The sequence below is a fragment of the Diplotaxodon limnothrissa genome, linkage group LG7 (assembly GCF_057381915.1).
Source record: "Diplotaxodon limnothrissa isolate DT_005_m linkage group LG7, D_limnothrissa_male_GT1.1, whole genome shotgun sequence".
Lineage (NCBI taxonomy): Eukaryota > Metazoa > Chordata > Actinopteri > Cichliformes > Cichlidae > Diplotaxodon > Diplotaxodon limnothrissa.
Window position 1 is genome coordinate 45,575,160 of NC_140602.1, and position 55,292 is coordinate 45,630,451.

The 55,292-nt window shown below is 39.4% G+C and overlaps 4 protein-coding genes across 4 annotated transcripts in view; 1 reads left to right on the top strand and 3 right to left on the bottom strand.

Moving 5' to 3' along the window:
- Positions 1–7,982: 7,982 nt before the first annotated feature.
- LOC146628940 (sterile alpha motif domain-containing protein 3-like) lies at positions 7,983–13,660 on the bottom strand. The gene is made up of 8 exons (XM_085358214.1): positions 13,528–13,660; positions 10,617–10,812; positions 10,289–10,447; positions 10,043–10,130; positions 9,022–9,228; positions 8,586–8,757; positions 8,384–8,463; positions 7,983–8,279 (listed from the first exon to the last, which is right to left on the bottom strand). Exons 1-8 carry the CDS (start codon positions 13,643–13,645, stop codon positions 7,983–7,985), a joined length of 1,317 nt encoding a protein of 438 aa, XP_085214340.1. The 5' UTR covers positions 13,646–13,660.
- Positions 13,661–28,337: 14,677 nt separating this feature from the next.
- On the top strand, positions 28,338–31,791 carry LOC146628941 (prolactin-releasing peptide receptor-like). Its single transcript, XM_085358215.1, has 2 exons — positions 28,338–28,789; positions 31,158–31,791. The coding sequence occupies exons 1-2, from the start codon at positions 28,341–28,343 to the stop codon at positions 31,789–31,791; spliced, it is 1,083 nt and encodes a 360-aa protein (XP_085214341.1). The 5' UTR covers positions 28,338–28,340.
- Positions 31,792–39,261: 7,470 nt separating this feature from the next.
- On the bottom strand, positions 39,262–43,258 carry brf2 (BRF2 general transcription factor IIIB subunit). Its single transcript, XM_085358217.1, has 4 exons — positions 43,094–43,258; positions 41,780–41,839; positions 41,356–41,677; positions 39,262–40,246 (listed from the first exon to the last, which is right to left on the bottom strand). The coding sequence occupies exons 1-4, from the start codon at positions 43,239–43,241 to the stop codon at positions 39,412–39,414; spliced, it is 1,365 nt and encodes a 454-aa protein (XP_085214343.1). The 5' UTR covers positions 43,242–43,258; the 3' UTR covers positions 39,262–39,411.
- Positions 43,259–49,731: 6,473 nt separating this feature from the next.
- Positions 49,732–55,292, bottom strand: part of rab11fip1b (RAB11 family interacting protein 1 (class I) b) — a 16,948-nt gene continuing 11,387 nt past the window's right edge. The window contains exons 3-6 of the mRNA XM_085358218.1: positions 53,481–55,292; positions 50,703–51,575; positions 50,294–50,387; positions 49,732–50,078 (exon numbers count right to left, since the gene is read on the bottom strand). The exon at positions 53,481–55,292 is cut by the window's right edge and continues 100 nt beyond it. Coding sequence (XP_085214344.1) covers positions 49,872–50,078; positions 50,294–50,387; positions 50,703–51,575; positions 53,481–55,292 — 2,986 coding nt within the window. The 3' untranslated portion in view covers positions 49,732–49,871. The remainder of the gene's footprint in view (positions 50,079–50,293; positions 50,388–50,702; positions 51,576–53,480) is intronic.

Genomic DNA, 55,292 nt, shown 5'->3' on the forward strand with positions numbered 1-55,292 from the left:
CCTGATTGTCGATACTGAGTGCATAAAAAATGCAAATTGCTAAAAATATTTATTCACATTTACTTCTTATAAGTCAGATGATAATTTAGTGCACAGTCATTTTCTAGGTGGTCCATTGTGAATGCTGTGAGTGCAGTAGATGGGCAATGCAGAAAATCTTAATTAATTAAGGTCATTTCCTTCAGGGAATAAAACGAAAACTGATGTACAGCTGCTCTGCTCGTGACTGACTGAGGACCACCAAAGTTCTGATAATACACACACACACACACACACACACACACACACACACACACACACACACACACACACACACACACACACACACACAGTCACAAACACAGTCACACAAGCATTAATATGGACTAAATTCTGGCAAAGTCACAGGGGAAGACTTAAGCTGTTGTTGTGGTTGAATGCATTGAAAACAAATGTGTTATTTGCACACGTAGCTGCAGGTGCAATGAACTGGAATTTAACACATCAAATATTAGGTTTTTCCAGACAACCAGAATATGAAGGAGATTTGTTCAAAATCCGACAAATCCACACAGATCTTTTTAGAGACTGCACCAAATCTAAGGCACATGAAAGCCATTATACATTTGCATACACGTTCTTTTGTCCTACACTGATTTTTGTGTTTTGTTGTTCGTTGTTTTTACTGAAAGCTTCAGATACCCGTCACAATGATCTCTCTGTGTTATCCAGAAAGTCAAACGCACAGACAGCCAAGTAGCTACAATTTTCTCCTTATTTTTCTTTTAAGCCTCGGATCCTTGGATTGTAGACTTGTGCTGTATAACACCACTTAAAAAAAACCAACTATGTGTGTTCCCTGTTAATTAAATAGTAAATATATAAAGATAAAGATAAAAGATTCAATCTGCTTGTTAAAAAAATTCCCAGGGTATTATTTGGATTGACGTCTTGGATTCCTGCTTTGATTTCATTATTATTCCAGTCATGTTACGCTTCAGTTCTTTGGTTCAGTTCTCATTCGTATTTTGATTTACTTGCCACTGTAGTGCTAGTTTTATTTTTTGTGATTCTGAGTCTTTGTTCTTGTGAAATTGATTTCTGGTTTCTATTCATTTTGTTATTCCAGCCTCGTTGGGGCCTCGCTGTCTGCGCTCTTAACACACTCAGGCCCAAATTAAGTTTTTTGTTGCTAATGCACAACCAAGTCCTGCAGTGGTACTTCTGAGTAAAAAAAAACAACTCATAAAATATGTATGTGGGGTAATCATGTTGTTAGTTCTTAACTGTTGCAAATCTGCAACGTCTGCCTGGAGAGGGTTAATGTCACGTTCATGTACTTGTGCCCTTTGTGCTTCACTGTCTTTTGTTTGTTTACTGATGACTAATGACCCACACCCTTTTTCACACCTTGGCTCACGTGATAAGGCACATGATCAATGGTGGGTCAACAACCCTCTTAACTCCCACTTAAATACACCTGACTCTCCACCATTGGTCTTAGAACTGAAGAAGCGTCTCAGATGAGAGGTGAAACATCCTCAAGAAACTTAAATCCAGTCATCCAGTTTCTTTCCAAGCTCCTTAGATTACCATGACCTGGATGACTGAGAACCTACACAGACATATTCCTGCTCTGCTTTGTTGCGTATGTCATATCCTTTTGTTCTATACTTTCTGTCGTGCTGCTTATGGTCTTGGCCTTAAATTGGATTTCAGGCTCATGGGTTTGATTTTGCACTGCAATAGACTGGTGACCTGTCCATAATGTAACCCTCCTTTCATCCTATGACAGTGGGGATAGGCTTGAACTCTATATTGGATCTATTTTGTATCAGGCAATAATCTGATATTTGTACAACTACATGCTAACATTCTGACTAAATATGGAGGTCTCTCACATTCAGCATTTTTGATTTATGGCCCAAACTGTCTTAAAAATGTATCTTTACATCCATGATACAAACAGTGGCGTGGAAATCCCAGTACATCAGCAATCCATCTGACAAAAACAACTTATCACCTTTCCCATTCTGATGCTCAGTTTGAACTTTAGCAGGTGGTCTTGATGACGTCTACATGCCTAAATGCACTGAGCTGCTGAAATGTGATGGGATGACTTCAACACGTGTACCTAATAACCAACTGGCTACTTATCTTCTGCATATTTGGACACAAAATCTTTAATATGAGCCTTTTTAATCAGAAGCAGGAACATTTGTTGGGATTTTTTAATGAGTGCTAAAAATCATCGCCAAAAAACTTTTCTTTCTTTTTTTTTAAAAAAATTATAGCATAATTAAAGGCTTTAATTTAGCTTCTCTCAATGTTATAAATCTGTGTTCACTTTAATTTTCATTAACTTTGTGTTCCCATGTCTATCCAGAATTCAAAATGGTTTAATGTTGCCTAATTGCAAATACTGCTCTAACAATGAGAACAATAATGTTCAACTCTGGTCCTGGAAGGAACTAAAATATCATCAACACAGCACCCATGTCTCTGCGGGACCAGCTGAAACTTAGAGCGACTTGTGGTCCTTTATTTGGACAAGTTAAAGCACAGATTAATGTTTTACTCTGCATCATTATTTATTATACAAGTCCTAGAACTGCAGCCATGAGTAGGTTTTGCATCATTAGCCTCCCTAAAAACTGTGTTTTGATAGTAAGTAAGGAAGTTGTATATTAATTATGGTCTTTACATGTTTCACTTAGTATGATACTTTCTGGCATTAATTGAGTTGAAAACCAGATGTTTATTAGGCATTTCACATTTATTATACTTGCTAATTAGTTGAACACATCTGTTGCTGGGAGGCACAATAACTAAATCATACAGTACTGTATGGTATTTTACAGTCCTATTAATCAGTATGTTCATAAAAATTAATGGTTTCAGAGAAAATTCAAAGATAATGCTGCCTATTTTGAAAGGGCAGAGAGAAGACTGAAGTACTGTAGCAGTCTAAGGGTCCATACAAAAAGCTTTCCATGCCACAGATGGTAAAAATTAATATAATTTAGATATAGTCTACAAAATTAAGCAGCAACAACTATGGTAAGAAGTGGCATCAACCCCTGGCGGTGCCAAACAGCTACATTAGGTTGAGGCGTCACCCCAAAACAGCAGCACTCGCCTCTGTAATGCTCTGGCTTCTGGAGGGAGCCAGTGGTGCCGCAGCTAGCTGCTGCTGCTGTGATTTAAGCCCCTGCTATGATTATTCTACATTCACCAGCTGTCGTTTATCTGTCATTTGGTGATGGGCAAGAAACGGCTTTTTAAACCCTTTTCTCCCCCCCCCTTTTTAAAACCTCAAACAGCTGCCTCCTATTGCCAAAAAGGCATAAGTTTGATGAGAGGGATGAAAAATCACTTTGAGTGAACCCTTTCTCATCCAAGTAGGCATGTGCTCCATTGTCAGAATGAAATTATTGATCACCGTTGCTTTAAGTCACCAGCTGAAGCTGAGCTACCCTGAAGAGATCATTATGGTTATTTTGTCGAAGCTATGAGAGCTCCTTCAAGAGCCACAGTACGATCATGTCTTAAAAAAGTGCATCGCCCCTTTAACATTGAGCAGATTCCATGGAAGGCAAAGAAAGAAAATGTGGTGATAAAATCCTTCAAATAAAAGAAATAAACCTCTCATTTAATATTTTCTTCTTTACTACACCAGTATTCTTCCACATGTCCCTCACAAACTGTGCGGGTTGTTTACATCAGGGTGTGATGCAGCATTTGAAGTGATTTTTATCCTGATGAAGTGAACACAGAGTCTGTGCGTCTTATGAGTCAGATAAAGGTGTTTTGAGACCCCATCAACTGAGAACATAACAAGTCACGAGTGCTGTGATACTTCACCTTCTGTAAGATCAATGATGATGACCTCAGCAATCATATGAGTCACTTCACATCAGAACCGACGTGAGCTGGGTGTCAGCAAAGCCCTTAGTTTTCCTCCTGTGAGTTTCACACTTGTTCTCAGTTCTTCTGAAGTACATATGTCCCCTTGTACTTATATTTTAAATTCCTTTTAAAATGTTTCTATAGGTCTCTTTTTCTCATTTTGCAGTCACACATTGTAGAGAGATACTTTAGAAAATATATAGATTATGATTCTTTAAGGGCTGTTTCTTTTTCATTTGTATAAAATAAAATAAAACACACATTTTAAATGTCTCTATATAAACCTCATCACACATGCAGGTATGTTCAAAATCCAACAATCTGGAAACTCACCAGCCACTCTATTAGGGACTCTTTAGCACTGGGTTTGACAGTGCTAAAGAGTCCCTAATAGAGTGGCTGGTGAGTTTCCAGATTCTTCCTGTTTTCCTTCCCACTTTCACCAAGGGATTGGTCATATGGGGTTGTCTGATTGTTGGGGTTAGTGTCCATATTATTGTAGAGTGTTACATTGCAATTAGAGCAGGGCGATATGGCCAAAAATATTTATCACGATATATATTTGAAAATTTGCGATAACGATATAACTGACGATATAATTGATGCGAGACAAAATACAACTCCACAACATTACTAGCGCAAAAAGACAACCTATCATTTATTTTCACTTAAACAAGAAGCTGGTTTTTATGTACATTAAAGCTTTATAAAAATGTAACAGTGCAAATGCAAATTCCTTGCTGAAAGTTTAACCAAAAGGCATTTCCAGTAGAAATGGGCTGACATATCCTGAGCATAACCATGTATAATATCCACTGAAGTTAAAAAGAGGTGCTTTGCAACATTAAACTGCAGTGTGCAGTACGCATTTTTCGGACCATAAGGTGCACGGGATTATAAGGCACATTAAGCGAAACAAAGCAGTCAGATAAATCAAACTTTATTAAACTCATCCTTCTTGCTTCCTCCACTTCTGTACCATTGATTCATTAATGTTGAATTCTCTGGCAGCTGCTCTATTCCCATGTTGTTGCAGTATATTAATGACTAACCTCGCATTGTGGATGGATTATCTCAGTTGTTCTCCTGACTGAAGTTTGGTCCGTTTACAGCACCCTGCCATGCGATTGCATTTGTCTCTAACCATGAGGAACCTTCACGTTAACTTTTATAAGTGGAAAAGTGTTAGTGTTCGTCCTCCAGCTTCACTGTTTATGTTATGCTAACATAGCTGTGCCGCTAGCGATCACGTAGCACATCATTATATACCAGCTAGCCCAACTTCAGTAACCCTACAAACGTCAATGCTGTTTAGTTTCCTGTCTTCATTTATGTTGGAAGTGATAGCAGAGCTGTACGTTTGATTTTTTTCAGAACTCTCTCAGTCAGAACATGCAATAGCATGCTTGGGTAACTAGCGAAACTAGCGAGCTAACTTCCGCTAGCTTCCTGCTAACTTCTAACTCCGTTAAATGTAATACATTTTGTTTTCATGGATGCCTGGAAGTTAAACTTCATAGTTACACCTGGTAAAGCAGCAATGCTGATCGTTTTATTAAAGATGAAAGAATTTAGACAGTTTTTAAGTCTCAGTGATGCTGCAGTGTTCGTTTGACCTGAAGCTTACGGAGTTTAGGACCCAGATTACTCCCAGATTTAAGGGCATCTTAGTCCGACGGCCGCTTGCATGTTCTGCAAAAAAATGTGCTTTGTCGTGTATCTGACGGACAAACACCAAAGCAGTTCCACATCACTGAAGTTGCACCATTTTTACAAACCAATTCTGGTTCATCTGTTTCACTCAACAATCGGCCATGTGCGTACGAAAACAAAGGCACTGCGCATGCGCGTTTTACTCATCCCGATATTTCATTTTCCTATCGTTGCCTAACATTATACCGGTATTACCGTGAACGTTATAATATGGCCCAGCCCTAATTGCAATATAAAGAACCTTGAGATGACTGCTATTGTAATTTGGGGATCATTAAATAAATCTGACTTGAATTGATTTGGTCACTCTAATCTGACATCTGGCATCAACAAGGTATTTTCTCCCAGAGTTTCTGAAATGCTGTGAAATACTGAACGTAAACCTGTGTGGTACCAACAGCATTCAAAGTCACTTAAATTGTTTCCCCATTTTGATGCTCAGTTTGAACTTCATCAGGTGAGCTTGACAATGTCTACGTTGGCAGACAGCCACTGTGGCGCCATGACCAGGTTCTTATGGCAGTGGCTAGACTTATCTATTAATAGCAGCAAACAGCATCATGATTCAAAGAAGACAATATCAACTGTCAAAGCCTCAGAGAAACCAACAAACAAATATAGGCCATTTCACACAGCCTTGGACTGGCAGTTGGAAGTATATTGTGAAAAGCAGTTCCCAGAGCTCACTGTTAAAACTTCAGTCAGACCATACTTGATAATTACCTCTGAAGTTTCAAAACATTTGATCACAATGGAACTCACGGTGCCTTGGAAAGAGTATTTCAAACAATACCTTGAGAAGAAAACGCACAAGGTACCAAGACCTGCAGGAAAAGTGTAGGAACAGGGACAGGAGGACTTTCTGTGAGCCAAGAGAAGGAGGATGCAGAAGCTTTGCAGGATGCTCATTTTGCAAAGTTGAACATTACAGGAGCTGCTGGAGGGCCATTCAATCTTTGACTGAAGCTGCAAGGAAAGCCCATCCATGGGCTGCCGGTGGGTCACAACTTTCCTACATTTAAGCAACAAAACTTGCAGCTAAAACCTAAGTTAACATTAACAACACGCAAGCAATACTAATTTATTAATGTTTATAATTTCTTAATAAACCTGTAACAACTAATTTCGGCCGCGTAGGTGTAGGATTACAAACTGCAACCTCATTATAGTCACTTGAGGTCAAAATAAATGCATTGGCATTGTTTTGTCCCTTTTGTGTTTCCAAATTGTGTGAACACTGCTTGCAGTCTATAATTCCTGAGAGAAAATGTCTTGCCCTTTAGGTGCTTTATGTTCTGTGTGTTTAGAAAAGCAGAGGCTGTAAACGATGCACTGTATCGCTGGTGGGAGACCATTACAGTAAAGTTGTGGGCCAGACATCTGAACAATGAGCTGAATTGTGAAAGTTCGTTGCAGGAGGGAGCAGCAGACTCAGATAATGATGGTCTGTCGGTTTGTCACTGACAACACTGAGTGGGTCTCTTGCTATATAAAAATATTGATTATAGCTGCTTTAATAAAATTTGGATTCAGCTCTGCAGCTGTTTCCAAGAAAGTCAGGGCTTAAATGCTCCATTGGAGCTTTTTTCAAATGAAGAAAAAAGTAATCATGTGGTTGGACTGACTCCAGCAAAAGAGACTTTTCAAAACTACACACTCAGAAATTAAAGTACAGAAATGTACCTATAGGGGTACAATGGCTTGTCACTGGGGTGGTACCCTCTAAGGTACCGTTCTGTACCCTAAACTGTGGGTACTGATTGTACCCTTGTAATTTGTACCTTTTACACGTCAAACCTGTACTTTAAAGGGCAAAATTGTACCCTTAGTATAAAGTACAAAAAAGAACCCTTAAAAGGAGTACAAAAATGTCTTTCTAAAGGTTCAGTATCTACACACAGATTTCCTATATTTTTCCTCTCAAGATTTGAAAAATTGAAGATACAAAGTCAAAAATACTTGTCACATTTATTACCTTCTTAAATACATTGCTTAACTGTTACATACAAACTGTTATCAACAGAGTATGTGTCATAAGCTGCAACATCAATTTCCTGTCCAGGTTTTAGCAACGTCCATTCACTATCAACTCTAACACTGTATGAATGAAAATGGTTGTCATATAACAGAGGAATGAGAATTTTTCCACAAAAGACCCACATTGTGTCAATATTAACACAACACCTGTTCTCTGTGTTTCCTATACACATGTCGTCTGAAAGATTCATATTTTTTGAAGGAAGAACAGCAGTCACTGAGTCCACAGGTTATATCAAAATTGGCATCATGGGAATGAATAAGTCCTATGTGCTGCATAAGCTTTGTCAAACTAAAGGTTCTTCTGCCACATTTGGAGCACTGATATGGCTGAGGCATGGTGGTCAATACAGAAGATTTATTTGTCTGGTGACTGTGATTGGCAGAGGCCGGTCCTCACCCTCATCTATTTTCACAATGTACTTTTGGAGAAAAATCAGGGTGTTCTTCAGATGTTTTGGATAAGCAAGGTTGAAGACAAAATACAAGCAGAAAGAAGAGATGATTCCTTCAAAAATACACGAGCTTCTGCACACTTCACTGCCATCCAACTTCACAATGTTTGGAGCGCTTCTGGAGAACACTGGTTTCCAGTCTTCATGAAGTAGCTGAACAGTTGGATAGGGGGTTTTAGGATGAACCTTTGAAGTCAAAAAAGAAGGTAGAGGAAAGCAATATATTAGTCTCTTAACAAAAGATACATTTGTTTTCCTTTTATATAGACTAAATATTTTAATACACACACCTCTCCAAGTATGACAAAGAGATCCAGTTTCTCCTTGAAGACGTATGGCAGGAATAAAAGTGCAGCCCTTGTGTCAAGATCTGCCAAAAAACAACAAAACACAAGATCACCCATGCGTTTTATCTGGCATTTCCAGTTACCTATAAAAATTATATAAAATGGAAGCCTTGAAGTTAAAAAAAAAAAAAAAAAAAGCAAATACCCGGTAGGTCATCAGTGAGAGCCTCCTCTCTTGCATCAAGGTAGAGCTGGTAGAGTGGGGTTTTCCCTTGTGTAAGGTCAATCACCTTTGCTGCAACACATGAGAGCCCTTCACGAAATCGCTGGCTTACATTACCCGTTGTTGGTTGGATCCACCCGAGTTCGTTGCACAGCTACAAGTAAAAAATTCATTTTCAGTACAAAATAACAGTGTATGAAAATGAAATAATCTAAAGTTGATATTAATTATGTATGGTGCTGCATAATTATTTTTTTTATAGAATTTAACAACAATACTGTAAGAAGTTACATGAACATACAAAAAAAGGAAAGAGGGACAGATGAAGAAAACAAGGTCAAGGGCAAATAAAATTTACTACTATAAACATGTTAAATGTGACAGCTATTTCCAAGTTCAATTCAGCTTTCTGACTTACACCAGTAGGCATCCCTAAGAAGGGGTACTTCTTCAACACATCCTCCACAGGCATACCATTTGCAATTTCTTTCTGCCGCCAAGCAAACGTTTGCTGCACACGGTTATGAACCACCATGGTATCTGGTTGCATCTTCTGATATTGGCACTGTAAGACCTTTAAGTGGGCGTCTATGGATAATAAATCCTCTCCTTGGACGCATGGTCCCTTGAAAGAAAGCAAGAGTGAGAAGAGAAAGTCAAAACAGATTAGAAACCCAACATAAGACTAAATATACAATTAGAGCTGACACGATCTGTGCATCACAAAGAACTCGTATCGGTTAAAGTTAACCGATACCATGAACCAATATTTAAAATATGGAAACTCTGAAATAATTTCACATAAAATCTTAATTGTTAACTTGAAATTTTAGTTTTGGAGTCATATTTAAAAAAATTTTTTTTTTTTTTTAATCTAGTTCACCCTCTTTTAGCACCTTCTAATTAATAATATTTTGTGAGGTAGAAGTATTAGCATTGGTACTTTGTATTAGCAAGTGCTCTAATCCAAGTATTGGTATTGTTTCGGTTTGAAAAAAAAGGGGTACAGTTGCATCCCTAATCCTTAGTTTTAGATGTAATAACAGAGGCAAGAACATTTTATAGCTCAAGATGTCCCTCACACCAACCTGACAAACATTTCTCTGACTTGTTCATTGACATTTATTAGGCTGCCCTCTCCTCGTAGAACCAAACTTCTCCTTACAACGCCTCACTGCCTCACTGTCGACTAGTGGTGCCCGCTCTGATTTGAATTTACGTCTCAAAGACATATGCCATGTGTGCTTGTTGAACAGAAACATAAGTTACTGTAAAAACAATCTACACAAAATACACCCAACAAAGAATCAGTAAACATACTTCATACAAACCTACTGAGAGGCTACAGATTGTCTTACTAACAAAACAAGATTGAAAAAAGCTTCACTTTTACTTTGTAATCTTGAAGGAACCTTATGCAAATTTTAAATTTAACTTACATAACCATTTCCCTCACGATCCTTGAGGAAAGGATACTTCATTACCAGCGTCTTCACAGCTTGCACATATTCAGAATTTGTGGGATACCTGTAATATCAGAAGAAACATAAGTGTTAGAGCAACTGCTGACAAACAAACTTTATCAAGTGTCAGTTATTGTTTCTTAGTAATGTAGCGTTTATTTTCAATATGACAGATTCAGCTTTTTCTAAAGCAACAAGCTAACATTACCCTGATTAACTTACATAGTATACTGTGCCACAGCTTCATATAGAACTCTGATTATTGTGTGTCTGTCCCTTGGATTTTTATGGCACGGTTCTTTGTTGTCCAGTTTTAGTTGGAGATTTTTGGGAAATCTTGGAATTTCAAAAGAGGCTGGTAGTCTCAAAGTATTTTCATTGCTGTGAAAACAGTTAAGCGTTTGTTTTTATTGCATGAATTGAAGTATAAAACACTACAGTAACAATACATATGGTAGAAACAATGATCATATTAACTAAATCCTAAAAGTGCATAACGGCCAACATGTATGTTTCAGACATACTAACTTCATTATAAATAAGAAAATACCTTATTGAAGTTGACGAAGTAGATGGTTGCCAGTCTTCTGGAGAGACAGTCTGTAGAGTCAGCGTCACTGAAGATTCCTTCATCCTTGACACAAATTGGTTGAATTTAACCTGCTTTTTGAAGGATCCTTGGAAAAGGTATGCAACCATAGTCTCAGTAAGACCGCAGTCAACTGTGTCACCATCAACCTCATTGTCTGCAAGATAAATGGTAGTACAAACTCTAAATTCCATGTAAGGATATTTATCACCACATTTTTACATGGGTAAAAACCGTATATCACACACATTAAAACCTTTTGTACAACTTCTTTCAGTTCAAAGAAATATTCATTTAAAAAAAATCAGTAAATTAAATAAAATAAAGCAAATCTTTAGAGTGAATCCTCTTGATATGCAAAGTTTTCATTTTTAAATTTAGATGTTTGTTTGGGACTACTGGACACAGGAGAGCAGAGTCTGAGCATGCTTTTGTGCCCTTTCAAGTTTGGAAGAAAAAAAAAGACTAGAATGCTGTAATTTGTTAATATTCACTACTAAGGTGACTCCTTTCTCCAGATTTCCGACAGTTTCTGCCGTCTGTTCTTTCAGACCGATTACTTATAGCGATAACACCCGCAGGACCGTATTACAAGCTCAGATTACATGCTGAAAAAGTTCCCACATTGCTTAAAACGCGACTATCAAACCCCAGCTGCGACACCCTTGTTATATTTTAAACAAGTGCGGTGTTAAGATATTTCCTTTAGACGTTATATTCAGCCGCCCATGTGTGTTGATGGCCTTGGAATGGATGTAAAAACGTGATTTTATTAAACCATTAATTAGAGCTGGGCGATAGAACGATAACGATATGTATCGCGATATAACTTTTACTCGATAGAGAAATTAAGCTATCGCGATAGACCTCGCTGCTCTTGTCCTCTTAAAAAAAAAAAAAAAAAAGATCAGCCAATCCAAATTAAGTAGCGCAGAGCCGAACCAATCACAGCCGCAGCGTCACGTCGCGTGACTTGTAACGTACAGCACAAGTGCCAAGCCGCACGTGTGTTTGTTTGGGAAGCAGCCAGCGGGTAATGGAGGAAATGAGTGTGCCGACTAGAAAAATCAACCGAGCGTGACTGAAGAGAAAACAGATGATGGTTCCAACGCCGAAGAGATTGTCGAACGGAAGAGCCATAGAAGTTCCGTAGTGTGAAGGTATTTCGGCTATTTCAAGTCTGACAAAAAACAGAGTAGCGTGCACTGTAAATTGTGCCGAAAGCAAGTCTGGAAATACAATGAACTGGTGCATGCGTCACACTGTGCGCCACGTTATTGTTTCGGTGAAATGAATTTCTACAATACTGTTAATTCTACTCTCTGCAGTGTTTAAATGCTTACATATACACACAGTTACTGTCCCTCCACACATACGACTCGGTTCTGCTTCTATGCCCCAGCTTTGTTTACTTTTTCCCACCGAGGCTTCTAGACTTCTGATTGGCCAATATTTCTGCACGGTTAGGAATCTAGCGCCACCTGCTGCTTTGGCATGTTCATAGCAGCGTTTTCCTTTATTTCTGCCTTTATGTGTGGACGGGATTATTTTTTAAAACGAAAACGGAAAATCTCCGTTTTCAAAAATACCCGTGTACGTGTGGACGTAGCCTCAGTCTCTGACTGGAAGCGCTAATTCGTCATTCGGCTTTTGTCAGACTAAAGTAACTGTTACAACTGTTTGAAAAGCTCAGCTATACAACAAGGAGAGATTGAGAATTTCCTTTTAGTTCTCAGTTTATTTGATATTGACAAAAGTTAGTCAGTTTTGTCTGTTCTTCTGTAAAACAAACTAAGATTTATTTTTAGAATTAATATTTTGTTTCTAAGTGGAACTGACAATTTAGTCTGTTTTGTTTGTTCTATTTTGAAACTTAAACGCTTTAGCGGCTGCCTTTTGTGTAGTTTGCAATATTTGCCTTTATTTATCTGAAAAAGTCTCATGTTCCTTAAGTACATCTACCCTGTTGAACTTATTATGGGAAATAAATATTTAAATAGGGCAGCACGGTGGCACGGTGGTTAGCACTGTTGCCTCACAGCAAGAAGGTCCTGAGTTCAATTCCACCATCAGGCCGGGGTCTTTCTGTGTGGAGTTTGCATGTTCTCCCCGTGTTTGCGTGGGTTCTCTCCAGGTACTCCGGCTTCCTCCCACCGTCCAAAGACATGCAGCTTGTGGGGATAGGTTAATTGGATAATCCAAATTGCCACTAGGTGTGAATGTGAGTGTGAATGGTTGTCTGTCCCTATGTGTTAGCCCTGCGACAGACTGGCGACCTGTCCAGGGTGTACCCCGCCTTTCGCCCTATGGCAGCTGGGATAGGCTCCAGCGCCCCCCGCGACCCTGAAAAGGATAAGCGGAAGCGAATGGATGGATGGATGGAAATATTTAAATAAAAACAAGCTGCTGATTATTTCACATTTTACTTGTGAGCAACGGCACATTTAAATCTTACAAATATAGTTATCTATCGTGATAGATATCGTTATCGCCTGAAATGAAAAAAACATATCGTGATATGAAAAAATCTCATATCGCCCAGCTCTACCATTAATACACTAACGGTAAACTGCATTCAGCTACCAGGGAATCAAATTTCGCGCCATTCCGCTGCGCAGGGGTTACCGAACCCATAGACTGTGGCCGAACCACATATATAAGTTCAAACTTATACAAATACTATGTGTACACATTTTTCATTTTTCAGAACTGTGACCTCAACTTTACACATGAAACGTTTGTAAAAACGTTTGTAAAAAGACATAATTTGAGCTAAGAGAGTGCCGAAACTAGCTAAATTGCTAATATACGTTAAGCTAGGCTAAACCAATAATTAGTAATTACGCTACATTTTTCTTTAAATAAAACTTACCTCTGAAATGCTGAGCTTCAGCTTCGGTGACATCTAAGCCCCACTCTTGTATTTTTGTTAAGAGTTCCTCGGTTGAAAGTGAACAGAGCACACCAGGACTTGCAAGTTCATAATCCATCTCCCTCCGTTGATAAAACAAAATGGCACCTGCTGCATTTACAGAAAATTCTAGAATCCACCAGCTATTCCTTGAGTTTCTTCTTCTACTTTTTGTTTGATGTTGTGAGGATGGGCTCAACTCGCACTCCGAGTTCAATAAGGGTGCTTTTTTGCAATTCATCCAAATAGTTATACTTTAAAAAAAACACTCTCTTAAAAAAATTTTTAAATGCATTTTTACTTTTTTTTCTTTCAAATAAATTCATTGTTCTTAAAGCAGCTTAAAAATAAGGGGGGGGGGGGGGGGGGGTTCAGGGAATACAAAAACAACAACAGCAATGAAAATAATAAAAAATAAAAACACTAAAATATATGCTTATATCAATACAGTTGCAAATAAATTACTGTCAAAAAGAATAAAAAACAAAAAACCTCTAATCAAAAAGAGCTTAATCAACCTGTACTTTATCTTTTGAAAGAATTGGTACAAATAAGTACTTTTCACAATTAAGGAACATGTATGTACCTTTCAGACGCTAAAAAAGGTACAGATAGTTACCCCGAGGTCCAATATTTGTCCTTAGACTGTATTAATGTCATTTTTGTACCTTGGGGCACAGTAATGTACCCCTTCCGTACCACTATTTCTGACTGTGTAAGAAACCCAAAACGTGCAACTTTTAAAGGTGTATGAGTGATAAATCCAATACTCTAATGAAGCCTTAATTAACTGCCGCTTATGTATCAGCCATAACAGTGTTTGAACAAAGTTCCTGTGGAAACATCTGTCAGCAGACTTGAACTCAAATTTAATGAGCTGCACATTCGATTAGTTGCACTCTCTAAATATGTAATTTCCTTCCTGCTAAAGGGACAAGAGCTCTTCTACTAAGTTAAGTTCAAGACGATTACAGGAAAACACTAAAGGTCACACAATTAATCGTAATCTGTTTTGTGAAATCACTCTGAGAGATATATTGAGCATTTTTGAAAATATTTTAATATTATTTATAATAAAGGAACCTTGTTGGGGGACCTGACACCAGATGGTTCATCGATTCGCACGGGATTCATTTGCATCAACATCACAGCAACACATTTTTGCATCATTAAATGGGCACTTTCATCTTTTCTTTAAAAAAATGCTTCTGCTTATACAGAATAAACATGATTTGCATATGTTATGAACTTTGCAGCCACAGGCCCGCCCTTTCCTGTGAGTCCTTACAACACCAGGTAAAAATTCCTTCCTACAGTACTAGACCTCTAAATCTGCGAAAATGACATGAAAAGATAGACTTCTAGCATCTGGGGATCAAACTAATTCAGTTTATTTTTGTTTTTTCTGTCTATGCCAGTAATATCATTATTATGTGTATATGCAGTGTGATATACAGTTTATGTATTTATTTTCTTTTTCTTTTTTTTTAATGAGAAATGGCACAAGACACTGTGTCTTGCTAGCCTTGTTTATGTCTTTTACAAAGATTCATGCTTTCATATGTGGCTTCCTCTGAAATTTGGAGCAAATTTCTGCCTCATACACAAAGGTAAGGCAAGGCAAGGCAAGTTTATTTATATAGCACAATTCAACAACAAGGTGATTCAAAGTGCTTTACAGAGACATTAGAAACAAAAACAAATAAAAAGCATGATTTAAAATTGATTAAAACAAACAAACAAACAAACAAACTAATTAACAAACAAACAAAACAGTATATAAAATCAAAACAGATAAAATCAGAACAATAGATAAAATCAGTAGTTAAAATGTACGTTTTGAAATTTAAGCTTAAAAGTGTGGATTTGGTGCTTTATTCAAATGCAGCTGAGAACAGGTGAGTCTTCAGCCTGGATTTAAATAAACTGAGTGTTTCAGCTGATCTGAGGCTTTCTGGGAGTTTGTTCCAGATATAAGGAGCATAAAAGCTGAATGCAGCTTCTCCATGTCTGGTTCTGACTCTGGGAACTGATAAAAAAAACGGATCCAGATGACCTGAGGGATCTGGAAGGTTCAGGAGGTCACTGATGTGTTTTGGTCCTAAACCATTCAGAGCTTTATAGACCAGCATCAGAACTTTAAAGTCTATCCTCTGACAGACAGGCAGCCAGTGTAAAGACCTCAGAGCTGGACTGATGTGGTCAACTTTTTTGGTCTTAGTGAGGACTCGAGCAGCAGAGTTCTGAATGAGCTGTAGTTGTCTGACTGATGTTTTAGGTAGACTTGTAAAGATGCTACAGTAATCAAGCCTACTAAAGATGAATGCATGGACTAGTTTTTCCAGGTCCTGTTGAGACATCAGATCTTTTATCCATGAAATATTCTTGAGGTGATAGGAAGCTGATTTTGTTATTGTCTTAATGTGTTTTTCCAAGTTTAGGTCTGCATCCATCACTACACCCAAATTTCTCGCCTGGTTTTTAGGTGTATAGATTGAAGTTCTCTGGTCACCTGTAATCGTTTTTCTTTGGCACCAAAGACTATTACCTCAGTTTTGTTTTTGTTTAGCTGGAGAAAATTGTGGCACAGCCAGTCATTAATTTCCTCAATGCATTTACCAAGAGCCTGTACAGGGCCTCGGTCTCCTGGTGACATTGTGATATATATTTGTGTGTCATCTGCATAGCTATGATAGTTAATTTTGTTGTTCTTTATAATCTGTGCCAGTGGGCGCATGTAAATGTTAAACAGAAGGGGTCCCAAGATGGAACCTTGGGGAACTCCACATGTGATACTTGTCTGCTCAGATGTGAAGTTGCCTATTGATACAAAGTATTTCCTGTTTTCTAAGTATGTTTTGAACCAGTTTAGTACAGTTCCTGAAAGACCTGCCCAGTTCTCCAGTCGTTTGAGTAATATGTTGTGGTCAACTGTATCAAATGCTGCACTGAGATCCAGCAAAACCAAGACTGACATTTTTCCACTGTCTGTATTCAGACATATGTCATTAAACACTTTGGTCAGAGCGGTTTCAGTGCTGGGGTTCTGTCTAAAACCTGACTGGAAGGCATCATAGCAGTTATTCTGTTTTAAGAAGTAATTGAGCTGTTGAGAAACTGCTTTTTCAATGATCTTACTTAAAAATGGGAGATTTGAGATCGGCCTGTAGTTGTTCATTTGTGTCATGTCAAGATTGTCCTTTTTCAGTATAGGTTTTATTACAGCTTTATTATTACAGTTTTTAGTGGTTCTGGAAACACACCTGATATTAAAGAACAGTTGACGATCTGTAACAGGTCTGACTCCAAAGTCTTTGAGACCTTTTTGAAAAAACTTGTTGGCAGGACATCTAAACAGCAGAGGAGGAGTTCAGTGACCTAAGATGTCCTCCAGGTCTTTGCTGTTAATAGGGGGAAACTGTTTCATGGTGTTTAAACAGTTTTTCAGTGGACACAGTATATATCCTGAATATGCTGTTTATGTACCAATTGCTTGTCTAATCTTTTGGATTTTGTCTGTGAAGAATTTGGCGAAGTCATTGCAGGCCATGGTAGAATGAAGTTAAGCTGCCACTGACACAGGAGGGTTTGTTAGCCTGTCAACTGTAGAAATTAAGACCCGAGCATTATGACTGTTTTTGGTGATGAGGTCAGAGAAGTAGGACCTCCTTGCACTCTTCAGTTGTAAATTATAATTGTGAAGTTTCTCTTTATGATGTCATAATGAACCTGGAGGTTTGTTTTTCTCCATCTGCGCTCAGCTTTCCTACACTCTCTTTTTTCATTTTTCACCAGTTTGGAGTTTCTCCATGGAGACTTTTTCCTTCCAGAGATAACCTTCACCTTAATGGGAGCAATAGTGTCCATTACATTTAACATGCTAGCATTGAAGCTATTGACGAGCTCATTGACTGAACCTCTGGACAGGTCAGGTGTTAATGGGAAGACCTGGTTAAATATCTCACTAATGTATTCAGTTATACACCGTTTTGTGATCACTGCTGTTGATATATTTGTGTGAGCTGAAATTTTACTTTCAAAGAAAACACAGTAATGGTCAGACAGGCCCACATCAGACATAGTAACCTTCAAAATGCTCAGGCCCTTGGAGATCAGTAGGTCAAGAGTGTGTCCTCTATCATGTGTGGCCTCTGTTACATGCTGAGTCAGCCCAACGTTGCCCAGAGTGTTACTCAGGTCTTTAGTCCCTTTGTCCTGAGGGTTGTCCACATGGATGTTAAAATCCCCAACAATAATTACACAGTCGAAATCAACACAGATCACAGACAACAGTTCACTGAGATCATTAAAAAAAGTCTGTGCAGTATTTGGGAGGCCTGTAAACATTAAGAACACAACACAACACAAAGGGGCGCTGCTCTTGTGGCGACCTGCAGCAGGTGTTTACTGGTGTTCTTTTTGTTTTTAACTTTGTTTTAACTCTGTTCTTAACTGTGGTTTTAACTTTTTATGAAGTTTTTTTTTTTGCCGAGATGGAGATCTTCTACACCTTAGTTTTATTGTTGGCGATATTCACCTGGAGTAATTCACTCTCACTGACAATCACTTATACATGCAAGGAACTACTTGGATTACAGTGGTCCTGTTTGTCTATGTACGACTCTTCTAATGCTCGGACAGATGTGATTCTTGGTGAGGATTTATTTGCCCGGTCAAAGACTAATTTTGGAAAGCCCCGCCGCTTGAGAAAACGCAGAAAGAAAGGCGGCGTGGGTCAGCATGTAAGAAAACTTCGGAGGAAGAATCGTGTTCCTCTGCCTTCTATGATTCTGGCCAATGTCCAATCTCTTAGGAACAAAACGGATGAATTACAAGGAAATGTGCTTCATCTACGGGAATACAGGGAGGATTGTCTGATGGCACTTACCGAGACGTGGCTAACTTGTCCTACAAGGCATAACAAAACGCTGGATTTGTGTTATGGACCAATTAAGGGGGCATATAAGTCTGTGGCCGGACCTGCGCTAGGTTCTTCGGATCACAATGTTATTCATCTCCTCCCTGCTTACAGATCTGTGATTAGGAGGGAGAAGGCCTGTGTGAAGCGGACTAATGTCTGGACAAAAGACAGTTGTGTTGCCCTTCTGGGGTGTTTTGATTGCACTGATTGGTCCTTGTTTCAAGAGAGCACTTCTGATTTGGATGAACTCACTGATGTGGTGTGTAGCAAAGACTCTGTGATTCCAGTCAGAGAATTTAAGACTTTCCCTAATAACAAACCGTGGCTCTCTAAAGATATTAAGGATCTGATTCTTAAAAGGAAAATTGCTTTTAACGAGGGAGACGTTCCCACTATGAGAATATTGAGGAAGGAGGTGAGGGCTGCAATAAAGATTGCCAAGATGAGGTATAGAAGTAAGATTGAGACAGAACTCAGCAGTAAAAACCTCAAAAGAGCTTGGCTTGGTATGAAAACAATGGCAGGGCTACAGACGAAAGGTAAAAGTAATATTACCTTAGAGGGGTTTACCGCTGACAAACATCTGGCAGACAGTCTTAACAGTTTTTACCTTCGTTTTGAGAACTTTGACTGTTCTAGGCAGACCAGCACACTGAGGGAAAAGACTATCACTCCCCCATCAATTTGTATTGATGAGAGGGGGCTAGCTAATCTTTTTAGACACACTAAAAGCAAGAGTCTGGACCTGACAACATCTGTGGACAGGTACTGATCAGCTGAGTGGGATTTTTCACCATATCTTCTCACTTTCTTTAGAGCTACAGACAGTACCTAAGATTTGGAAACATGCTGTCATTGTTCCTGTTGCTAAGGGCAGTTCTCCTAAGGTGCTGAATGATTATAGGCCTGTGGCTCTAACTTCTTTAGTGATGAAGTCATTTGAGAAGATAATTAAGAAGGAGATTTTAATGCATGTTGAACACCATCTTGACCCCTTGCAGTTCGCCTATAGAGCAGGGAGAGGTGTGGAGGACGCTGTTGTCACACTCCTGCATCTCTTGTATAAGCATCTTGAGGCCCCCCACACCCATGCAAGATTATTATTTGCTGACTTTCATTCAATACAATTCAACCCTTCTTACTTGCTGACAGGCTTTACAATCATTTCAAGCTTGACACTAGTCTGGTCGGCTGGGTGACAGACTTTCTGACTAATAGGTCACAATGCGTGAGGGTGAATCATGTATTTTCTGATGTGCTCACCTCCTCTATGGATCACCCCAGGGTTGCTGCCTCTCTCCCCTTCTGTCCATTCTGTACACGAATGAGTGTCGCAGCAATTTCACGAACAGACACATCCTGAAGTTTGCTGACGACACAGTGATCGTCAGCCTTCTAGTGGGGGACGAGTCAGGCCATGGACAGGTTGTAGATGATTTTGTGAATTAGTGTGATGAGTCCTTCCTTTCACTTAATGCAGGGGTGTCAAACTCAAATACACAGTGGGCCAAAATTCAAAACTGGAACAAAGTCGCGGGCTAACGTTAATATTTATTGAAAAAAAATCTTGCTCCAGATTTAAGAATGAATCTTTTCTTATGGACTCAAATAACTTTTGCTGGAAAACTGAATATGAAACAAGCAATGCTTAATACTAAACAATATATATATTAGCTGTATAATACCAGTAGGCCAGCTCTAATAGTAATTTGGTATGGCTTCGCGGGCCAAATGTAATTAGGCTGCGGGCCAAATTTGGCCCGCGGGCCAGAGTTTGACACCTATGACTTAATGTGTCAAAAACTAAAGACATGATTACTGATTTTAGGAAGTCCTCTTATAGCTCATCACCCACTATCATTAAAACTGCTAATATTGGGATCGTTGAGAGTTATAAATATCTAGGTGTGGTACTTGACCATAAATTGTGTTTTGAATCTCATGCTGATGCCACTACTAAAAAAGTTCAACAAAGACTGTTCTTTTTAAGGAAAATGAGATCTTTTAATGTCTCATCTGAGATGTTGTCTTTGTTTTATAGAAGTTTTATCGAATCTGTGATGTCCTTTTGTATCGCTGCCTGGTTTGGTAACCTGACGGTGAAGAATAAGAATTGGTTGGGCTTCTGGTAAAAACTGCTAGCAAAATTTCAGGGCGCTGGCAAGATGGACTTTTGGCCATTTACAATAGAAATGTGCTTAGAAAGGCTCATTCTATTATTAATTGTTTGAACCATTCACTTCACAGTGAGTTTGAGTTGTTGCCTTCCGGCCGCCGTTTTAGCGTACCTGTGAGGAAGACTAAAAGACTCCAGGTCTGTCCTTGGACTTTCTATCACTATTATTGTCATTATTATTTTATAGTATTGTTCTGTTTATTTATATCCCGCTGCTAAACTAATTTCCCCTTGTGGGACAATAAAGAAATTGAATTGAATTGAATTGAACTTTGGATGGGGCCTTCAGCTGTAAAGCCACATATTCAAAAGACTGAAAACTTCCAGGAGATAGCTGCTTACATTGAAATGATTCATTAAATAAGACAGCAACCCCTCCTCCTCTCCTGCTCACCCTGGCCTCACTGATAAAACTGTAGTTAGGAAGGGTCGTCTCAATGAGAACAGCTCCACTATTACTTTGGTCCAACCAAGTTTCTGTTAAAAACATAAAATCAGTGATTAAATCATTAATTAAAAATGTTTTCCCAGCTAAAGATCTAACGTTTAATAAAGCCAACTTAAGTGTTTTAGAGGTATTATTTGCCCCCTCGTGTTTGGGAGCAGTCTGTGGCACACAAGGTATGTTTACTATATTTAAAGATCATTTAGAGTGCAGCTCTCTGTGTTTTGACCAGGCCACATGTCTCCTTCTGTCACCCAAAAGTACAGAAATTTTAAAACCTTCTAGTAAACAGGGTCCCAGCTGTAAACAGGGTCCCAGCTGTAAACAGGGTCCCAGCTGTAAACAGGGTCCCAGCTGTCACAAAACTGAAATGACAGCCTTGTTTTCCTCTAAAAAGTCAAAAAATTTATAGCAGAAGAATTGCTGAGGCATAACTGCTGCTGGATTTACATCATTCATCTGTGCAGGCTCTGGGAGCTGTGTTCTGTAAGCAAGCACTTGTACAGGCTTTAGCGGGACAATGCTCTAAATGGAAACATTTGAAAAGCAATTCTTCTTTAAAAACAGGAAGCTTTGTTGACCATCTCATCGCCCTAAGTCAGTTTCCGTCATGATGAATCCCTCAGTGAGAGAAGTGCAGTTAATTCAATTTCCTTTTTGCCTGGCATCGGCGTTCATTCATTTTCAGTGGATCCATTCATTACATCTGAGCAATCCACAGTTTTTCTTTTGGCTATATTAATGTAGTGTATGGGATTCCTTAGTGGGTGTGCTAGTGGGAGGTGCTTGGGCAACAAGCGACCATGCATCAGGTGTAACAGTCACTTTTTTTGTTGCCCAAACAAAAACTCAACACGGCCCTCCAAGATTGATGTGTTTCCCCAAGAAAGACTCATTTTAAAGACGTTCCAAAACATGTAGGTGCCTGGACTATGCGGACTTGTCATTAATTGTTATCCAGTTGCGTTTTAATTATCCTGTAATTTTAATACATAGATTGTTTTATGTCTTTTGGCATTGAAAGATACTGTGCTGGTGATTGTACCACACTCTTCTTCGGTGTGCACACTTGGGGCGGTGAAGTTTAAGTTTGCATCTGGATTTGTAGTGGAACTGTGGTGTGATCGCTTAGTTAGCGTGAGTGGTAAATTAAATTGAGCCCCACACCGTGCTGCAGCCTCTGGCTGTTCTCGCTTTTCCTAACTTGACCTTTTGCGGGTCCATTGGGTATGTTTTTTTTTTTTTTATTAACATATTTGCATTTTCCAGCCATCCACCCATCTATTTCCTTCTGCTTATTCAATGCAGGGTAGCAGTTGAATGGGATCCTCTCTCAGCTGTCACAGGAGGAGGGGGGGTTACTCCCTGGACAGGTTGCCAGTCTACTGCAGTGCTAACCATTCACACTAGCATTCACAACCAATTTAGAATCACCAGTTAACCCACATGCATTTTTTTGATAGGACGCACCCACACACACACACACACACTGAAAGAACATGTAAACTCCACACAGAAAGCCCATGGCCAGCTTTTGGATTTTAATCCCAGACCTTTTTGCCAAGAGGTAATGGTAGTAGCCACTATTAACCATCTGCATTTTTACATATATAATTATGATATATCTCTAATTATATATATATATATATATATATATATATATATATACTGTGTATATATACTGTGTGTATATATATATATATATATAAAAACTGCAACAGCACTTGTGCAGTGTTTACTTAATTTCAGTACAGTGGTAACCCTTCTCGTGAGCCACATTAATATGAGTGTAAGTCACGATCTTCATTCCTCTATTTCACCCTTAACTGTTCATTCATATATTTCATGGTAATTAATAACTCATTTTTACATGAGATACTTCATATACTGCTGACATGCAGACCTGCATGTGTAGCAGCCAACATGCGTTGCTGTTGTCTTACGTGGGCTTTTGTAGACCCCTTTCCAGCAGGATTGGAAGGAATCCAGCTTCAGCTTCCATTTTTCTGATCTTTTTGACAATCAGCACTTTGATTGTGTGTTAAGTCAGAAGGTTACTGGCAACGCAACCGTGTAAACAAACAGTTCAGCAAGCAATTAATTAAACTACTGTCATAGCGAGTCCTGCACATGCCTGTGAACACAGCTCTAATTATCTTAACTGTCACCATTCCCAGATCTCTCAGTCAGACCGCTAACTAACGTGTTGAAGATCAAAAGTCTGTGGCAAGTCCAACCTAGACTTGGAACTAAACTATCTTATTGGCATTTCTCTCACCCACTCTCTCTCCCCCCGTTTTCTCCTCCTCTCTCGCGCACTCTCTCTTCCTGTCTTTATAAAACTGCATTCAGCCCGAGCTCACTCACCGTGGAGAAGCACACAAGGAAGGTCTGCTCTTCACACTCCTCACACACTCAACTCGTCATTGCACTGAGAAACAGCAGCACAGGTAGGTTATCAGCTGATTGTTTTTTAAGGAATTTTCATGTTATTGTATTCTTTTTTTATTTTATTTTATTTTCAGCTGCACCTTAAGCAGTAGTAGTAACATTTTTCTTTTTCCAAGTGCATAAAAATACGTAATTAGAACAGAAACGAGTGTTTCCTGTTTTTCAAGCTTTTCCAGTCACATGTAACACAAGCCTCACAGGTAGGGGCTTATGTTAGGTAATTTCAGAATATTATATATATATATGGCAATTGCATGCTTATCCACATTTTTTTTTTCAATTAATGCATATAAAGGTATACATTGTTGTGAGCTAATAGCTTTGCATGCCAGACCTCTTTTATGATGCTTCTTGGCATTTTCATCCAAGGGCCTACAGCTGGATTTCTAACATAAAATCAGATTGCAAATAAGTGCTGGCATGGACATGTGAAGCTTTGTATTGTTGAAGGGTGAGTGTGTGAACACAAAGGAACCAAAAAGACCTGTGTATGTCATCTAACGCTAAAAAAAAAGTATATTGGAACAGTGATATGAAATATCTATTAGTCTGTCAAAAAGTTTAGATTTGTAATCATGTAAATTGCAAATATCTGAATGAGAAGAAATTGGCATCTTTTTAGATAGAGAGTGAGATAGTTAGATAAATAGAAATCATATATATATATATATATATATATATATATATATATATATTTTTTTTTTTTTTTTTTTTTAATTATCATTTTTTTAAATTAATTTTTTTTAAATAAATAACAAAACACTAGTAAATGAGAAGTGCTGGAAGGGTGTACAAACCTGTATCTGGGATGGACATATGAGAAAGATGAGGCTGCTGGAGAGCTGGCGGGTTATCTGAAATCTTACACAATGAAAAACATCAGCATAGCAACAGGACACAAGGTGGTGGTCACCCTGCATTAGCGAAGACTCTCACGGGCAGAAATTCTGCAGCAGGCAGATGTTTCTAGATATCAGAATCAGAATCAGAAAGGGTTTTATTGCCAAATGTTGAGCGGGTTTACAACATTAGGAAATTGCTGCGGTGCTTCAGTGCAAACATACTGTTATAAATTAATCTTAAATAGACATGAAAATAAAAATGAGAATAAGAATTAAAAGTGCTAAGTAGACAGATAGATATATACATGATATATACACGAGTGCAGGTGGTGATCAGTGCCAAACATGGAATGATGCAGTGAACACAGCGTAGGGTCATGTGTTAGTGGTGGGAACAGTCATACGGTTATTGTTATATTGTTATATCCGGGCTCTTCTGCAGATGTACAACATAATGAGCTTTGGACACGAAACAAAAATAGGTAGCAGATGAAAGAGACATAAAGCCTTATTTTGAGAAGTATTTGGAAGAACTCCAACAGCATCATCAGCTGAGAATCACCAAAAACCTGTGAAACCCTGATACCCCTATGTACAGTACAATACACAGAATTCTGTCAGAAGTGATCTTTCTGAAAGATGAGAGCTTATTTGCCCGTCTGTAAAGCAAGACAAGCTCCTCACCTGAGATCAGAGCTTTGTAGGAACCCTGCAGCAGGTTCTGGGTTCCTACAAAGCTCTGATGTAAAATAAACCCAAACAAATCAATGCATTAATATTGGGTTAGATATAGAGACAATAACATTAAACCTTCATCCACATAAGAGCTGTTGAAAGTTCTCTAAAATGCTTTTATTAAACATTAAAAAATGCATATAATAGCAGTTTAATTTGTTGTTGTTTACCTTTTTTCACTTATACAACGTTTATTGATAGCACTTTATATTTTGTCCCTTTGGAGCTCTTTTGGTGCACAAGACTCCATCATTTTTTCTCCTTATTCACATTCAGGTTACTATGTCATTTGGTTTGAGCCTCATTTGTGTGGAAAGTAATTTGGGGGAGCAAAGTACTTTTTATTTGTGCAGATCTGGGCCCGTATCCCTAAAGAATCTTTGTGCAAAAAGTGGCTCCTAGCGGCCAAATTCTAAGAAAATTCTCAGAGTCATGACGTTTTCTTAGAATTTCCCCTAAAAGTGACACGACAATCCCAGTTAATATAAAAGCTATTCCTCAAGATTCCTAGCGCTTAAAAGGGCTCCTAAGGCGAGATCTGCTAAGAGCAGGGAAGAGGACTTTTAGTGGCTTAGGAGTTCCCCTAAGCAGCTGCACAAAATGGCCAACAGAAGAGGCAGGAGAGATGTCCTGCAAACACTGGATGACAGGGAATTATTGAGATGCTACAGATTGGATCGTACAGGAATCATGTTTGTGGTGGATCTCCTTAGAGATGCAATTACTTCACCAACTCGACGCCACAACGCTATTACACCGGAGACGAAAGTAATCACAACCCCGAGGTATTTGGCAACCGGGAAAATGCAACAATGCAGCAGTGATGACTTGGGTCTGCAATCACAGACATTGCTAAAAGCTGAGCCATGTTACCCTCGTTAAGACCACACTGGACTTGTAACGTTGTGATTTCTACTTCATTAATCAGAATCAGAATCAGAATACTTTATTGATCCCTGGGGGAAATTATTTTTTGTTACAGTGCTCCATTTTAAACCAACATTAAGACAAGACAGACAATACGCTAACTAAGAATAGTACAATATATACATATATATACATACATACATACATACATAAGTCACTCATAAATAAATAGTTGGAAAAGAAACATGTGTAGCTGTAGCAGCAAACAGTGTGTTAAGTGGATGCGTTGTACAGGGAGATGGCCACAGGCAGGAATGATTTCCTGTGTCGTTCAGTGGTGCTTTTCGGTAATCTCAGTCTCTCACTGAACGAGCTCCTGTGACTGACCAACATGTCATGGAGAGGACAGCCTCTTGAGATAGGCCATCTCGTTTTCAACGGGGTCCATATGGGAGTGAAAGTACAAAATATGCCAGCTAGGATATTTATATGAGCAAATAAGACACGAATCATTATTTGAACAGGGTGTAATGAGTTTAAGTTTTCACATATTTTAGATTCTAATGGCTATAACCCCTACAGCTTACTATTCATTTTCCAGATATTTTCTTGAATGTGAAATATTATTTACAATTACAGTCAGCATAAGATTAGAGTGTATAATATGTTTATTGATTTGAGGGTACATCCTTTGCTCATTATCACCAAAAGCTCATTTCCATCAAACTTGTAGGATCAACCAATCACGGCTTTTGAAATGATGACTCATACCTAGCAACGGGGTCAACCACACCTCCTCACTAAGATAGGATTTTCCATCCATTCCTTGCTCAGAGTTCACTGAAAATGTTCTGGAATCACTTCTAAGCTAAAACTCCTGGCAAGGAATTTTTAGGTTAAGTTAGGAGCTCTCTGAGAGGATTCTCAGAATCTTTAGGGATACGGGCCCTGATCTTTTTAACCACATTTAAAGCACCAGGGTCAGTCTTTTAGACCTGTCAACATCCATTTGGCAAATCGTCACTGAAAGAAAATGCACTCTACAAGCATGAAAAAGCCCTGTGATACATACAAATTATGGAGTGCATAATTTCTTCACTGCCGAAATCTGTAAGAGGTTCAAAGGAGAGACTTGTATTCAATTGTACCTGAAAAGAACAAAATCCTGAACAAGTACCAGCAAACTATGGAGGAAATCTGATCAAATTTTACAATCTTTTCATTTGTTCACACTCTTGGTGAACATTAGGATAAGCTGTCAGAATCAGTCCTTTGCATCAATGGCAGAATTGAATGAAAAAAAAAGGCCTTGACAAGGTACAGTTCAGTCCTTAGTTATTCGGTGTACTGCTACACTAAAGAGCAGTATAAGTGTCAAGTGTAAAAAGAACAGAATGAGTACAGAAAGTCACAGTCTGTGCTGCAGCTGCAAATGATGCAATCTGGTGAGGTAAAAAGGACAGAAATATTTTCATGAAATTATGTGCAAAAACAAAACAACCACAATAATAAACCTCATCGATTCTGACTGCGCTCCTTTTAGACTTCATTTCAAAACACTACTGCTTTGCAGAGGGGCTTCTGTTTCATCATCTATTTGCAAATGACTACATTTAGATAATTACACGACACATTGCATCAGCAAGCTGGCTTCAAAATCAGGCTGTGAAGTTATTTTGCACAGGAGATTTAATATGTAGAAATTCAGAAATTTTCATCCATATAATGGCAGCCCATTGCAGTTTTGAGGAGGTTACCAGCCTTGTAAACTCAACATGATGCCTAGAAGAGCTAGTTTGATTGATAAATTAGTGTACATTTGTTTTCCTTCGTTTCTTTTTCATTCCATCTGGTGGTGTTCCAGTTGTCAGCTTCAAGGACAGGTTTAACATCGATGATGATAAATCAGCGAGTTTTGGCTCGCTGATTTAAAACAGTTTTTTACTAGTTAAATATCTGTAGTTCTTTTAAGTCTTCCACAAGTCTTCGAACCACGGAGCAAAGAGGTGTTCGGTCCCACCTTACACATGTGAAGCTGTTCCTGGTTCCACTTTTCAGGCACACAAAAACAAGGAAGTCGTTAATTTAATTTTACGCTTAAATGTTTCCTCCCGTTAATTAATTAACTTGCAATTCCTTCTCTGCTAGATGGCATGTGACAATAACCGGAAAGGGAAGCAACATTTTAATCAATTAATATAATGCATAAAAATGGAGCTTGGATTGACTGGATAAAATTGAGATTTTACCTTTGGAAAAGTTAGAATGTCGTGTCGTTTCACTGCTTTTTGTTTTTTGTTTTTATAGTGCAGTTACTGGCAGACTGATTCTGCTCCCATGGAGGGTAATCACAGTGGTTTGACTGGAAGCACACAACCATCTTTGCTAGAAAGACAGACTGATGGGCACATTTATGAAGTTGCAGTACAAACCAACTCCACCAACCGCAGCTCCCAGTTTGCAGACGTGGCCTTGCTGCAAACTTTCAAACCTCTCATCATCCCCTTTTACGTTCTAGTCGTGGTGGTGGGTGTCTTTGGGAATTACCTGCTTCTTTATGTCATCTGCCGAACCCGAAAGATGCACAACGTCACCAACTTTTTCATTGGAAATCTGGCCTTCTCTGACATGCTCATGTGTGTCACCTGCGTCCCCTTTACTCTCGCCTACGCCTTCAACCCTCATGGTTGGGTTTTCGGGCGCACCATGTGCTATCTGGTGTTTCTCGTCCAACCTGTCACAGTGTATGTTTCAGTCTTCACACTCACTGCTATTGCTGTGGACAGGTGAGTGCTCCTTGTGGCATATGAGATCTTCTTTAGATCAAAATTGAAGATTTGAATTATTTGAATTGTTTTAAATGTTTTTCCCTTTGTCTTTCCCTCTTTCTCTCTCTTGCTCTGTACATATATATGTATATATCTCACAGACAATTAGAAAGGCTTGAAAACGCATCACATCTCAATGGCAAAAAAACCCCTCTTAGATATCTACACTGATATGGACTGGGTAATGTGTTTGGTACAAAAGGCTGCCGCATCATTTGATGGAAATAAAAATGATCAGACCCTGAAAACACCCCAAATATCAAAATGAGAAATTGATGCAGCAGGTCAGATCATTTTGTCGAAATTTCATTGCAGCAACTTAAAATAGTGTTCAGCAGTTTGTACAGATCCCACGCTTGTATGCATGTCTGAAAATGTCGAGGGATCCTCCGAATGAGAAGATGGCTGAAGTCCTGATTTCCTCCTAGATCCTGGACAGTTTGAGGTGTAGCCTGGCAGAATCAGATGGACTGAAACATAATGTCCCAGAGGTGTTCTATTGAATTTAAGTTAGTCAAGCCTGGGGGACAGTCAGTGGTATCAATTGCTTCATCCTTCAGGAGCTGCCTACATACTGTCATCACATGACGTGGATTGTCATTGTCATGCACCACGAGGAACCCAGGACCCACTGCACCAATGTAGGGTCTGACAATGGGTCCAAGGATTTCATCCTGATACCTAATAGCACACAAGTTGCTCTTGGCCAGCCTACAGAGGTCTGTGCATCCCTCCCCAGACCATCACTGACTCACCATCAAACAGGCCATGTTAAACGAGGTTATAGGCCACATAACCTTCTCCACAGCTTCTCCAGACACCTTTCACGTCTGTCACATGTACTCAGGGTGAACCCGCTCTCATCTGTTGTAAGCACGGGATGCGAGTGGTGGATCTGCCAGTTCAGATATTCTATGGCAAATGTAAATTGGGCTCCACGGTGCCAGGCAGTGAATACTGTGGAGGATGTCGGATCCTAAGGGCATCTCTGTGAAGTCTGTTTCTGATTGTTGGAACATTCACACTGGTGTTCTGCTGGAGTTCATTTTGTAGGGCTTTGGCTCTGGCAGTGCTCATCCTGTTCCTCCTTGCACAAAGGACCAGATATTGGTCCTGCTGATGGTTTAAGCGCTTTCTACAGCCCCATCCAGCTCTACTAGAGTATGTGCCTGACTCCTGAAGTCTCCTCCATGATTTTCAGACTGCTGGAAGACACAGTAAAGCTTCTGGCATGGCACAAATTGATGAGTCATCCTGGAGGAGCTGGACTACCTGTGCTACCTCTGTTGGGTCCAGGTATCGCCTTGGGCTACCAGCAGTGAAACTGATCCTAAATGTGAGAAAAGATGTAAAACCAGTCCTGTTTTGGGGATTGTCTCACTTTTGCTCTTCTAGTGGGACAATTGTTAATTTCATTAACAGCAAAAGCGCTGAAACTCATGAAGAACTGCATTTTTTTGTTGTTGTTTCATGATCTGAAACATGGACAAAGTGTGACAAATATGTAAAAAAAAAGTAAAAAAAGAATAGAAAGACATCAGGAAAGGAACAAATACTTCACAGTATATATGAGAGAACTGTAAATTTGATTATAAATTGCAATTATAACTCATTATGATTACTTGGAAATGAGACATTAGTTTAGAAATTAGGCAGATATGAAGGGAGACTGATTACTGAGTGTTTCCTTTTCATTGAGGTGACACTTAAACAATAAAGATTTTCCACTGAATGCATTAATTCATTTACATGAGCTCCAGACCCAGACATAACATAATTATTCAGCTGTATAGAGTGTTCATCATTAAACCCCTGAGACATGCAACAGACCTCAGGTTTGAACAGGTCTGCTCACTGGACCCATGAAAAATTCATTGATCTTTAGTTAAGTTTTCAATTGTACTTTGCATTCTGCAATGTCTCCTCCTTCTAAGGGGAAGACATTAACATGAAATGAAAAGTCCCTTTACTTTTACAGAGAATATAATGCTGCTGTCATTTTGTGATGCACAACTGGGTTCAGTTTTAAAGTGTAAAATATAAATAATTCACTCTTTTTCCTCGTGGACTGTGCAGGTCACGGAGTCCACTCTGTCTTTTCTAACAAATTTGATTGTCCTTCAGTGAAGCACGTCGAATGCAAAGTAACTGGTTATGAGAAAATGATTCAACTTAACATTTATAGCCAATATTAAGTAACGCCACTGCCAATGAGCTTGAGTATTATAATTGTAGGAGTTCACGACTGCATTAATAGCCATTCATTAATTAAGCATGAGCACCTTCCCTTTCTTTTTTATAAAGTACTATTCCTTATTCATTGCAGATATTATGCAACAGTTCACCCCCTGAAGAAGCGGACCTCTGTGGCGACCTGTGCCTCTGTCCTTACTGGGATCTGGCTTCTGTCTTGTGGCCTGGTAGCTCCAGCAGTGACCCACACCTATCATGTTGAATTCAAAGAGGAAGGCTTCACTATCTGTGAGGAGTTCTGGTTGGGTCAGGAAAAAGAAAGACGTGCTTATGCGTACAGCACCCTGCTGGTTACTTACGTCCTCCCGCTTTCGGCTGTTTTTGTCTCTTATCTCTGCATCACTGTCAAACTGAGGAACTGCGTTGCTCCAGGCCACAGGACGCAGGACCAGGCAGGCGCTCAGCAGGCTCGCAAAAGAAAGATCTTTCGCCTGGTCGCTCTCCTGGTGTCTGCCTTTGCGGTGTGCTGGCTTCCTATTCACGTGTTCAACGTGCTGAGAGACATTGACATTCACCTCATTAACAAGCGTTACTTTTTGCTCATCCAATTGCTGTGCCACCTGTGCGCCATGAGCTCCTCCTGCTGTAACCCCTTCCTGTACGCCTGGCTTCACGACCGCTTCCGCACCGAGCTGCGGAAGATGTTCAAGTGCCATCATCGCATTGGAGTGCCTGCCAATCACTGTGCCGCCAGCGTGGTATTGTAATTCACTAGTGAAGAGCATCCTCTGTCGTTAATTTAGTGTCACTTACTGACTCATCCTGAGCGCAAGTGGAAACACAGGTCTCACCAGCAAACCATTCCACCTAAACATTCGTGGTAATGCAGTCATTGGTTATAAAACGGGATGGGGGTGAATCTCAGGTGATTTATTTCCTGGGTAGCATGAAAATGTGCATTCATTTTCTTAGGAATCACATCTGTTAAATGGCACGATCAGTCGTGTTTAGGTGGGAGTAGCACCTGTTTATTTGTGTAAAAGGCTGATCATTTAAGCTAAGAGCGGCGAAAACTCAGAGGACCCAAACCAGGCTAAGGCAAGCATGAGTGCATGCAGCTACTTTTGTGGCTACTTAGATCCGCACATTTCCTTTCTATGGGTTGCCATGTGCCACGAGCTGAAAGATAAGAATCTCTGCTAACACGGGGGGAGGGGGCATATCAGCAGCAGATTTCATAAATATCAGACGGTTAGACTACTCTGTCATGGACCACAGTGCTGTTTGAAAAGAAATGTTAATATTTAAAAAAAATGTTTGTAATTATTTGTTTAATAGTAATATTTCCAGTGAATTACAGGAGATAAGATCAGAAGGGTTTCAGCTTTTAATCAAAAATGACAGAGAACATGTCAGACGGGTGCAGCTTTACTGGATATGAATAGCACATTAAACCATGAGTTCAAATTGCATTTGGAAACCACAAAGGTGGTTGTTTGCACCAGGGGGGCTGGTGTCAGAGCTAATCTTTGTGTAGTGCAAAATTAAATTCATCAGCTTGGTCCCTAAGGCCCACATTTCCTGTATTTGATGAATATGCGGCTTAAGTCATCAAATTATTTTTGATAGCATAATATAATTACTGCAGAAAAATAATCATACTGTGGCAGTTGGCTCGATGTTGCTTTTTCTGTGCTGTGGTTTCTCTTGCTTCCACTGGCTTTTGGAAATTTGCACATAATGGGAAAGACTGGTTATCCAGGCAGAAAATGTGAAAAGAAAGAAAGAAAGAAAGAAAGAAAGAAAGAAAGAAAGAAAGAAAGAAAGAAAGAAAGAAAGAAAGAAAGAAAGAAAGAAAGAAAGAAAGAAAGAAGTCATGTTAATGCAGCTTTCTAATAAAATTGTCTACTGCATTTACCAACATGTTACACTGAACTGATAACAGATGAGCTGCCTGTTGTTTACACCGTCTTTAATCCAGTTTTATTTAGTTTGCACAGCAGATGTTATGCTTCTTGCTTTGTGTTCTCTGTGTGCACATCTGTGCCTCTGCAGCAGAGTCAACACATTTCAAATGTTACAGCGTGCTCTCTCTTTTTGTTGTTGCTTTTTTCCCTATCATATTCTTATATTAAAGGACACAGTATAAATACTTTGCAAAAAAAAGTGTTATAATGATCACACAATGTTTAAAATGATATAAATAATGTGGTGTGGCATGTAACAACAGTATACTGTAATGTGTAGCATGGAAAATCTGAGATTAAATCCAGAGATGAAATGACCTTGCTGTTTCTGACCGGCCTGTGTGATGGCAGTAACGGGAAGCAAATTATATCCAACTTGGTCAGAGTGCAGCTGCACAGCTGAATTTACTAATTAAATGGAAGAGGAGGATGAAAAGTGTTGTCTGCATATCAGTTAAGCCTGTTAGGACACTGAAAAATGTGATAATTTATTGATCTCCCCAATCACGTCAGAGAACTTGCTACTTGCCAACAAAGAAGTTCGCTTCCTGCAGTGGTTGTTTTTCAGTACGACAACACCCAGTTAAGTAGGTGGAAATTTTATCATCAACTCATTCAGTCATGTATGATTTTGTTTATTTAATTTTTGTGTTTTACTTTTAACCTGCAAGCTGATGAATTTTTTTTTCAATATTATCTGTGTTTTTTCTTGTTTGTTTTGTTTTTAACAGAGAAGGGAAATCATCATTTTGGGCTGTCTTTTTAAGTGGATTATTAGAAAATGTTGGCAAGTGTGATTATCAAAATGGATTTATAAACCACACAGGATCAACACACAGCACATGTCTGATGTTAAAAACATTAAGCTGCAAAAGTCTTCATTTTTTTTATTTTCCAGCCAGACTTTCTTTTCATTTTGTGAGGTGGTCTTGAGCACTAAGACTTTTTTGTTTGGACATTTGTTGCTATTTTGCTCATTTTCAGTCCAGTCCTTACCTTTATAGGAATGTCGCATTTGCTAATACACTTAAAAGGCACCTAACTCGAGGGATGAATCAGTAATGTGTCTGTACATAGCAGATAACTTAACGAAGAATTCACTTAATAAGTGTATGTTGTAGTTCTTTGTCACTAGCATGTTGCAAAGCTCATAGTCATTTCTTTAAATTTCTTCCCTTCAGTCTTTGAAAAATGCCAAAGATAGCACAGTTTTACGGGCATAAAATAATATTTTTACACCAACATTGTGATTCCCAAAGAGCTAACACCTGAAAACCTGCTAAATCTCCACATGGTGTGCAATGTGTCCTTAAAATATGAAGTAATTAGACTAGTGGAAGATAAAAGAAAATAGTTAGGCCAAGAAACCCCCCTGAGGTGAACAGTATCTGAAAGTCATGTCCTTAAGAAAAAAGACAAGGGAAAATCCAGCAAAGACCGGATACAAGACCCGAGAGATGCATCTGGCCCTTTATTTGGCTGCCACAAAGCCATTCTTAAGGACAGCAAACAGGGTGAAAAGGCTGAGATATGCCAAATTACACAAGAGCTGGATTGAAAATCAGTGACAACAGGTTTTATGAACTGATGAATACGAATTTGACATTTTTAGTTCAAAATAAGCATTAGTAAGTACAAAGGTCAGGAGAGAAGAACAACAGTGAGTGTCTACAGCCATCTGTAAAACACACTAGAAGCTGTGTCATGGTTTCGACTGCATTTCATCCAGTGGTGGAAAGCATCTATCTGAAAAGTATCTGATTGGCAACAGCTTCATTTTTCAGCATGACAGTGATCCTAAATACACTGCCAATGCGGTAAAACCATACCTGGATAGAAACATACGCAATGGTACTAATTATCAGTCATGGATTGGCCTCCCCAAAGTTCAAACCTAAACATAACTGAAGCAGTGTGGGATCATATTTGACAGTAAACAGAACAAAAGACAGCCAACATCCGAAGAAGAGCTTTAAATATCCATGAAGAACTACTCCTAAAGACTACTTAAAGAAATTACAAGAAATCTTCAGGCGGTGTTGAAGAACAAAGGTGGTACCTAATATGCTGTATTTCCATGTATGTTTATGTTTCAATAAATCACTGCACATATATCCATTTTCCTAACAAAACATAAGGAAATGAGAGGTAGCTCCAGAATTTTGCAAAGTGCTCTAACAAATAAACACTAAAGTATACACTTTAACTTCATTTACCAAAACTTTAAAACAAAGGCTTTGAAGTGCAACAGCAGGACATGTAATTTGTCAGATAATTAAAATGCTGCAAAAGGCAACAAAGGTGCAAACACACCAGAGAGGTTGAGTTCAATGACTCCAGTTAAGAGGAAAATTATCCACAGAGACCAAAAACTTGCACCAGTAAACATGCTTTTTGATCAAGGGTTTAAACGGGATGTGATAGGTGGGGTTAGGCTAAGATCCAGTGTAGCATGATGATTTGGATTGTGAGCCCCAGTAGAGTTTTCTTTGTGTGCACGCTGTGATCAGCTGACCTGTTTTTTTGGGGGGGGGGTTTGGATTTAGACAATTTATTCAACAACATTTAAGAATATTACACGAGCTATCATGGCAGCATTCTCACCAAGTACAAAATTAATACAAAAGATAGCATTTTACGAGTGAAAATAAAAAGCATGACCAGCATAAATTTAAATTGATAACCGCTACGGTTGCTGAAATTGATCAATCATTAATAATAAAAAATAATCTATAATGAATTTCACTTAAAGGTGCCTGTCATCAACAGACAACAGCAAACTCTTCTTTGATTGTTTTCCTTTAAAGAAAAGCCACATTTATGCTTGTTGTTGTGGGAGTTTTCCATTTAAATAAAGCCTGCAGACGAGCAGTGAGCGGTAGCTAACATTCTTTAATCCAAACACACAAAGAACAGAAAACCAAGCTTGTGGAGAGCATGACCGCGGGGCAGACGGTCAGCAGAGTCTCCCTGAGCCTAGCATGGCTCTCAGTTAAATACCTTCTCCAGGAACAAAAGGCAGTACGCAGCTATTTCACACCTTAAGGTTCACACTCCCTTGCTACCTCCCAGAGTCCTCAAAGAGACAAAAGACTCTTCCTGTGGAGTGGTCTTCTTCCCCCCAACTTCCTTACTACACCCCCACCATTTGTCTTACAGTATGGGTGTCAGACATGTTAAAATCCAGTGGCACCAAGGCATCATACAATAAAATAATGTGATTAATACATAAGTAAAAGAAAATCTATACATGCTCTTTTACCTTTTTTACTTGGTTGTCTGCACCCTACCACTAGCTCTACCAATCCATCTCAGTGCTCACTGCCAAGTAAGCTGTTTAGCATTCACTAAACAGCTTAAAATTTTCATACTTGGAATAACACAAGTTGATTATAATTCAATTTGTTTTTCCAAGTGTTTTCACAACATAAATTAACTCTCATCTTCCTCTCCTGTCCTCTAACATCAGTTCTTTATATTATCACACATTAGGCTTTCTCTCAATGGAAAATACACATTTCTTTTATCGCGCTCCCATTTTTCAGGACTTGTTAGATGGCTATAATACAGAATTTCCACAACATCAGCTGTGACATCTGTGTGCATGAAAGCATGAAGGGGATAAGAAGGAAAACAGGATGCGCAGAGGGTGCAAGCAGGACCGTGGGATGCCACTTTTTAATTTGAGCAAGTACCTCAGTGCGATCAGCTGAAAAGACTGCCAGGCTGCAGCACAGGAAAAATAATGGTGCTTTGTATTATTATGTATTTAACCACACAATCAGATTTAAGTCATAATTAGCAGAAAATGCCAGAACGTCATTCCAGATCACTCTGTCCCACTTCAACACCAGTTTTTTAAGCTGTAAAGCTGGATTATTTCTTTATACATCTATGAGGACTGACTGAGTTTTGAAGTCACACTACAAGAGGAACCCCAGTTTTGGGCACTTATTTTGTGGGTTTGATTTTTAAGTTCTCAGGTTTGCCACTTATGTGAATCTTTTATTATGTATTGTGGGAATTTTGAGTTTTAAGACGCATTGTGTTCAATAACAATAATTTTCAAACAGATATTTCCTGTTTCAACAAACTTTTTCACTGAAGTGAAACGAAAATTGGACGTTTACTCAACACAATGTAGCCTAAGGACAACAGGCTTTTTCCACAGCAGATTCCTCATAGTTGGAAATGCTCATATTAGTGGTAACCTTAAAGCGTCCCTTTATTGTATTAAGGAAATCCTTGTAGTTCATACAACAAAGAGACAGGACACACACAACCTGAATGTACTTCAATATGTCAACATGACTTCAGCAAAAAGGGCTTATTATACTTCACAGGTCTCATATCTCAGGTAGAATTTGTGATGTTGTCACAAAAATGGTCTGTCAGGGGGAAAAAATTAATTGAAATTTATGGTTTTGATGTTCGGGCGAGTTTCTTTCCATGTCCATCTGATATATGAGGCATTTCATACATAATATGCAGAAGAAAGCTCTTTCAAATGGTGTCCATTAGTGTGAGAAATTTGATCTTATTAAACTGGATCACATGTTAGGAACTACCAGAGTCATACTCAAACCTTAAACCCAATGCCTGTTCAGCTGCTCTTTAAACTTTAAACTGGGCATTGGAATGAAGAAGTGAGGTGACTTAAGTGACTTTAAATGTAGCATTAATACTAGTGCTGCTATTTCAGAGTATATCAGAAACTACTGACCTACTGGGATTTTCACACACTGCCATCTCTGGGGTTTAGAGACTATTGGTCGGAAAAAGAGAAAATACCCAGTGAGTGGCAGTTCTCTCGGTTGACACCAGAAGTCAGAGGTGGACAGTTAAACCAATTCAACTTAATAAACATGAATGGAAAGTTTATAGGAAGAACTTGTTACAACCAACATATGCAGAAGAGCATCTTGAAACAGATGTACTACAACAGCAGAAGACCACACGGTGCCACTCCTGACAGCTAAGGTCAGAAAACCGAGGCTACAATTCAAACAGGACATGACAAGACTGGAAAAATGTGCTACCTCATCTGATCTCTCATCATAATAAACATGCCTCTACCATGCCTTGTACCAGTGCTTCAACCTTTTGGTGGTGCTGTAATGGTGTGGGGATCCCTTAATATCAATTGAGCATCATTTAAACTCCACAACCCACCTCAGTGTTGTTGCTGACCATGTCTAGCCCTTTAGGACCACAGTCTTCTTGAACATGACGATAAGCTTTTAAATAGCCTCCAAAATTTGAGAAATGTTTCCAGCATCTTGTTGAATCTATGCCACAAAGCATTAGGGAGGTTCTGAAGGCAAAAGGTTCACCTGGGTGCCAGCAACGTGTAACTAATGAAGTGGCCAGTTGCTGTTCTAAAGCTTCTAATTAGGGCAATGAGGAATAGACAGTTTTCATACAGAACAAAAATTACCAGTATTAGTTTTAAAACCTGACTATTTTTCTTTGTTATTTACAGCGTCCTTAAACAATGCACCAAATAAAGCAGCAAGTAAAGAGGATGCAGTGTCCTGTGCAAAAGCACCATTAGAGGTCTATCTTCATCATTACAAATGTTGAAGAGGAAGTAAATACTTAATGAAATCCAACAGAGGTTGAGAATGCAAATGCATGTCTGCTACTTCTATACTTTTGAACTTTCTCTCAATATAGCAACAAAGCCGATTGTTTTGGGAAGTTCAACTGCAGGTAATCCCCTCGTGGATTAACCCAAATAGGACCTTTGAAATGGAAACTGCTATCAAAGATAGAAGAATGTACAAACAAGTTCCAATAAAAAGTATTTCAAACATTTTCCTCTTACACAAAACCGTTGAGCTCTGCTTTAATAAATCTGACATTTGAGTGGATCAATCCAGTACTAGCAAGGTGTAAGTAAAGAAATAGCTGGTGAGTGTATATTTGACTAATTACCAGAGCTCTACTCAAACACATCCTTAGATTTCACTTACATTTGTTTATTACTTTCTTTATGTTTGTTTGCTGTGGACTCAGCAGTAATTGCTCTATTTATAGCCATGTGTTATTTCACTGATAAGAGCTCTAATATAAAAGAACAAACAGAAAAGCCATCCAAAAATCATAAAATGTACACGGTGAAGTTGGTGCATCCTTTTAATCAGGCCTTTGCTTTAATCACATTTCCATTAAAACAAAATATTTACACACATTAACTTCCTCATGCTACACTTTCAAGTGCTGAGTGAAGCTTTTTAAAGTACAAACACAAAAGACATAGCCCCTTATGTAGACTGTACAAAATTAGATGAATAGGTTATATAATCAAGCCAACGAAAATGTCTGCATCCTGAGTTCAACAGTCATAAAAAAAAAAAAGAAAGTGCACATAAACTTAAATATGCCAGCCATCTCTGAAGAACCAGTCACTGGGCTCGGTTATGATTTAGCACTGTCAGACAAAGACAGCATGTGCTGCATTAAAGCGAAGTCTCGAGCCTCCTGAGGTGTGCGAATGTATGAGTCAATTTCACTGTCAGAGATTTCCTCATCACCAGTCACATCCGTGTGTTCAGGCTGCACCGCTCTCCTTTTCTTAGCATTAATGACACATGGGGGAGCAAACAGAACTCTTTTACCCCAGTTTGGAGGTGGATTTTGACTCTCCTGAGTGTCGCTGTGCTCTGGCAGTACACGTGGATTATAGTCTACATCTCCTGGCTTCTCTTTCCCGTCAGAATTCGACCCATTTTGTTTCACAAAAGACGTAATTGGAGTCTGATCTGCACACTCAGAGATTTGGGAGGAAGCAGTCCCCTCAGGCGGAGCCTCAGCACAGCTGGCTTGACTCTCCTCCAGCAGAGCGTCCTCGTGGGTTCTCATAGCCCTTCTTAGCAGGGCGTACCTGTTCTGCAGAATGCATTCAACCAGCTGAATAACATTATCCGGTGTCACTGTTTCCCTGACCCAGGGTATTTCCTTGCCTAGCTTACACAACACCTCTTTGATTTCAGCTACTCTCTTCATAGCAGACTTGAGCTTTTTCACTTTGGCAACCTGACAGAACTTGTCCAGGGAGAATTTCAGGCGATGCTTGTTGGGTTTTAAGGATTGCCAGGCCAAATACGTCGCTGCCATCATTATGGGGATGGGCTTACGGCCAGTCACAATCCAGGAATCTGCTGCCAGCTCTACCAGGGCCACAGCTCGTTTGGTCAGGTCCCTCGAATTCTCAGCCAATTCTTCAGGAACATCAAGTGAGCTAATTTTGTATCTGTCAAAGAGAAATGCTCCCAGTAAATCTGAGATAAAGACTGAGCTGGTAAATCATCTAGAGCACTGACAGTTTTATATTTTAACAATCAGCTTTTCAGATAAACACAGTTAACCTCAAGTAACTCCAATGAAATGGGTTTTAAAATTTAATCGAGGTTTAACGCTGAAACAAGAAACTCCTTTAAAACCAGGGCAGGCCAAGAGAGAAATGAATGTTAAACAAGTGGAAAAACAAAATCAGCTTTTTAAGTTAACTAAAGTAGTAAAAAACTATGTAAGCCAAAAATGTTTTTAAAATAAAAGCAAATAACTACATATTCTATAACTAAGGATAACTTACCACTAAATTATCGGTATGACTGAACAAAAAACGACTCAACATGCCGTATTTGGAACAGAAATGCTGAGTATGACCCAAAGAACACCATCCCCACAGTCAAGCACGGAGGTGGAAACATTAAGCTTTGGGTCAGTTTTTCCTGCTAAGGGTTACAGGACGACACAACGAGGGGCCAATGGACAGGGCCATGCACCACGAAATTTCAGAATCTCCTTCCCTTGGCCAAAACTTTAAATATGGCAACTTATTGCCAAGGCAACGAAGAAGTGGCTAAAGGTAAAGCACACTAAAGTCATGGAGTGGCCTTGCCAGTCTCCAGACCTCAGTCCTACAGATAAATCTGTGGAGGGAGCTGAGGCTTCGAGCTAACAGGCAGCAGCCAAGAAACTTAAAAGTTTCTGTAAAGAGGAGTGAACTAAAATACTAACTACAAGAAATGTCTTCCTGCTGTTCTTGTCAACAAAGCTATGAAGTCCTGTTTTGCTCTGGGATCAAATGCTTATTTCACTCAATGACCTGCAAATCATTTTCTACCTTTTATGTAATGTGTTTTTCAGGATTTTTGGTTCATATTCTGTCTCCTTTAAAAAAGTAAAGATGGTTAATTTCTTTGGAAGTGAGCAAACTAACAAATTCATCAGGGAATCAAATAATTACATCACCACTGTAGGTCTCAGTTAGAAGACCTACAACTGCAATAAATTAGTTGTTTTGAAATACCTACTTAGCATTTTAGGACTGAAAGCTGCAGTAAGTTCTTCACTTACTCATGACAGTGAGCTTCTATTACATCAGTGACGTTGATGATCGGGGCCTCGATGCTGAGGTTCTTGACCATTTCTTGATAAATCGCTCCCACCGCCATCGAGTCGGCATCCAGCAGGCAGCTGATGGTTCCCACAGTAATGGGCCAATTGAGCTGCCTGCAGCTTAGAAGCACACAGCAACCAGTAAGAATCTCTTTCTTCTGAAGGCTCACTTTGAGGAAAGCTTTATGCTCATAGGCCATCTTGTAATACGTCTGTGAGAGATCCTCAATCTCCCTGTTGACCATGAGAATCCGACATATGGCTTTCACACGCTGCTGACCTGTAGGTGTAAAACAAATCCATTTGAGGAAATGCACAAGCAACAGGACTGAATTACACTGAAGTAACAAGGAAAAGCTTCTTTTGGAGGGCAAGAGCTCACCTTTTATCAGGTTTGTGCACGGCCTTTTGGCAACAGCAGTGGTTCGACTGAAGCTGACATCTGCAAGAGGGGAAAATAATCAAGGCAAAGTCCAAAAGTGATTAAATGTAAAGAGAGAGATCTACCATTCCTTCAGCAGTAGAGGGTCATAAATTTCATTCATATGGACTTACTTTACATGCTTTACAATCTTCAAGTGCCCTTCTAGTCATTGCCCTGTACTGAAGTTAGTAGTCAATGTCAGCAGCAAAAAAAAAAAAATAATAAAAAAAAAAAATCTACATTTATTGACATTACATAACCTTTTACATAACCTCCCCAGTAGAACAAATTTATTAAACCGGCCTGACTAATGCTAAGAAATTTCAAATTATGTATCTACACTTACCTGACACTTTTTTTAGCCATACATGTCCAACTGCTCATAAACATCATTATCAATTCAACCAATCACATGGTAGCCCCTCAATGCATTTAGGCATGCAGACATGGTCAAATGACCTGCTGAAGTCATGAGAATGAGTAAGAAATGTGATTTAAAGGATTTCAGAAATGTCTGATCTCCTGGGATTTTCCCACACAACCATGTCTAGGGTTTTACAGAAAATTTTCTGAAAGACAGAAAATACCAGTGAACAACAGAGCAGCAGCGGTCGAAAATGCCCTGTTTGACCCCAGTGGTCACAGGAGAAAGACCAGGCTGCTTCAAACTGATAGGAAGGAAACAGAACCTCAACTTCAAGATATGCAGATGAGCATCTTTGGAAACTCTGGAACAGGTAAGTGAGGCTAAAATTCACTGTGATGGTGGTGTGGGGGCATGTTTTCTTTGCACACTAGTACAAGCTTAGCATCATTTAAACACCACAGTCTACCTGAGTATTGTTGCTGACCATGTCCCGTCCCTTTATAACCACAGTGTAACACTGGTTTGAAAATGAGTTCACTGTACTCACAGATCTCAGTCCGGTAGAGCACCTTTGAACATTTGAGATGATCATTATGAAGTACAGATGATAAATCTGCAGCAACTGTATGATGCTTTCACATCAATATAGACCAAAAATCTATGATGAATGTTTCCAGAACCTTATTGAATCTATATCTAAGAAATCTCTAACTGTGAGGAAATTAAGCCTCGTCATTACATAATTTCTCCACTAGGGAGCACATACAGGTCCCGCTTACTATCAGTACTTTGTCTCGGTGAGCTCAGCAAACAAAATTATGAAAAGAAACAAACAAAAAAAAAACTACTCATATTTAACACGGTCTTTTAACGGGACAGACTTGACTTCAGTCTCATTTTCGTACCTGAACCTCCCACTGGATCATTAGCCAGGACTCCCTCGGACACCACAGAGCCGCAGTCCACACACACCAGCTGAGCCTGAGAGTACAGGTCATCGTCTACAATGTTTGTGGAACCGCAGGCCGGACAGCGCATACCAGCAGCAGACATTATCCTTAGTGAAGCTGCTGCCGCCGCCTGAGGGACAGCTAAAGGTATGAAACGGGTACTAAACTGATAGGAACACCTGCAACACACACACACAACATCCTGTTACTAACCTGGAACTGTCAACAACCAATGAACGTCGCTTAAGCGACCGGTCGCGAGAAAGGAGCCCAATAATATGTGTCCGGATAGAAACAAGGTTCGGATTCTACAAGGTTCCGCTCGGCCAATTCGTCATTTTTGTAAGCGATTAAAAAAATCACAAGGCCGACCCTCCGGGGTGAGTTATTCATAACAGAAACACTGTTGAAACCAATGATGGTTGAAACACAAACAACGGGTTTTTACGACCCCGGAAATTTTGGATAAGTGCTCATTAAAACGCATCGCCACACAGCCTAGTACGAAAATATAACATCACGTTTACAACTTACCTATATACAGTCTTTAAAAAGAAAAAAATAAAATTAAATTAAATGCTGTTACTAACAGACCATCCTACGGGTGCATCGTGGCCTCTGTCTATAAACCACTCAAGCAGTGGGTGTAAGTCACTGTAGCCAAACAGACATAAACTTTCAGTTAAGCTTAACTGCAGGGATTTCTTCAGCTATTTCAGTATCCCCGAATCAGCTTGATAACATTCTTATATGTAGGTAACGTTTTCTTTGTATGATTTAATCTTTTTTGTCGATATTTGAAATTAAATTTGACTGAATGTCAGCTCCCAAGACATTTAAAATAATTAAATGGCGTCATGAGGGGCACGAATTTCTGTGGAACGGGAATTGTGACTACCTGTTTTTCGGTATGCATTCATATATGTTTCAGGATTGTTTGTGTTGAATTTCAAACTGTAGCTTCATACATTTGCTCATCTTTTGTATTGCAAAATTTGTTTACCAGAATTTTTTTTTTTATCTTGATAAGAGCCTAGCTTCCCCTGCCATCTTCTTTAAGGTCTGATGTAAGATGTAGACATTTGGTAGAGACAAAGAACAAGGCACATGTCCAAAGGGTGGCCAGCTGAATGAAAGCTTTGATCAGAATAACAAAGAGTGTTAAGAGTACAAACAGAGATTATCATCAGGAATCTGAATTTTGAAAATAACCCTTTTTAATCAAGGTCATGATAATAATAATAATAATAATAATAATAATAATAATAATGACAGTAATAGATTTAATTTAAGTACACATGTACTTTTACATGTACATCTGATAGTATCATCAGATGCAATTCTATCAGTGCAAAGGCAAAAAAGGTTTAGAATGTGTCCATAAATATATGTATAAAAAGTTTATAAATGAGCAACCTCTATACTTGCTAACTCTCTACTCAACTTAAAAGGAAGATAAAACACGCATCATACTTCACACATCACACAAGACATTTTGCATTCTCCAGGCATTCAGCTTGCATAGCTCTCTGTCTTCACAAAATTGCAAAGTTCCAGCAGCATTTTTTGCTGTTAAAGCTTTTGCATAAAAGCTATTTTTAAATCTTTTTGTCCTTGTTTTTAATGTCCTGAAACATCTGCTCGAGGGCAGCAGTTCAAACAGAAAGTGTCCGAGGTGGGATGGATGTTTCAGGATGCTCTTTCCTTCTATGAGGTACCGGGAACTGTAAAGCTCTTCCAGGGAGGAGAGAGGTGATCTTCTGTGATCACCCTCTGAAAGCGCTTTTCTCTCTTCTACTGTGCAGCTGGGAAACCACTCTCTACTTCTCTGAGCAGTGATAGAAGGACATAAGCAGATTTTTGAGTGAGGCAAAGTCTCTGCTTTGCCTTCTTCCAGGTCAGCTCCTCTTCTGCTTGGATGCCCAGGAATCAGTCCAATAATTTATCCACACATGAAATGAAAATGGTCTGAATATCCATTTTCTACCTCTTGTAGTCAATAATCAACACCTTGGTCTTGGTGGTGTTAATGATCAGGTTGTTATCACTACGACAACCAGATAAATACTCCACCTCCACCTAATAAGCAGACTCATCACTCCCTTAGATGAGCCCCATTAAAGTGGTGTCATCTGGAAATTTAATGAGGTTGTTGCTGGAATGGGTGGGGGTGCAGTTGTGAGTATAGAGGATGAAGAGTAGGGACTCAGCACACATCCCTGTGAAGAGCCGGTGCTGAGACTGAGGGCTGAGAACTTGTAGCAGCCTACTCTCACCTTTTGGGAGTCAAAGAGACAGAAAGTCAGACCAGAAGTGACTGGACACTCTGTCAGTTTTGTCACCAGTTTGTGAGGGAGGTTGAAATCTACAAAGAGCAGCCTCGTGTAGCTCAGGACAACAGTAAGGAGTGTTGTGGTTATGGTGTCCTCTGTAGGCCTGGTAGCTCTGTAAACCTCATTCCTCAGCATGGACCAGAAATTCAAAATGGTGTGAGAGAGTTGAGTAATAAATGAAAAGGAAAGTCATGAAATGAGTAAGGGATTCTGATGATGTTGCAAGACTAAAAAGACTGAGGAAGAAAGAAATGTTAGAGAGGGCATTTAGGCTACTCATCACAGCAGGATAAACTACTTACCCAAGAACGACTCACAGCATGAAATCGGAATGACTTGAGGGCAACATGGAGAATGGAGCAGTAATAAATAACAGAAAATGTCAGTGCAGAGAGAAGTTCCAGTGAAAGAACAGGCATCAAAGAACAAAAAGAATGATGGAGAAGAAAAGCAACCCCAAAAAGCCATGAAAAAGTGGACTTCAAGTAGTGTGAGTATTCACGAAGAAGACTCACAAAAGAATCAGGAGGCCAAATGCGTCATCACAGACGTCATCACAATCAAAATGAAGACTCACACAAGATGAACAACAGAGGATGCCATTACAGGCTGGAATGAACACAAAAAGACAGGAACAAAAAAACAATACCAAAAATTACCAGTGGTTATAAAAGTAGTTCAAAAGAAAAATCCCTGTTTCACTCTTTTCTTCAAGAGCCAACATATCTCAGTTAGATCCATCCATGCAGTGCAAAATATGTGCATTTGAAAGGCAAATAGGGCCAGCGAAAGACACTGAGGTCAATACATTTGTGCTACAATAAAGAAAAAATTAAGACCAGACTAGAACTCTACATAAAGTAGGGAGGTAACCTTTCTATAGTAAACCTAAAGAGACCAGCCCTCCTTGAAATTATTTCAGGAATCAGTCCAACTCTAATCTGAATAAAAAAGTGATGCAACTAAGCTTGTTGACCCATACTGGGAAAACAATAAGCATAGTTGTGCAACACATGAGAAAGAAGACCAAAAAAACCCCAAAAACATATCTACAGCAGATAATGCACATAATGTTTCCTCTGAGAGTGTAAAAGCTCATTTGACAAATGCATCTGTTTAAAATGTGCGGTCTTCCCAGTCTGTAAAATGCTAACAAATGCAAAGTGCCACACTACACAAATCTACACTAGGATAACAGCTGGTCACCACTATATAATGCAAATAAGAGAAATCACTGTCAGCTACTTAGAAAGGGAAGGTAGAAAAGGATATCACAATGCGTTACACGCACACAAAAACTCAAAGACACTGCCGATTGCTGAATTTCCTGAATGAGAGAACAAGTGAAGCAGTATCAGAAGCATGCAGGAGTCCTAAACAATCAAGCACACTGTAGGGGCTGTAAAGACTGGGGGCAGGTATAATGGAGTCATGCAGGTGTCCAGAGCAGGGAAATGGACTAAAACAGGCTTGGTACTCTAAGACTGGAACCAGAGCCAGCAAGGCTGCAGGGCAATGAGGTAAGCAAATAATTCCCAGAAATAATCTTACAGGTTGCAAAACTCAGTGACTCCTTCACCTAAAATTGTCTACTCACTCGGACACTGTGTTAATATGGAAACCCAACACCAACAATGTCCTGGTTTAACTCAAGGCAGTATAGAAGAAAAACAATCTAAGATTCCCAACATGAAAGAGACAGAAAAAGGTAGATACTGAAGAAAGAAGAAATACTGACACAAATGTTGGCTGGACTCCTTTCACATTTATGTAATTATGGAAGGTTTTGAGAGAGTTACAGGGATAGTTGGGAGAGAATAATATAGACACTTGCGCACAGACTACTGATCAGGAGTTTTGATAACCTTTTGCTATTAGGAGTCATTTTTCCCATTCTGAGGGAATTTGGTAAGATATATGACTGATGGTCCATGTAAGCCGTGGGAGGGACGCCATTTTCTGTGTAGATTGAAACTGTGGACCCACTCACTCATTTACTAACCCACCCACCCATTCATTCACCCATCTATCCATCCATCGTAGGAGCAGCAGCCTAAACAGAGAGACCCAGACCTCTCCCTCCCCAGCTATATTCTCCAAATTATCTGGTGGAACACTGAGGCGTTCCCAGGCCAGCCAAGAGATATAATCTCTCCAGCACATCCCGAGTCTACCCTGGGGTCTCTTCTCAGTCACGCATGCCTGGAACACCCAGGAGGCACCTTTGTAAGATGCTCGAACCACCCCCCTTTGACGTGGATTAGTAGCTCTAACATTTTAACCCATCTTTGAGAAGTTACTGTTGAATTATTAAACTATAAATTCTGAGAAGGTAGACGCAACGGAGGTCAGGGACCTTTTTTAGGACAACGTTTGTCTCTCTGCATCATGAAGGCTGGGCAAACACTGTCAGTAACAAATTTTGCACTTACAAAACCCGAACATTCATTCATGATTAATGCTAATTAAAATGAAGTCTTCTTACAGTCTGAAACTACTAAGCACTTCCCAGTGCAACAAAAATATTTGAAAGGAAGAATTAAGAAACACTGAGGGGGGTGGGGGTGCAGTCAGAGTATTTAACAGCTTAAAATAGAGTGATTTTCTCAAATGCCTCAGTGATTACAGTTTTATTGTTCATAATCTTAATCTTGTTGAGCAATGCCCTTTGCACATGCAGATCAACTGAATATGTTGTGGCTGCTGGAAGACTTGCTGAATAGAGGCTGATTAGAGGCTGATTTCCACCCTGTGGTACACAGAACTTCACAGTTTGAGACCTTGAGAACTCATCACAGCCAAGGCAAGTTTCCCATTAGTACTCATATTACCGGATTGTTTATCTCAAATTACTCCATCTGTTCATGACCAGTTCTTGAAGAAATATCCAAGAACATCATGTTTTGTACAGCATAAAAGGATATCCAAGCAGACTGTCTTCAGACAAACTTTAGACTAAGCAATCTTAGGGTCATGTTGACGATATGATTAAACACGATTTTCAACCTTAGCCTCTGCATTACTAGAAATTTTCATATGATTATTGTTTTTATTTTTCCAAAAGGAGATCAAATGTTAAATCAGAGTAATCCTCAGTTTTATAAATACTGCTAGGTGACCTAACCATGTGATTCGCGTACAGGTACACCGTGTTGGTACCGGGCTGGGCCCCTTTTGTCTTGAGAAATGCTTTAATTCATAATGACACACATTCAGCAACATGCTGGAAACGTTCCTCACAGATTCTGGTCCATATTGACCTGACAGCATCACACAGTTGATGCAGATTTGTTGGCTACACATTAACGATGCAGGTCTCACATTCCACCACATCACAAAGGTGCTCTGTTGGACTGAGGTCAGATTCCTGTTTACATCTGACAGGAATGGCCCCCGGTGTGGTCTTCTGCTGCAGTAGCCCATCTGCTTTAAGCTTTAATATGCTGTTCATTCAGAGATGCTCTTCTGCACACCTTGGTTATAATGAGTGGTTATCTGACTTCCTGTTGGCTTCCTATCAGCTTAAAGCAGTCTGGCCATTCTCCTTTGACATCACCAAAAGCAAATGTTTTAAACAAGCTTTAGTAAATTAATGTCAAGATTAATTTTAAGATGATGAAGAAGACCATGTACACTTAAATTTCAGTACTGCGTACAGACATTAGATGAAATTAAGCCTACAGAAAAATATTCCAGGATATAAATTAAGATTTAAAAAACAAGAACAACTGTTTCTTCAGGAAAGGAAAACTAATCTTTAAAACGCACTATAATCTGATCAGAAACTAAATAAGGTAGCAGACAGTGTTTGTATTAATTCATGGTTTTATTTTATTTTTCAAATTTATTTAAGCAGTAAAAATACTCAGTACAGTGTTCAGTGTCTTAACAGTTAATAGTGTGAGCTACTTAAAGTGCACATGGGAATTAGCAGTAAACTTTGACAGTAAGCTCTACAGAGAGAAATCAACTCGAGTTTCACCGTGAAATGCAACAAGTCTGGTATGCTGGCAGGATTACACATTTATCAAAGTTATTTCCAGAAGAAAGATGACAGGCATGACCAGATATATACAAGATATCCTTTAAACTCACATGAAACAAATGTCTAAATTTATCGATCATCTAAAAACTACAAAGTCTTTCCAAACTGAATCCTTTAGCTGAGAGAGCTAAATATTTCAAAGATTTCAAAGATTTTCTTTCCCTCAAATCATTAATTTTATTGGGTGATGAAATATTTGAAATCTAAAGTGTTCCTCCACACTTTACAGCAAAAGTATTCCAGTTGCATTAACGTAACCAATACATCTATAAAGTGATATTTCTAATGTGGACGAGCTGTGAATAAACAGGTCTGATTAAGTGCAGCAAGAATACAGTGATGCCTGCAAAGCTACCTAAGCAGCTTTCTTCATAGCGGTCAAGGACATGAGGATACTTGGCTTCTCTTCTATGACTCGCACAAGTAAATTATCAATGTACTGCTCCAGCTCCGATATCTTATAATCTCTCTCCGAGAGCTGGTTCTCCTGTTTCAAGATCAGAGAGATCAGTTCCTCCCGGGTCAGCTGGGAGTAAGGCCCTTTCATCCCACTGTCATCCACCTGTGGAGCGACAAAGCATGCTTTAAAAGTGCCAGGATATAAGAAACTTAAATTCTTGTTGAAAATCTTAAAAAAAAAAAAAAAAAAAATAAAAGAGAGAGAGAGAGAGAGAGAGAGAGAGAGAGAGAGAGAGAGAGAGAGAGAGAGAGAGAGAGAGAGAGAGAGAGAGAGAGAGAGAGAGAGAGAGAGAGAGAGAGAGAGAGAGAAACAAATACCGTTTGTTTTGTCCTGGATTTGTTTTCATTTTCCTCTTGAACAACTGAGGCACCCTGCTGCTCAAGAGGATTAAGAGGTCTTACCGGCTGAAGCCTGAAATGATGAAAACAAAGCATAAAAGACAGACGTAAGCACCTGTTGAATGGGAGTAAAGGAAACCGTATAACCAAGTACACTGCGCAGTAATCCATTCAACAATTAAACTGAACATAATACCCAATAATAAAACTCAGTTCACCCATATCAAGCTTACTATACTGTACAGAATACATTGAACATTTGTGTAAGTGAAAGCTAATAAGATTGAATGTTGCAAATTACACAAATGAAACGTGCGTACAGATAAAAATATAAATATAGTAACATTTGACCTATAAAAGTTATTCTTTAGCAACCAAACCATCTCACCTGCGTGAAGGTGTAGGGGCCCAGTCTTTCTTCACATCTGTCTCCACTATATTCTGGACTTTAAGGGACTGGGACTCTTGGAGTGGACTCACTGGGACATGCCCAGGACTTGTGGACTCATAATACGGGTCGCATGCTTGGAGTGCATCGTTATCGGGCGCAGTTGCACTTCGATCACCTGTAGCATGGCTTCTTTCCGTGCCCGGGTTCGTTAAAGTGTTCGAGCTGATGTCATTCTTTGCAGGAGGTGGGGGAGCGTGGGCCGTCTTTGAGGATTTGATTTTTGGTTGAGAGGCAGCATCTTTATCTGCACTTTGTGACACAGCTGCAGGCCAGTGTATTGAACCAGTATTACTAGAGACTGCTGTGTCATCTTGAGCTGTGAGCTCACTTTCATCTTCATCATCCTCAAAAGGATTTAAGCCACAAACAACTTTAACTTGTTTGGTCTCTGCGCCGCCTAGATTAGAGCTCGTTTTTGGTTCTGATGACTGCTTTTCTCCCACAGGAGGAGGTACGGACGGCGCAGGACGTTTGCTGTGTTTGGCTTCGTTTGTTGTTCCATTAGCGTTATTGCTTTGCATCAGGCTCTGGGAGTTCTTTGAATCTGTGGGAGACCTACACAGCGGAGCGATCATTTGCACCGAGCGCTGTGGGGGAACACTGACAGTTTTGACATCTTTGTCTTTGCTTTGCTTGTTAATTTGTGCCAGATGTCGTGCCGGCACATCCTGCTCCCTGTGAGGCTGCTTGCCAGCTTGACTCCTTACTGGCGGCTGAGGAGCTGCTCGCTTCTCCCGTTGAGTACTAATCAGGTCCTTTTCATCCACAGAACCAGTCTTACTTCTCACCGATGACATGGCAGAGTGACACCTGGAAATGAGACAGACTATATAACATTTGGGCATACGTCAGCATTTAATTACAGGAATTCAACTGAGGGTTGGTAGGCGTGGGGGGCTAAACACACTAATGATGCAAGTAATATAGATTGATATAATAGGACTTTATTTTTCACAATATTAAAGATACCTTGTCCCAAATTCTCTTGCAATGTTATAGGACAACCAAAAGAAAGTGAAAAGGTAACATAAGATATTGAGATACTATTATAAAAGGAAATGTATTTTAATGTGCTGAGCACATCTGAAGTTTCTTTCCATCTACTTCTTCTGTCAAACTGACTTCTTCACAAAGTTTCTAGTATTTTTCACTTCACATAATGAGGTAAAACTATGCAGTGAGCTCAATCTTTCAGCCCAGTCTGCAAAATTATATAAACTGTAACGCACACATAGCTGTGCAACAGTCACATGTGTCACTTATGTTCCCATTACTCTGCCTCCTGACATCTGACCCATGTTAACACACACACACACACACACACACACACACCATGGACTGAACCACCACTCACAACCACTAGCACTTTATATAGCCTCTTAACTGCACTACTGTATAGTTCTGTGTAAATAATCATACGATAACTTTTAATTCTACAACTGTTTACAACTTGCATAGTTCCCATTTCTGTATAGCTGTATATCTCATATTTCTGTATAGTTCTTTATTTCATATTCTGTGTAGTTTTTTTTTTTCATATTTATATCCTGTTCATAGCCTGTACATACTTATAGTTATAGCATATTCATAACATATTACATACCGTAATAGACCCATTCTGTAATATACTTACATATCTATATTATTGCTAATATATATTGTAATATAGCTATATCATGGCTAAAGCACTTCTGGATGGATGCAAACTGCATTTCGTTGCCCTGTACCTGTGACATGTGCAATGACAATAAAGTTGAATTCTATTCTATTCTATTAAATAGAGAAGTACTGAGAAGAACTGCTGTTGACCTGTGACGGAGCAAAAGCACAAAAGGTAACTTCAGATAACACATTCCCTGCATGTACATCATCGTTGTGTTGTTTTTAAATCAACCATTATAATTCAGCTCCACTACCTCCTTTTCTCTTCTGCTCCTGATGCTGTCCTGTTCTGCTTTTAAGCCTGGTCAACCGTGCACATTATGTAATGCTTAACAATGTCAGGCGGTCTAACACTTTAGTTGAGGAAAGGTCTACAGAGGTTCAATGTAACTACCTTGGGGTGATCACCAAGCCTTTTAAGCGTTACCAGCACAGGGCAGTTTCTCTTAAAAGGAAAAGCATTTTAACGTCTGAATTAATTTGCACAAACTTTTTTTGTCGAAGTGTTAATATTCCCAGAGGACACTACAAAGATTTCAATTTTCCTTTGACATTTCCTCCAGCCTTGCCTGAAACCTGTGGTTCTAATTTGTTTTACAACAGCTTTGGAAGGACTTTAATGCACCACTTTGAAAAGGAAAAAAATAAATAAATAAATGAATTGGAAAGAGTGACCTGAATCGCTAAAATCAGGTTTGATTTGCCAACTTTTTACATTCGTGACCAGAAAAAAAACAAACAAAAAAAAAATTCCATTGTCTTTATCCACAATTGTACTTGGTACTGAGTGCTATGGAGAAAATGCTAAACAAAGACTGAGAACCTTAAAATTCCATCCACCTTGAGCTGTTGTCTGGTCGTTTTAAAATTACATTAACAAAATTGTTTAAATGCACTGTAAATAAACTCCCTCTGTAAAGTCAGAGGTTCTCGAGAGCTAAGGAGGTTGTATGTATACATGTATGAATGAATTCAAGTATTTCAAGGTAAGACTATTAAATCACACTTTTACTGCAGTGCTTGTGATTGACGTAGCGTATAGCTTTAACTAACCGTTGCTGAACCGTTGGCTCGTCAGCTGTGCTGCTGTCGAGGGACTTGGGAATCTCCTCAAAGGGGTTGGAAGAGAAGGTTTCATCAAAAGGATTAGTGGAAGTGACTGCAGGACTGCTCACTTTGGGTTTCTTCCCTGCAGCCCTAACTTCATCTGTTGTTTTGTTTCCCCTCTTCTCTTGCTCTTCTGCATTCCTCAACTTCTCCAGCTTCCTTGCCTCCTCTTCCTTCTTCTCACTCCTAATCCTCTCCTCTTCCTCAATCCTCCACTTTTCTTGTTCCTGCAGTCTTCTCTCTTCCTCCAGCCTCTCCATTTCTTCCTTTTCCTTTCTAGTCCTCTCTTCTTCCTCTTTTCTCCTCTTCATCTCTTCCTCCATCCTAACCCTTTCCTCTTCTTCCCTTCTAATTCTTTCCTCTTCCTCAAGTCTTCTTTGTTCTTCTTGTTGCATTTTTTCCTCTAACAGTCTTTCATATTCTTCTCTTTGCTTCCTAGCCCTCTCCTCATCCTCCCGTCTCTTCTCCTCCTCTTTCCTAAGTCTTTCCTCTTCAGCTCTTTGATTTTCTTGTTCTTCTAGTCTCCTTTTTTCCTCTTTTTCCATCCTGATCCTTTCTTGTCGTCTAATTTTCTCCTCTGCCTCAATCCGTTTCCTCTCCTCCTCTAATCTCTCATGTTCTTCCCTTTCTTTCTTAGCCCGTTCCTCCTCTTCTTGCCTTTTCTTCTCTTCCTCTTTCTTAACCCTCTCTTCTTCCTCCCTTTGCTTCCTTTCCTGCTCCAACTGTATCCTTTTTTTCTTTTGCTCTTCTTCTAGTTTTTTCAGCAGCTCCTCCTCCTCTTTTTGTCTCCTCTCTTCCTCCTCATTTTCCTTTCTAATCCTCTCTTCTTCCTCAGCTATTTTTGCCTCTTCTAGCCTTCTCCTCTCTTCTTGTGCCCTCTTCTCTTCCTCAAGTCTCTTTTCCTCTGCCACTTTTTGCTCTTCTTGCCTTCTCTTTTCCTCCATCTTAACCCTCTCCTCCTCTTCTAGTCTCTTCTTCTCTTCCTCAATTCTAATCCTTTCCTCTTCATCTCTTTGCTTTCTTCTTTCCTCCTCAAGTTTCCTTCTCTCTACTTCTTTCAGTCTCTTTTCCTCAGCTATTTTTGCCTCTTCTTGCCGTCTCCTCTCTTCCTGTGCCCTCATCTCTTCCTCAAGTCTCTTTTCCTCTGCCAGTTTTTGCTCTTCTTGCCTTCTCTCTTCCATCTTAACCCTCTCCTCTTCTTCTAACCTCTTCTTCTCTGCCTCAATTCTAATCCTTTCCTCTTCGTCTCTTTTCTTCTTTTCTTCCTCCTCTATTTTCCTTCTCTCTAGGACTTGTAATCTCTTTTCCTCTGCCAATCTTTCACGCTCTTCTTCCATCCTAACCCTTTCCTCTTGCTCTTGTCTTCTCTTTTCTTCCTCACTTCTAATATTTTCCTCTTCTTTACTCCTTGTCTCCTCTTCCTCTTGTTTTTCTCTGTCCTCAGCTAAACTTTCAAGCCTCTCTTGTTGCCTCTTAACCTTCTCTTCTTTCGTCTCCTCCTCTATTATAGTCCTTTCTAAATCACTCACATTCGCTTTAACGTTTTCAACTTCAGGAGTGTCTTCCTCCTCCTTCTCATCCTCTTCCCAAGGTGAACACTGCCTCGCTGCCTTTTGTTGCTCAGGTGGTGGAGAGTTTTCAGGGACATCCTCCATTGATCCATGACCTGAACTGGCCAGACTGAAGTTTGAGCTGATGCGAGAAGTCCGAGATGGCGGCTCCTCACAGTATACGTGACTGCCATTGATGCATAAATTA

Coding starts and splice junctions, on each gene's coding strand:
- brf2 (XM_085358217.1), bottom strand. CDS start 43,241: ATGTCTGCTGCTGGTATGCGCTGTCCGGCCTGCGGTTCCACAAACATT. Junction 41,678..41,779: donor GTGCACAAACCTGATAAAAG/GTGAGCTCTTGC, acceptor TTACACCTACAG/GTCAGCAGCGTGTGAAAGCC. Junction 40,247..41,355: donor ATAGAAGCTCACTGTCATGA/GTAAGTGAAGAA, acceptor TCTCTTTGACAG/ATACAAAATTAGCTCACTTG.
- LOC146628941 (XM_085358215.1), top strand. CDS start 28,341: ATGGAGGGTAATCACAGTGGTTTGACTGGAAGCACACAACCATCTTTG. Junction 28,790..31,157: donor ACTGCTATTGCTGTGGACAG/GTGAGTGCTCCT, acceptor TATTCATTGCAG/ATATTATGCAACAGTTCACC.
- LOC146628940 (XM_085358214.1), bottom strand. CDS start 13,645: ATGGATTATGAACTTGCAAGTCCTGGTGTGCTCTGTTCACTTTCAACC. Junction 9,229..10,042: donor ATCGTGAGGGAAATGGTTAT/GTAAGTTAAATT, acceptor CTTTCTTTCAAG/GGACCATGCGTCCAAGGAGA. Junction 8,464..8,585: donor TCTCACTGATGACCTACCGG/GTATTTGCTTTT, acceptor GTTTTTTGGCAG/ATCTTGACACAAGGGCTGCA.